Genomic DNA, 72,089 nt, shown 5'->3' with positions numbered 1-72,089 from the left:
CTTTACCATGGACTTTGTATTAGTGTGTCAAGAAATGACTGGTAGCCGAGTGGATGCTGGGTACTGGACACGCATGTATTTGATGCTAACTACTGGTGTGGCTCTGAAATGCCCGCCTTTATGTCATGTAAAAACGAAGAAAACATCAGATTTCATTCATTTTAATCTGAAATACATGTATCAAAAAACAAAGTAAACATCAGGTTTAATGATTCAAAGACGGATGGTTTCATCACATTCTTATTGTGTAGAACACAGACTTCTGCTATAAAAAACTGGAAATCTCGTCAAACGAGATATAAAATGGATTGTTCCGGATACACTGTGCTGCCTATGTGAGATCCAGGCGGGCTGTAACTCGTACTGCCTGAAGACATCCAGTTGAGCCACCTTGAACTGCTTCAGTCACACTCAGGGGTTGTGTCCGTCACACATGTTGTAACATGTGCTGTTTATAGACATCAACCAATTCAAATAGCACTGTGTCAGACTTCAAGTTACATATAGAATAAAGGGGTGTGCCCAACATATGCTGTAACATGTGTTGTCTGTAGAAATCCAGTTAAGGTTCCTGGCTTAGTCTGTCACACTCAGAATTAGGGGGCATGTACCTTACACTGTGTCATTTTTTTCTCAGAATCAGACACCAGACACTGAAGGACACCCATGTAAAAGTCGCAGACACTAGCCATTATCACTAATGTTCTGTTTGTAACACAGACCCCTCGGCACCTCTGCTCTATGGTCAAGTACCTTGATGCTAACATCCACAGGTTAACATCCTGTGTAACAGTGGGACACTGATGAATGATTCGACACAGAACACCTTGTTGTACAGCACTCCCCACACGTCTCCAGGTCCATGGCTGTCCTTGAAAAGCACATTATCAGGAGAATGAGATTCCCCTTCCTTACCTCAGGTAAAATGTTGCTCACTTCCCAATAAAATGAAAGACTTCACAATAAAACCACTGCTGTCTGAGATTGTCCCCATACAGAAACTGTAGGTATTGGCCTTCTGTCTCTCTCAGAGGCCCACCACAAGGCTAGAATTGTCTCTCTCAGTGGCCCCCACAGGGCTAGATCTGTCTCTATAAGAGGCCCCGCCACAGGGCAAGATCTCTGTAACAGAGGCCCCTGACAGGGCGGTCCAGACGTTGGTTGATTAATCACTATCCTCCTCCACAGGTAAAGCTTTCTTCCTTTTCTTGGGTCTTGGTTTGATTTCTTCATCCTTTCAAATGGAAAATGAATATTTACATGCAGATATTAACAAATTAGCCATATCTATTACAGTCAAACTTTGTTGTCTCAAACTTGATTTGACCAAGATATCTATCCAAAGATAGGAGATATGAAAGTAAAATACTGTGGAATCATTAGATTTCGTGGTGGCTCAATTATCGTGGAATTCGTGAGTACCTCTCATCCACGAATTAACCTCCTCCACGAATTAATAAATCAAGGCAATAAAGTCAGGTATCCTTTTGTAGGTATACGAGAATACACGAAATTACGTCCCCACAAACCTGTAAAATTTAAGCAATCCAAGAAATTTGACCCCCATGAATTTTAATGATTTCACAGTAGTACATGAACAGAGAGAAACAATTGGGATTTGAAACTCATTTGGACAAACAATCATTGGGATTTGAAACTCATCTTACACATCCATTGTTTTTGAGATATCAATGTTCGTGATCTATACATGTAAGTTCAACTGCATTTCGTAACCTTGTACAACATCCAGATCAAAAGTTCACAATGGCCTGTCCAGAATTCATGTACTTAACTTTCCTAAACTTGAGAACAACAGGCTTTGGTAATACACATATTATAATTGTTATACTTACATCGCTGCTATCTGAGGATCCACTCGTCTCCTGGACAACCTTTTTGGTGGTTTTGCGAGAGTTTCTGTTGTCTAGCCCCATCGCAGCACTAGCATTAGCAGCCTTTCTGGCTGGTACTCCACGTAAAACTCGCACTGATTTAAAGTCCGCCTCAATGTCGTCTGCTAGAGCTAGAAGGTCGCTGAATCTGAAAAAATATAATAAGTGTTCATCACAGTGTCAGCAAGATTTGTCATAAAATTTTGTATTAATAAAGAGCATAAATAAAATTGACCTTTTTGTCATCAAAAAATTTCAGAAATAAGGAAGTTGCTGGCATATGATTTTAATACAAGTCAAGAGAATACAGGTTTCAATGGGGTCATACTCAAACTGACACAATGGGTCTTGAATAAATTAACACAGTGTTTAGTTGGACATTTATAGGATATGATGCTTTCGTTAAACATAACATACTGTTTTCAGTATTTAGATGGACATTACATACTGTTTTCAGTGTTAAGTTGGAAATGCTTTGTTTTCAGAGTTTAGTTGATCTTAACTTACTTTGTTTTCAGAGTTTCATTGGACATTTGATGCACCTGTTGCAGAGCATGCTGTATGTTTTCATTGTTCAAAACTAAAATAAAAATAAAAGAAACATCAGAAATCATGTACCATTGCAACAGAATTTATATTTCTTAAAAACAAAATGATTTTTCAGATTAATCTTTCCAAAAATATCTTTAAATGGAAGGGTTGACATTAAATCAAGTTCCTTTTGTTTCCATATTCTTTGCAAAGTCCAATATATTTTTAAAAATCAAAATGAAAAATATTGTACATAAAAGCATCACAGTTTTTGACATAAACATTCATGCACTAAAAGTACTTTGATTATCCATATTTACATAAACATGTAATATGTACCTAAAATTATACTGTGTAATTTAAAAATTCCTATGATTTTCAACTGCATCTTGTCAATGACAACTTGGTTTAATTTTATTCAATATTACAGTGACTTATATCAAAAGATTTCACAAATATCAGAAATCCTGAGACACTATGTACACATACAGGAAATGTTCTTGCAGACTTGTCTCATGTGGTCCAGATGTGACAATATTTGTTCAATGCTGATCCCATCCTTCTTTGAACTTGCATTTCCCACCCTACAACATAAAACAAAATATAAATACAGAAATTTATTTCAAATCAAAGCTCTATCACTCAAACTTAGTCTGTAAAGTTAGAGCACTGCATTATGGGACAATATCTGACCTCTGTCGTTTCTTTGGCGTCCCGTTCATCTTGGAGACTTGAGCCAGGATAATCTCGGCCAGTTTGTCTTCGTATTCCTGAGCCCAGTACTTGAGGATGGATACAGCAAAGAAGTCCGTCTTCTTGTAATCTCTACACAGGATAGGCCGAATCAAGTCCGATGAGGGTCTGTAATCAAACGGACACTGATCCAGCTCAATATGTAAAGATTCATAAAGTCAGACATGTACAATAAACCATACATGTATGGAAAAGCTTGTGCTTTATTATCCTTATTCTAAAACAAAACAGCTTCCTGAAGGGGAGACATAAACATAGATATTCTTAGGTTAGCGTTATGCTTCTTGACTAGGACAAGGAGTTTAAGGTGATAATTTAGCCAATAACAGAGTGATCAAGCACTAGCGTGACCTTTGACCTACCCTTCCTGTTTGAGCAGCACCAGTATGCTGGATAAAGCCTCGGCATGAGCTGAAACAACAACAAGTAGTTTTTAGAGGAAAGGGAAAAAATAAAAGACTGCAGGGATAACTTTGACCACTAAAAATTTATCTTTAATGGCATTACTACACCGAGCTTTACGGTAACTGCATTGATCAGTTTATTGAGAAATAATTGAAATGGAGTTTCTGCAGAAGCTCTAGATATTTTAAAAACATCAAAATTTAACAACTGTATGTCAAATTACATGTAATAACTCTTACACATGTGTAAAACCATGATTTAACTCTTCCATCTAACAACTTGAAGACTTATGAAAGACTAAAAAATAAACTTGTGGAATAACAGTACATCTACATTTTTTGAATAGTGAATTATGATGGAGCCTGACCTGTGTAGTCGAGTTTTGGGAGGACGGGCATTATGTAATCAACGGGGATGTTGTGGGCGGAGATGAGCTGCCACAGGAAGTACTGCTCCAACGTCTCCCACTCCAGGCTCCCGTCTGTAAGGGAACAGGAAGGGTGTAACCAATATATATATACAGCATCAAATAAAAAAAAAAACATACATTGACATATATCACATTAAATATAATAACAGTGTATGTCAACTGAGTGTAAACTAGCCATCTGTATTAGAGGAATCATGTACATCAATATGTCATATCAATGATTAAAACACTCACTCAGGATGGAGAGGAAGGAGTCCTTTCTGAACATGACCAGGTGTCCCTGTAGGATCTGACAGATCAACTCCTGGAGCTGTTGTCCAGAAATAGAAACATCAATATCTGCATTTAATATCTTAACATGAACACAACTCCTGGAGCTGTTGTTCAAAAATAGAAACATCAACATCAACATTTAATATCTCAACATGAACACAACAATTAATACCATAGTACATGAACATACAAAGTCAGGAGAGTGAAAGAGAATTTCAGTTTCTGTTCTTTATACTAGGTAAAGTTGTAGAAAATAGATTTTATTTGTTAGCTGTCACTTGACTGCAAAGTGCATGTACTGCTTTGATTATACTAGAAATGTTGGTGTGAAAGCCTGTAGATTTTACCTGTGTTCCATCGATGGCTGACACTATCATGTGAAGCAACTCTACATTTCCTATTGCTATGTTTGGAAACTGAAAAAAGAAATAGGTCCAGATAGAAATACATGTACAATGTATTAAGTGAAAGTTCTACCTGTGGATGTTCCAGATTGATACATGTAAAAGAGGGCAGTAGATTTTCTACGGACAGAAAAAACTTGTGAGTAAACATGGTGGATACATCTACTGTGGGCCGTTACAGGTGAAATAATCAAAGATTTATGAATCATTTCACTGACATGTTGTAAATATTAATTTCAGTTTAACCTAGTGTCTTGATAACATAATATTTCAGACTCTACTTTCACTTTACTCTATCAATCAATCAAAAATCACAGAGTATGTGAGTACTTTGATGACAGTTAACTCTTACAAAATGAATGTAGAGTACTTAGAATCTACAAATAAATCTCTCCTACAGAGTGTTAAAACAACTAATACTCACAATTGTGTAAATATCTGGCATAAGGAAGATAAACAGCCTCACATCATCCTCTTGACAAAGCTGTAAACAAATCAACAATGATACAATGAGCAAATTACCTCAATTATAATGAATAACTCATATATGTTAATACAATTTATTTAATATTTAGCATACATGTATGGTGTTCACCCATGCACAAGAGGATAGATCTACACATGTATGTGTACCTGCAGAGATCACTAGAAGATGAGATAAACTGACCTTTAAGTCTCTCATCAAACAGGAGGGCAGATCCTTGTTGTCTAAACTTTTACAAAAATCTTTGTACGTGTTCATTTTCTCATCATTAACTTTCCTGAAGGAAAAAAAAATGTATACCCTTAAAAATGAATTTTTTTCAAGGACGCATTCACTGTATACATTCATGTGCTCATAATCTGCTATAAGTCTACAAAGTCAAAGAGACTGAACCAAAGGCCCTCCGATTCAAACATTCTCATAAAACCTTAACATTAACATGTTATTTCAAATTTAAAATGACCCTGAGACACAGTGTCCCTGGTTCAGTCCCTGGGCGTGGTCACTGACCCGACTTTGATGAAGTAGAGGAGATAGTAGCCTATCCGGGCCTGGCGGTTGTACATCTCACCCATCAGCTGCAGGATCGGCTGTCTGTTGGGGTCCTCCTCCGGCATTGTTGTCAGAAACCTTAAACGAACACAGAGAAGCATACAGTACTTCTGTATAAACTGATTTTTTGTACACGTATATCTGTACAAAACATGTACTTCTGGACACAACTAGTTGTACTTCTGTAAACAACAAAGAAGATCATAGGAATGGGCTCAGATCCAAAACATGCCTTCCTCTGTTTATTTACCTCCATGTTCAGTGTACATGTATGTACATATAAACTGTGTTAATGTACAATGGTTCTTACCTAAACATGACAAAGAGGGGTGATCCTATGGAGTCTTCTAAAGACCTGAAATATACAATTCCATGTAAATGTAAGGACATGTTCACAACTATTCCAAAAGGACGATTGATAAAGGAAGATGTACGGTACTTACTCCTCATCTTGCTCCTTCGGGAAGAGATTACTGCTGAGTTGGGAGGCGAGGATCTGACAGATACAGGCGGCGAGAGGGGCACCTGTCATATCTAGGTCACACTCGTCCTGTTGAGAATGAAAGAACAGACATTCAGTGTAAAGATACAGAGAACTTGAACAGGTTCTTCAATATTTAATCTTGATGGTCAATCATTTAAAACTGTTTCCTGTGTGAACATTACAATCAGCTATAATGAATGATTGATATTCTGATTACCTCTCTTAGAATTGTCTGTAGAAGTCGGTCCATGACCTCACACTGAATCTCTTGATCTCTGTCAACAGAAAAGGCAATGTCAACCAATCATACCATTATACAAAATTCAGATGGCCACATGTAATATGTCTAAGTAATTTTTGCCACAAGTAATAAGTCTAGATAATTTTTGCCACAAGTAATATGTCTAGGTAATTTTTGCCACAAGTAATAAGTCTAGATAATTTTTGCCAAATGTAATAAGTCTAATTTTTGCCACATTTAATAAAACTATGTAATTTTTGCCACATGTAATAAGTCTAGGTAATTTTTGCCAAATGTAATAAGTGTATGTAATTTACTTTTCGTCTCTGAGTTGAACTGTGTACTCGTATATATCTCCTCCCAGCTGTTGTAGGTATTCTTCTAAATCCACGGGTTCGTACCGCGTATCTCTGATTGGTTGGAAGGTGCAGTCAGATGGCAGCTTTTCTACTGATCAAATGTAACATAATAAAACACAACAATCTGACAGAGACAGTCAAGATGTATGTATTTGAATGCAATGCATTACTGTGTGCTGCAAATGTGTGCCGTCTTCCTAATCTTTGCTCAATGTGAGAAAAAGTTTCTCTAAAGGGGTTGCTTCCCCCTCTAAAACAAGCTTTCATGCTATGCACAATCTCCAGAATATAACTACACTGTATACTGTAAAGGAAAAATGCTTTGCCCACGATAATCTGAATCATAAATGTTCATCATTTGTGGTAAAAATTCTAATCTGAATTATAAACCTAAATCATTTGTGGTAAAAATTCTAACCAGAAAGTGACATCTCGACATACCCATATCATCCTCTTCATCACTAAAAGCTGCGTCTGACAGATTATTTTCAACATGGTGTCCATTGTCTATTTCTATCACATCTTTATTGTTCATGGAATCTTCTTTCACTACTAAAAATAACCACAAGAAAACCCATTCAAGATGATATTTTATGAAATTCAAGAAATAAAACTTGTCTTCATATCTTTAACAGATTTCGACACGTATATTTGTAACATTCTGTTACATGAATTAAATTTATGATGGACAAGATTTACCTTCTTGTGAGCAGAATTCATTAAAATTCTCCCGAATGAGGATTCTTAATTCTTGATCAAGTTTGCTGTTGTCAAATAATGGGGATAAAGATCTGCAAAAAATATTCAAAGCTGTTCTAGAACAACCAATACATATACTTAAACAAAAAAAAAACAGTAACAATGTCAACATTTACTATATACAAGCTGTTGTAATCTACAAAACACGCCCATTTTAAAACTTGGAAAATAAACTTCATGAACAAAATGTCTGGAGAATGAAGAAGTTGTTTGATGTTGCTTTCTCTGCATCTCAAATATTCATCAGAGTGTGTTAACTTGACTTACTGTAGCACTCTCTTCTCCAAGATAACCCTCAGGGACGTATACACCCCCTGTTGGACTTGTTCACGTAAAGGCAGACAAAAGTTTGGCATGATCTACAAACACAAGCCATGGAATTAACTACATGCAGAGAGCAAAACTCAAACTCGGCAAAATCATTGCATTCCATTGATGCTGAACAGCAAAGAATAAGAGACACATACCCGGCAAAGGAAATCTAATAGCGTAGCTGTGATTGCTGGATGTGGACGAATTGAATGAAACATAACTAATATTGCTGGTTCTGAAACATAATATTTACAAAATCTTTACCAAAAAAAAATTATGAAGTATTCCAAACTTAAAAGATAACTACATGTATATCTCAATGAAAGCCTGATATTAAAAAGTGGTAACTGAAAACTCACTCACCTATGTTCATTATACTGTCCCTTTCTGGGTCAAAAAACAACCAATCATAGAAAAGAGCTAATTTGGCATTGGATGCTGCTACATTGGACTGCAAAAACAAAAATTGTCAAATGAGATGTAAATGACAACTTACACAAAAACAGAGACTAAATATATTTAGCTTTACCAGACACTGTACATGATAACGACAGGAACCCTTACCGTACACGTGGTCAGGAGCCAGCCAATCACCGCCCAGCGAGGGATGATCTCAGAACACAGAAGCTCGTTAGGAGGATGAAAGACGGCACAGATATAACGAATTAAGTCACAGCGTAACGACTGACTCTCTGGTGTGGCCAGGTACTGCAACAAAGGAACAACAGTAGTCACCAGTTAGTAAGGTCAGTAGTCTTTATTATGAATGATATTAATTTTCCTTTATATTGATTCTAGGAACATCATTTTCTTCTAAGAATATCAAAGTATGACATAGTAGGAGACACACCAACATGTTAATGGAATAACAACAGATCTAACGATCTTCTAGACTCACCTGTCTTTGAAACCAGTCTTGGTACTTTTTGTGCTGACCAAACTTCACCTGAAGTTTACAAAAATCGTTTATGTTACATAATTACTTCAGTCAAGCTGTAATAAACTGCAAGTAGTAAGACACAGTTAAAATTCAAACCAAAATTTTTTTCTAGAGTATAACATCTTAAAGTCTGTTGAATACCTTTGTTATTAAAAAAACTAATTTGTTTTCCATGTCTGGAGTGAGCCGACTGATGAGAAACTTTCTAGAGGTTCGAGTGTGCATCAGCTGTTGAACTCCTGCAATACAGATAGTCAGACAAAGATATTAAAGAGGTACAGATGTATTAACAAGTCCATCAGGTTTTTGTCACCTAATTCCTTATATCACGTCTTTCCTTTTCACAACTCACCAGTAAAAGAGGGACAGATGGCAGAGGGGTTTAACATCATGTCCCGCCACAGTTTTTCAAACTCTGGGATTCTGGCCACGTTTTGTAAAAGACGGACCAAGTCTCTTCCTACCGCTTGGCAGTCTGTCCACTGAATCACACAACAGGTAAAGAAACGAATCAAGATTTGCATGTGACAACATCATTAGGTAGACAAAACTTTCAAATTAAGCAGAGAAAGGTGTCCCACAACTAACTTCTCTATTGGAATTGAAATACCTGTATACATACAGTTTATCTCACACAAATTTTTCCTTCAGTACAATGAGATAAAATCGATCTCCCATCAAATTATCACTGAAACCAATGGGCCACTTTTGCTATATACTTTCTAAGATTTGATATGAACAGATTAATGAATTCACGAACAATAAGTTGTTTTTCGTACCTTCTCTCTTAGAATAGAGATACAGAGCTCCACCTCCTTCTGTCGTAGATTGACAAACACCTGTCCGTTGTGATCCACGATCACCCTCAGGTAGGTGTACACTACCGTAGACAGGAGGTTCGGAAACTTATCCAACCAGGTCCTGTAGGACAATTTACCAAATCAAAACAATCATCATCAGATTACAGAAATTCTCCTAAAACTAGGCAAACACTATAAATCTACTTGAAACAGATTTTGTTCTTATTCAAATATTCTGAGTTAGAAAACAGTTTCCATGGAAATCTAATTGTGTCACACTGACCTGTTTTCTGTGAAAATGTCGACCATGACCTCTGTAAGCCAAATATTTTTTGGCGAGATATCACCACCTAAAAGTAAAAGAAAATTTGTATAATCTCTTCCTCTTCATATCCACATTCATAACTATCCATCATAGCTTTAAAAACTTTTTGGTTTGCTGACCTGCTATTTGCCTTATAAGGCTGTGACAAACACTATCAGATCCAAGAATTCCATTTTGAATCAGTTCCTTGCATAGCCATACAATCTGAAAAAAAATACAAACTTTGCTTACAGTAATTTGTCTAACAAAAAGATCAAACCTTATTTATTTTCAGTTTTCACTGTGTACTGTGACCTCCCTGTGTAATAACTCTCTACTGTGACCTACCTGTGTATTAACTCTCTACTGTGACCTACCTGTGCTCTGGTGCTGTCCAATAACTTCAGCCATTTCTCAAATATGATTTGATTTGTTTTGGTTAGGACAATGGTGAGACCATCTCGACTAACCAGGGTCAGGTCTCTGTAATGCTGGAAGTAAGAGTCAATAATAAAAGTTTCTGCTCCTTGGATGGATGTGATATATAAAACAGGAAATCATGGCAGTTATGTATACCTTTGGTGCCATTTTGGGATCGGTGAGGATTCCATAGAGTAATCCCAATTGGATCTCTTCATGTTGTTGGGTTCCACGACAGGCCTTGAAAATGAGTATTTCATTAGCATTACATTGATTAAGACTTGTATGATATATAAAAATAGAAAGGAATTTTACAGATTTAACTTTACTTACGAAAGAGTTCAGAGCATCGTTTGCTTCCCTCTCTGACAGACTGCTTTGTATTCCAGTTACAGTATTGTAAAACCTCTCTAATTTCTGTATTAAACAAATACAATCTTATGTTTAAAATGTGATACAATGCAGCAAATTTTGCAGAACATCTATCAAACTTGTCAATTTTTTTCTATCAAAACGACAACCAGTAACAATCATTTATCCTTGGTGAATAACATCATTACAAATCACTTGAACATAGCTATTGTTACTTCAGTTTCTCTGTACAACTTTCAACTGACCCATTTTCAACTACTGTAAATACCTCATTCAATTCATCCTTAGGTTCCAGTACGGACGTCAACACGAGTTTTGAAGGCGACAATCGTGCAGCTTGTTCCATTCTTCAATAACATCTAAGTCACAGTTAATGTCAGTGATGAAAAACTTAAGTCAGTCTCAACATTGTGTTCCACTTCATTCAATTCCTGTATATTCTAAGGGGGATAACTCTAATATAAAGAATTGGTCCGCCATATTTGTGGTCGATACTTGCGGTTTACACCCTTGTTAGGCTAAATTGCACAATAAAAGTTGACATATGACCACTGGTAATTTTCGGAAAAACTCTTTAAATGATGTATGTAATTTTCGTATCAACAGATTTGGGTAAAACTGTCTAAAATAATGTTCTTTTCCGAGCTCTACTTCCCTTGCGTGCGAATAACGTAACTGGGTTCATTATGTCGTGACGACATATTTCGTTGTTTTATATTTATATTCAAAAATCCTTTTCAACACAAATATTCCATTTATTCTTTAAAATATTTATATTTAAAATAGATAATGACACTTTTTACTTTTTTCAAACTTTTGCCATATTTTACGACAACTGCCACAACCACTTCCTGTGTCTGTGAGACCGGTGTACACGAGGATTCCGTCAACAGATGATGCAATAAAACAGAAATATATAGAGCGGATAGTATAAATATAATGCGATATTGTTGATTATATAACATATATCGACTGGTTAACAAACAGAAATAATCATGGAAGGTGTTGAGAAAGGTACGCAGCAATTGAAACTTGGTAAGTCCAGCCTGTCTAAAACAGTGTAAAATGTTTTATGTGTCACTCTTGTTTATTTATTTTATGTAAATGAGTTGTACAATGGGCGATCATAAACGAATGCATATATATATAATTAAGCTGTTCAATGATCACGGTTATAAAGATTCAGAGTCAATGAACCGATTGTAAAATTGCCAATCTAACTGTTAGATCTTTCGACATTTTGACATGTTTAGTGTACCACGCTTACTTAATTACTTTGAATATACCTTAAGTGTGATTATTGATGTAAACAGATGGTAGTTTTAGTATCATCTATATACATGAATCTCTGTGTTCTGTATATTTACACATTCACTGATGTCGCTGTTTCGTTCAAGTTAAATTCATTCAGGCGTGACATTCACTTGTCGGAAAACAATGTTTGAGTGTCTCTGAACAAGTTAGCTTCTCTGTGATGACACTGCTGACAAGACACTAACTGTCAGCTTGATTTTAATGATCTGAGTAATCGCCTTACTTGTTAATGTTTTCACCTTAAAATGCAAATGTTCCATTTTGTAATTATGTCATTTAAGCCATGTGCATTGTCAAATTTCCGTTATTTTCTTTCACTTAAACAGAAAATTTGATATGAAAATTGATTGATTATGATAGGTTTAGCAAAAAAAAAAAAACTTTGTAAATCTATATGTTTTCAAATTCTTTGAAAAGTGGGCTTACTAGTTTTTGTTTCAGAAGAAAAACTCTTGGTCCAAAACCCCACATATTGAATTTTTTAGATTGTATGCAAAGAAAACATGATCATCTTATTTAGACCATGAACCAATGTTGTTTCTTATATGTACTTTGCCCGTAGAAATAATTGTATGATATGACTTGTAGGTGAAATCTACACCTCAGAGGCCACAGGAAGTGACGAGACTGGAGATGGCAGTCAAGAAAAGCCGTTCAAAACCATTCTTAGAGTAAGTCTTAATATCATTAAATTGAGCGCTTCAATGGTTGACAAAATGAATTTTCAGTTTACAAGTTTCCATTCTCTTCCCACCGTATTTTTCACAGGCAATGAAACATGCAGAACAGGAACCCTTCCCTCCTATTTATGTGGACAGTAAAAAGGAAAATGAGGTCTGTATACATAGAGTAGGAAATGTTGATATACTTACAGTCAAAACTAATTATGTCAACCTTGTTGAGATCATACTTAGAAATATTTGATGATTTTATATAAATTGAGGTTAAAAATTGTAAAGAACTAGAAATTTGTTCTAGCACAGCAATGCCTCACCAAATGGTACATTAGTATTTCAGCGTGAATGAAATGTATCTTAAGACTTAGCTAAAAGTCAAATTTGAAAATAAAATGCAGATGCCCCTTATCAAACATAGGTAATTCACTCTGCATTTGAGATTCTCCTTATTGATATGATAAGCTAAAGGGAAAAAACCCCACATTTTTTGTAGAAAGCTAGATCAAAAGATATGAAATTCAAACGCAAAGTTTGATGGACAAAAAGACATAAGAACAGTATGATGAAATGACTGAAAAATAAATGACTAGGATATTTTATATTTGACATTCATTAGGGTATCCTGGGACCTTTGGTTTCAAACATACTGTACTCTCATCTTACATTTGGATGTTTTATTCACAAGTTGAAAGTTAGCTGACACCGTATTTTCTCTCTTTTATATTGAACAGAAGTATGAGGTGGCCTCTAAATCACAACTGAAGAAGATCACTAAACTGTTTGTGCGGGATCAGCACAAGAAAGCCGACATTGCTGCCAGAGAGGTAAGTTCCGAGGTCAATTAGAGAGGTTACCGCTTAGAATGAAGTGATTGAAATGTCATATTTGTGGAGGGAGGTTGTTGGGACAGGTTAACATATTCACTGTGGCTATTTTTTTGACAATGAGATTAAACTTGCACAAAACCATTTTAAATCACAAATCAACAAAATAAAATTTACTGCTTCTGCCGTAGGTTTAATTCATTTGACAGTATACTGTATACAGACTTTGCAAGACTGTGGAGTCAGTGAAGCAAATAAAACACCAACATTTCACAAAACTTTTTTACATCCTGGACAGGGGTTTTGTTAGTGATCTGCTTAGCAATGTTTTTGATATGTTTTTGATATGTTGTTTTCCCTAATTCAGGCAGAAGATGCTGAAAGAAGAGAAAAGAACTTGGAGGAGGCCAAGAAGATAGTGATTGAGGAGGACAAGTCACTGCCTGCCCCCAAACAGGTACTTTGTTGGGATAGCCAGGGAGGGACAGGGGTCTTGGGGGAAAAAAAGAAAATTTGAAATTAAAAGCGTTAAAAATTGGTTTCAGATAACTTGTCTTGTTGATAGGAGTTGTAAATCATGATTTGTTGTAAGCTGGTGGAAGTTATTTGGATTTTGCTTGCATCGTATCATTCTTCCATTTTATATGGATAAATGGAAACAGTTTACATGTTCAATAAATTCATTTAAAAAATAATGTTTGAAAACATTTTGGTGTTAAAAACAAGTTTATTGTTAAAATATACTAGTTTGCATTAAAACTAGTTTAGGAACTTAACTAAATTTTTCAGATCAAGATTCGTAACTCTGTTGAAATGAGAGATGTGAGAGTGAAAATCTTTGGTTGGGTACATCGACTTCGTCGTCAAGGTAACAGAACTTGTAATAACTCTTATATAGAAAGTTAACAGCATGTGTCTCAATTTAGAGGCACAACTACCTGTACTGTAAGAGAAACACTACTGTAACACTTTTAATTTTATTTCCAGGAAAGAACCTGATGTTTGTAGTGTTACGAGACGGAACAGGTTTCTTACAGTGTGTTTTCTCTGATGCCCTGGTGAGTCTTTATATCTCAGAATATTTTAAATTCTTGCATTTTGAAAATTTTTATCTAAAAGTATTCAAGTTATTAAATTTCTTCTCAAATTGTCAGATTATAGCATGTTGTTTCTGATGTTCCAGTTAATGTGAGTGCATGATTTGTTTTTCAGTGCCAGACATATGATGCTGTGCTGTTGTCAACAGAAGCTTCCATTTGTGTTTATGGCAAGATAACCAAGTTACCAGAAGGAAAAGTGGTGTGTATTGTACAGACTATGAATACTTTACCCAAAGGACTAAGTGCGGTTTTATGCAATTTTTGCCCCCCAAAATCAAAGTTTTAGAAAGAGCTATAAAATAAGGTGAAAGATAGTTAAAATCATATTGGAAATAAAGGTGTAAAAGGTTATCACCACAGTGACGTCATAATGTAGAAATGACGTCATGAATATTGCATTATTTTGATAAATTGATGTTTTGTAGCAAAATATGGGTGTTTTCCGATGGTTTTTCGACTGGGAAACATCGAGCGCAGGCTTGCTCAAGTACCATTTTTTAGTATAATATGTATAACTATCTGAAGAAAAACTTATTTTAAAATCGCACTTGAGCAGACCTGCGCTCTATACTTCCGAATTCAAAATATAGAGCAAAAATGAGAATATCTTCATTTGTTTGCAAATTTGCGGGAATTAGGTCATTTAAGTGACGTCATAGATAAACAGCGAGTGAGCAATGATGACTAAAATCAAGATTAAAGTTATAGGCATCCTCTTTACAATGATTTGTGAAGATTTCATTTTCATACGATACTATTGTTGTAAAAATTGGTTGAAATCGGGGGCAGATATTTGACCATACCGCACATAGTCCTTTGTATTACAAACATCAATGTCTGATACCAGGGTATTTGACATATTTTTAAAAAACATTATTGAATTGTCATATCTTGTTATGATAATGAGGTTTCAATCCCATTCCAGGCACCCGACGGACACGAGCTGACTGTGGACTTCTGGGAGTTAGTGGGACATTCCCCACCAGGTGGCGCTGACACTGTTCTCAACGAGGTATTAGGATCTTGTGTTTGTTTCTGCAAATCGATAGTGATGTTTGTATTGTATAAACATGAACTAAACAGTCACAAGTATCATCAATGAAGTATTTTGATATCTTTTGAAGTATTTTCGGTTGATATCTTTTTTTCATGACAGGAAGCTAACATTGATGTGCAGTTAGACAACAGGCATATGATGATCCGAGGAGAAAACGTAAGTTTATCACACCAAGAGGCCCTAGGACTTACTGTTATTTCATCAAGAAACTGATTGAAATAAAATATTTCAAATTATAGGAAATTATAGTTGGAGTTAATTTGGAATTGCAAGATAGTATGGCCATTTGAAATTTTAATGATATCTGCAGCTTGTGCTGATTCCAGGTGTTGGTAACTTGGTAGACACTGGAAAGTAACCGACGATGATTGACAATGTTACATTCATACTTGTACTTGAATATCTTTAAAAAAAGCTTTGACTTTACTATTGCAGACCTCCAAGGTTCTTAAGATGAGGTCAGTGATAATGCAGGCCTTCAGGGATCATTTCATCAACAGAGGATACTATGAGGTGAGTTATTGTATATTGTTGATCTTATTTTTAAGTGAGGAATGTGGTATGTGCATGAATCCAGAAAATATTTGTTTTTGCATAGCAATATTGTAATTAAGTTTATTTCAAATTGTGCAATAGGGATCACTGATGTCCAGGTATTTTGTCATAAGTAGGAATGGCCATCAAAGGGTTACACTGTAACTGTATTAGAGTTGACCGTGTGTTCTATTTATTGTTTTTGTTGAAAAGCAGCTCCTGTATAATCAAGTACAATGCAAAATGTCGGCACATATGCATAATGATGGGTACATATAGAAAAAAAAAAAACGCTTCCTGGTAATTCAAATCCAAGCTTACATGCTACAAAAATCAGTTTTCGTGAAATATCATACAGTCACGCTATTAAAATATCATGTTTACAGTAATACAATATTATATACCAGTGTATTCAGATGAACTGATATGATTGACAGGTGACTCCGCCCACATTGGTCCAGACACAGGTAGAAGGAGGGTCCACGTTATTTAAACTGAACTACTTCGGGGAGGAGGTCAGTCCCTCAGTCATAGCTTTCTTTTGCTTCAGGATATTTACATGTAAATGTAATAAAAAAATGTATTAATTTTGATATAAAAAATGTATTTTGGATAGTTCATGCACCTCTACTTCTGACATTATAGGCCTATCTCACCCAGTCATCTCAGCTCTATCTCGAGACGTGTATTCCCTCCATGGGGGACGTCTTCAGTATTGCTCAGTCATATCGCGCAGAGCATTCCCGAACCAGGAGACATCTGGCAGAGTAAGAGTTTGATAATGATAGCCAGCATTGTTTATTTCTCTTAGCTATCTTGAACTTTGCATCAAAATACCAAAACAAAATACAAAGTGAAATTGAAAAAAAAAAATGAAGGCACCTTTCAGAAAAATTCCCCAACAGGTCCGATAGACATTTTCTGCTGGTTTACACTTGTCCACACCTGTAGTGTTTATTTCTATGTCACCAGGTATACCCACATTGAGGCGGAATGCCCCTTCATTTCTTTTGACGATTTGCTGAACAAATTAGAGGACCTTGTGTGTGATGTAGTGGACAGGGTGCTGAACGGACCGTACGGAAGCGTCGTCAAGGAACTCAACCCGGTAAGTAAATAATCAAGGAACTTGACCCCGTAAACCTGTGTGTAGATAATCGTCAGGAAACTCGACCCCGTAAGTCTGTGTATAAATAATCATCAAGGAACTCGACCCCGTAAGTCTGTGTATAAATAATCATCAAGGAACTCGACCCCGTAAGTCTGTGTGTTAATAATCGTCAAGAAACTCAACCATGTAAGTCTGTGTGTAAATAATAGTCAAAGATCTGTGTGTAAATAATTGTCAAGGAACCAAACTCCTTAAGTCTGTGTTACTGTGTACCAGGTTAGTACCAGTATGTAATCATAAAACATGTAAAAGAATAATGTAAGTCTGTCTGTATGTTAATAGTCGTCAAAGAACTTAAACTCTCTGGTTGTAACTTACTATCAGAGGATCTTAATCATTGTACAGAACCAAAATTATGCATTTATTTTTGCAAATTTTTTTTTTTTTTTAATTTTTTTTTGCAAGATCTGTTGCATATAAAACTTTACAAATTTTTATATAAAATGGTATTAAAATGTTTCACCCATGACAGTAATTAATTTCTATAAAGTATTGCATCTATAGTTTATTAATGGAGAAATTTTTTTTTTCACTTAGAACTTTCAACCTCCAAAGAGACCGTTCAAACGTCTGGAGTACAAGGACGCGATCACATACTTGAAAGAACATGACATAAAGAAAGACGACGGAACGTTCTATGAGTTTGGGGAGGTGAGCACTAAATACTCTTTAAGTTTTGGGGCTACATCATAACATGTAGGATCCTTTTTATCATATTTCCTTCTGCAAATATAAATATACCAGGTATTACACATGATTCTGGTTAATAAAGTTTAATTGCTAGAAATAATATTTTTTGAAAATCTTGTTGACTTTTCCCTATTTGTAGGATATTCCGGAGGCTCCCGAGAGGAAGATGACGGACCAGATAAACGAGCCGATCTTGCTGTGTAAATTCCCGGCCGAAATAAAATCCTTCTACATGCAGAGGTGCGCGGATGACCGCAGGTTGACGGAATCCGTGAGTGACGTTATTTTACATATGATTGAGTCCAGAAATTTCTCTGTCAATCTGTCCAACTCAGTCTCAGCTTTTTATTGAGAATTGATTTGAAACGTTCCTGAAACCTTCTAAATGACAAACTTATGATAAAATTGGATCTTAATCAGAGATTTACTGATTCTAAAGTCAAACAATTTTGAATGCTATTCGCTCTTTAATACATGTACATTTATTTGGTTTATGAACACTTAACGAATGTTTACATTAAATGAAAAAATCATAGGGGAATGTATTACTTACATAACAATTTGAGAGTGCCTGTTTGATGTGATATTATACCTGGATGAATCAACTGATTTCTGTTTTGGTCAGGTGGACGTCTTGATGCCCAATGTAGGAGAGATCGTGGGGGGATCTATGAGAATTTGGGACCATGAGGAGCTAATGGAGGGATTCAAGCGGGAGGGAATCGACACCACCAACTACTACTGGTACACTGACCAGGTACGAAACCACCCTCCCCCAACATTACTGTGTAAATTGTAACATTGTACCCTTGGACAAGTTACTTTACTCTACTCATGTACTATCTCAACCCTGGGGTTAAAATGGGTACCTGGCACATGAGACGAGCTGGCGATGTGAATGTATAAGCATTAGCGCTATAGTTTGGCAGCTCTGCTTGTCTGCTCCTCAGGGAGTTGAGGATGCTAAGGATTGTACAGGCCTCGCCTGAGGGTAAAATGTAGAAGTCATGCAAGACAACTTACTTTGCAAACAAGACTAGAAACCCCTTCCTTTTACTGGTACCTTTTAGCTTGCAGTACAAATTTACACGTCAACATAAAATTAACATGTGAATTCAGAATTGATGAATATGTAAATAAAGAATAGTTACGTAAAGAGCAAGATAACGACTGTAAACTTAGAGGACAAATTAACATGTTTACACTGAATAATTTTCATTTAAACACAGAGGAGGGGCCTAAGTGTTTACACTTTACAAGTTCAAAAACTTTGGTCAAATGTAATTATTGATGAAAACAGGGTATACGGTACATGTAGATGCTTATCAGATCTTAGCTTTATGTTTAAGTTTCATAGGAACTATACCGGGGTTTCATCAATATTGGTTGAATACCAATTTTTGTGGATTTCGTTGTTTAGTTGATCCACGAAATTAAATGTTCATTGAAGTGCAATTTTTATTAACATTTTGTATTGATAGGGTCATTGGCCACGAATTTACGTATCCTTGAAACTGTGATTTTCACTTCATCCACGAAAATTGATGCCCTTGAAAATTAATGAAACCACAGTATTTTGTTAATATTTATTTTTTTCCCAATAGATGAAGTGTAGAACTTCCCCAATGTATAAGCTTCTTAAGAACTTTATTACTGTAAATATTAATTTTTTTTTTCGAATAGATGAAGTGTAGAACTTACCCAATGTATAAGCTTCTTAAGAACTTTATTACTGTAAATTTTTATTTATTTTTTCCAATAGAGGAAGTACGGAACCTGTCCCCATGGCGGCTATGGTCTTGGACTGGAGCGGTTCATGTGTTGGCTGCTGGACCGCTATCACATCCGCGAGGTCACACTATACCCACGATTCGTGGAGCGCTGCAAGCCGTAAACCTGTGACCTACTTATAGACACGATACATGGACAGTAAATTATTGTCATTATCTACATGGCATTCATCATGTGTGCACTAACTTGTGATGAGTGAGGGAAAAGGACATTATTAAAATTGTGAACTCTGTGTGTGTTCTTGTGTTTTATTGCTTAAGTCTGGATTTTGATTTGACTTACAATCTCATTTTGTATATTTAATACACCTAACCTAATAAAGTACTTGTACTGTGGAATCATTAGAATTTGTGGTGGCCCAATTTTCGTGGTATTCATGGTAAGCCCTCCCCCACAAATTTACATCCTTAACGAAAACAAATTTTGTTTGAAATACAAGTTAGTTTTCTTACAGAAACTGAGTAACGACATCCATGAAATAAATCCCCACAAATTAACATATAAAACCCCACAATTCTCAAAAGTTGGCGCCCACAAATTTAAATGATTGTACTATAGTATATTTGATTCACCTTATAAAAAATTCATTCTAATTTCAAATTTTAAGAAATGAATACGAAAACGTGCTTGTACATTTAACTCTACATGATAAATTAATTCATGTTGTCAATACATGTCATTGACTGTTGTGGAAATTATATTTCTTTGTTCAGATTACATGTAAAACCACCTGTGGGTGTGCTAGGTTATCTGAGAGATACCTTGAATAAATTCCATACCACATGGAAAGATTCTGCCTAATACTTGTACACATGTATTTATAAAATCAATTGCACAAAGTAGTGTGCTGTGATGATTATTATCATTCCTAATCTGTAAAACAGAACAGGAATTTCTCATATTTCATAATCTTAAATACTACGAGTAAAAAGCGCGTTTGACCAGAAGTTACTGCATTTTTAAAAAATTTTCAAACAGTAAAATCAAATCAACTAATGTTTTTAATGTTCAGGAGTACACTTTTGCCATTTCGCTTTTTTTTAAATCAACAATTTGAATGGCCAGTTAAGCAAACTCATTGATGATAAGTCAAGAGCTAATTCTCAAATGACAGTAAATTACAAAAATTAATTTTGGGGTGAACTCGCTCCAAGGTACACCTGTAAATACATGTAAATCTCGCAGACTACAGTGAGATGCCAAATTCTTCAGCTCTTCTTTGGAATGACTTTGCATGTGATATATTGTTCACAGGATATTGTCGCAAGATGCCGGGTTCTTTCTATGTGTTACAAGATTTTGTGAAAATGGTGTCGCCTCTTATTTGCATTAGTCACTCTTTGAAAGTGAAAATTAAGTTTCTACTTGCAAACTATACCAGACATAATTTCTGTGTATTACATGCTATACTAGACATGCATGTAATTTCTGTGAATCGAATTTTTTATGATGTGAAAGAAAAAATCTATGATAATTTGAATCATTGCAAAAATAACTGACAGTATCATTGTACAATCAACTTGTGAACACCGAGTGAAGTGAAGCGCCATCTACTGACCAGTTGTAGTGAAAAACAAGAAGATATATATTGTTTATTTCCTTTATTGCGGATTTATAAAATATGAAAAAAAAAACACAGGTTAAAATTTGAGAATGTAAAATCACAATTGGGAAATCATCATTTAGGAATATATTACAAATTTGTACATATTACAAATTAAGTTTACATAATTTGTGGCAAATTGTTTTTTTTGCACTTCTATTCTTTGAATAAATGTGGATATAATGCTTAATTCACCCTAGAGTTCATTACAAAACAACTCCTTTCTGACTTGTGTCCTATAATAAACACACTGTATATATCTGTTTAATGCCTTAAGCTTCTCGCACTCTTAAATTATCACAGACACACCACAACATTAATATGTAAATACACTCTTTTACACTTTTTTAAAAGGAACTGGGTACATTTCATCTGCCAAGTAATTGAGCAAAGCAAGTACATTTATCATGGCTTCTTTACAAGAATATAAATCGAAAGATCTCGCTTAAAGTTGAATATGGTGTCTTAACTTCTTTGAAAGAACTACCGGTATTGATTCAGTATGTACAACCAATATATCTTATCGTAGACTACCGTAGTATGTTTAACATCATTCTTTCGGAAACATAAGACACAATGATGGGAAAATGGTCATAATGACGGCAGGAATATTCAAACAAGCCAGAGATTTTAACATCCAAGATTAGTGACTCCTTAAAACATAACAATGGACAAACAAAGACTACAGGCGAATCTCACTGAAAATAATGATGAAGGGGAAAAGTTTCCTCATTTCACCAATTAAATATAATTACACATTGATCAAATGCTTATAAGGTCTGAAACTGAAATTCTAAGTAAAACAATTTGACTCAATGATTCAACCAGATTTACATAAGTGGCAAAAAATCGATTATTTTAAGTACATGAACACTCGTTCTAGTTACCAGCTTAAGCATTAAGTACAGGAGTTTAATCACTGAGCTGTATACATAAACAATAAAAATTCTAGTCAAAAAGTCATACTAGTCAAAAATCTGATTGAGGTGATTGAGAAGAAATTTTCCAACAGTCATCCTTTGTTGATAGTCTATATTTTTTGGACTTCCATCCAGTTAAGGGTTTTTTTTTTATCCAAAGGTTTTGAAGTCTAATGAGGTAATGAGACTGCTGAGGTGAGAGGTCAGAAGATGACATTTTGGATTCCACCAAGGTGAGAGGTCAGAAGATGACATTTTGGAGTCCACTGAGGTGAGAGGTCAGAAGATGACATTATGGAGTCCACTGAGGTGAGAGGTCAGAAGATGACATTTTGGATTCCACCAAGGTGAGAGGTCAGAAGATGACATTTTGGAGTCCACTGAGGTGAGAGATGAGGTCCATTCTGTGGCGGAGGTTTTCCTCATACCTCTGCCTGTCTTCCGGGGAAATCCTCGAGGCGCTCTCAAGTAGAGACTCGTGAACCTCAGCCTTTTCGCGCTTCGTCATGAACACACCCTTCTCAAACTGTTCCCACGCCTTCTTACGAGAGTACTTCTTCATCTTTATCAAGGCGTACACAATACCCTAAAGTCAATAAAATAGCAATTGTACAATCTTGTGAATCAATAAATCATAAACATTGTATAACATTTGTAAAACTTCTTTGTATGAATACTGTTGATTCCAAATTAAACATGAGGAATTAATATTCATGTTAAAGTAGTCCGAGTATCGCACTACGTCATAATACGGATTTTACAATATTGGTTCGACTTTTACAAAGCGTTTTTGATACCCGGTATTGATTTTGCTCTACATCGATGTTGTAAACAATGGCAATAATAAGCAATTAGAATGGTAATATATGTATTCTATGAGAGATAGAAATGATTAATGTTGAGAAACTCGATTCTGTTAAAGTAAAATGAAAAACAAAGTGTCTGATTAACCAGGATCTCAGGTATGCTTATATCTTCTTTGTTTTGACCCCCCCCCCCCCCCCCCCCCCCCCCCCCCCCCCCCCCCCCGAATTTTTCTTTTACTAAAACTGGTTTAAATTTAGAGACAGAAGCTATTTCGAATTTAATAAATCGTCAATTAATTAACGTTTAAATGATATCTAACATTGTTGACAAATCTAGGCAGAAAACTGTAGCAAAATGTGATTTTTATGGATTTTTTCGTCAGGGTCTACTTGGTTTAGAGCTTATAGCGTGAAAAGTAATCCGTCAACATATAATTTATTTTACCAAATCTTTTTTCTAAGATGTCAATCTATAGAATAAACACCATGAATTTAAGTTTGAGTCCATAAAATAGTAAAAAAATTACCAAACGCGATACTAGCATTGCATTTTTTGTATTCTATTTTGATACATCAGGTCCATAAAGCGTACTTACTTACAAAAATTTGCGCAAAATTTTTGATGAGATATGGCTTAAATAAATATTTATACTCTATTTTGTAAATTCAGTTCTTATTTTCCCAAAATTGGTAATTATTTTTAGGAAAAACGGACGCCTGGCAAATTTCATAATTTTCAATAATTTTCGCAAGGGGGTACACCCGTCTGAGAGGTGATAACAAACAAACTAGAATGTAAACATACATATTTTCCTTTGTATATGTATTGCTAGAATGTATATTTATCATTTAAAGCTAAGCTTTTAATGATTGAGCCCATTTAGTGCCGAGTATAGGACTACCTTAAATCACAGAAGTATATCCTGTCAATTTTAAAATCTAGCTTTCATTTTTCTGAAGATTGTAAACTAAATTTCTAAATTCTTGCAGTTTGATGCAAAATGATTAAATTGTGAAATTATGTACTCACGTAAAAAAATAAGGAATCTACAGTATTTGACTTGGTTAAAAATTCACATTTATTGGTCTATAGTATGAGACATACCTCAGGGACCCAGACGTCCAGTACATAGTTCACATCTGGGAGTTCTTTGGGAGACGGCTTCGTCTCTTGTTTGTACCAGTTCACCATGGTAAATAAAACATCCTCCTGCTGCAAAAAAACCCACACAGTTGAGTGCACAACATTATAACTTTATTTTCTGCTTCTGCTAATTTTTTGATTTTGTTTTCAAAATAAGTTTGAATTATTTCCAGTTGGTTTGCATTATCAGCTTATTGGGTTCAGCACTTTTTGTTGCAATTCTATGTACATGTATGTACATTGAGATTAGATATTAATTTGTAACCAGGTCTAGAGAAGTGCATTGCCGACTTTGGTACGCTTGTTGACCATCATATTATTCCAACATTGACCTAGTTTACATCAGCGATGGGTCCAAACTCATGAGCTTATAACAACATAGTCAAAGAGAGTACAACTCTACACTTACTTGGCTTTCATCAGCGATGGGTCCAAATCCTGGATTCTTCAGCGCGTCCCTTGCCTTGGACAGACCAAACTTGTAAGTGGTATGTTTCTCACTCTTCTTCTTTTCTCTCAGAATATCCAAAAGATAATCCTGTAAACACAACCCAATGCAATAAATTACTCAGTGATAGTACCGGTATATGAAGTTACAAAACAATCTTCATTTGATTTCATTTGAAGCAATTTATACATACATGTAGATCTTTGTTGAATTAAAATACACACCTTGACTTCATTGGTCTTCAAAAACTCCACTAACGGTTCATTCCTTTCTTTAATCTTCTCATACCTAAATATTAGAGATACCGCTATATTAAAGTTGCAATGATACATGTTCATTGCACAAATCTTTGGGTAACATTCTGTACACAGCCAATTACGCATCACATAAAATTGATGTGATGGGAGCATTTACACAAATCTCAACATGAAATTCACTCAATTAAGTTTTGGTTGAAATTTTCTCAAATGAATTTCTGGAGTTGGTAATTTTAGGAAACACCAGCTAATTTCAACTGTATAAAATTCTAAATAGTTTTAAGCTGAAGTTTACATTACCCTGTAAATTTCTTAAAAGTCAAATTCATGTGAGTGTTGTATTCATGATAATTTCAGTTATGAATTTAATACAAAATTTGTGTGATAATTGAAATTCAAGTGAGGCACAGTGGCCTTCATACATTAGCTTAAATTTATTTCAAGCATTTTTATCAAAACAAATGGAAAATTTCCATTGATAAATAACAAAACAACTAGAGGTACTGTGAGCAAGCTCACAATTGATACCCCCCGCTAAGAAAAAATCATAACTCATGTTTTTTTTCTATTATAGAAATATTGGATGAATCTATTTCATCGTCCATTTTGTATAAATAACAACTGCTCTATTTTTTAAAACTGTTAATGCTTATATGAGTACACAAACCAATTTGTATTCTTTAAATTCCATTTTAGTTCAAGTTAACTGTTAATGCATGAGGACATTTGCATCCTTATGTTTACAAACATGACTGGAATCAAACGAAATTCCACATGTCAAGCAGCCACTTAATATAAACATTTTGAATTGTTGGTATACTGAGCCTGATTTTTTTTAAACAATGACCTTGAACTTCCTCAATTGACCTTTGGTCAAGGTCATGACACACTCTCAGGTTATAAGCATTCTAGATGTGAATTAAGAACTTCCAATACTTGTCCATTAGAAAGATATGGACTGGACACAAGTTTTACACTTTTCTGCAAGTGACCTAGGCCTTGCCCAAATGACCTTGGGTGAAGGTCATGACGAACCCTTAGCTCATAAGCAATCTTTGTGTGAACTGAGAACTTCCAATGTTTCTCCATAAGAAAGATATGGACCAGACAAGAACTTTGCATTTTTTTCTGCCATTGACCTTGACCTTGTCAAAATGACCTTGGGTCAAGGTCATGACACACCCTTATGTCATAAGCAATCTTTGTGTGAAGTAAGAACTTCCAATGTTTCTCCATTAAAAAGATATAGACCTGACACGAATTTTGCACTTTTTCTGACAGTGACCTTGACCTTGCCCGAATGACCTTGGGTTAAGGTCCTGACACACCCTTAAGTCATAAGCAATCTTAGTGTGAAGTAAAATCTTCCAATGTTTCTCCATAAGAAAGATATGGACCGGACATGAATTTTGCACTTTTTCTGTTGGTGACCCTGACCTTGTCCAAATGACCTTGGTTCAAGGTCATGACACACCCTTAAGTCATAAGCAATCTTTGTGTGAAGTAAGAACTTCTAATGTTTCTCCATAAGAAAGATATGGACCGGACACGAATTTTGCACTTTTTCTGTTGGTGACCTTGACCTTGCCTGAATGACCTTGGTTCAAGGTCATGACACACCCTTAGGTCATAAGCAATCTTTGTGTGAAGTAAGAACTTCTAATGTTTCTCCATAAGAAAGATATGGACCGGACACGAATCGAACAGACAAACGGACGGACGGACGGACGGACAAGGTGATTCCTATATACCCCCCCAAACTTCGTTTGCAGGGGGTATAATAATACATGTAATATAATACACTTTTCAACCAATACCAAACTCTGTTGAGTACCTTTTGGCAATCTCTGGGTCTGACTTTGGTTCCTCCACCCCCACACACACAAGACTGTCTTCCTGGCTGCCCTCGCTGGCCTCTGACGGCAGAGGGGAGGGGGGCAGGGCCTCCTGGTCAGTGACCGGTGAGGAGAGAGGGGAACTCTCACCCAGCTCCGGAAAGTCTGTCAAAACAAAGCAGTGCAATCTGGTTAGCTGTAGAGGTATATTCGCGTAACTGTCAGAGTGTCAGCAAGATTATAATCATACAGGTAAAAAAAATGTAAGCAAGAAAATTTATCAAACAAAGAGTGCATATAAAATATTTTGTCAACAGAAAAGTTGATGCATCACTGCTTCAATACATTTCTTTAAGACTGTTGTTTGACAGGTATCTATGTCAAAAGCAAAGATTACTATCTATAATGAGTCAATTTTGGGTTTATTTGACAATTCATCCTTAATATTCCTTTCAAATGTTAGCTATCAGAAATACAACAATCATAAAACATTGTAGAATGTTTGTGCATTGTCCTGACCTCCCGGACATTAAATAAAAAATTGTAGAATGTTTGTGCATTGTCCTGACCTCCCAGACATTAAATAAAACATTGTACAATGTTTGTGTATTGTCCTGACCTCCCAGACATTAAATAAAACATTGTACAATGTTTGTGTGTTGTCCTGACCTCCCAGACAATAAATAAAACATTGTACAATGTTTGTGTATTGTCCTGACCTCCCAGACATTAAATAAAACATTGCGGAATGTTTGTGCATTGTCCTGACCTCCCAGACATTAAATAAAACATTGTGCAATGTTTGTGCATTGTCCTGACCTCCCATACATTAAATAAAACATTGCAGAATGTTTGTGCATTGTCCTGACCTCCCAGACATTAAATAAAACATTGAGGAATGTTTGTGCATTGTCCTGACCTCCCAGACATTAAATAAAACATTGTGGAATGTTTGTGTATTGTCCTGACCCCCCAGACATTAAATAAAACATTGTACAATGTTTGTGTATTGTCCTGACATTTGTACATTGTCCTGACCTCCCAGACATTAAATAAAACATTGTACAATGTTTGTGCATTGTCCTGACCTCCCAGACATTCAAAAAAACATTGAGAAATGTTTGTGCATTGTCCTGACCTCCCAGACATTAAATAAAACATTGTACAATGTTTGTGTGTTGTCCCGACCTCCAAGACAATGAATAAAACATTGTACAATGTTTGTGTATTGTCCTGACCCCCCAGACATTAAATAAAACATTGTACAATGTTTGTACATTGTCCTGACCTCCCAGACATCAAATAAAACATTGTATAATGTTTGTGTATTGTCCTGACCCCCAGACATTAAATAAAACATTGTGGAATGTTTGTGCATTGTCCTGACCTCCCAGACATTAAATAAACATTGTACAATGTTTGTGCATTGTCCTGACCTCCCAGACATTAAATAAAACATTGTACAATGTTTGTGTGTTGTCCTGACCTCCCAGACATTAAATAAACATTGTACAATGTTTGTGCATTGTCCTGACCTCCCAGACATTAAATAAAACATTGTACAATGTTTGTGTGTTGTCCTGACCTCCCAGACATTAAATAAAACATTTTACAATGTTTGTGTATTGTCCTGACCTCCCAGACATTCAATAAAACACTGCAGTATGTTTGTGCATTGTTCTGACCTCCCAGACATTAAATAAAACATTGTAGAATGTTTGTACATTGTCCTGACCTCCCGGACATTAAATAAAACATTGCAGAATGTTTGTGCATTGTCCTGACCCCCCAGACATTAAATAAAACATTGTACAATGTTTGTGCATTGTCCTGACCTCCCAGACATTAAATAAAACATTGTACAATGTTTGTGTATTGTCCTGACCTCCCAGACAATAAATAAAACATTGTACAATGTTTGTGTATTGTCCTGACCCCCCCCCCCAGACATTAAATAAAACATTGTAGAATGTTTGTGCATTGTCCTGACCTCCCAGACATTAAATAAAACATTGCAGAATGTTTGTGCATTGTCCTGACCTCCAAGACATTAAATAAAACATTGTACAATGTTTATGTGTTGTCCCGACCTCCCAGACAATAAATAAAACATTGTACAATGTTTGTGTATTGTCCTGACCCCCCAGACATTAAATAAAACATTGTACAATGTTTGTGTATTGTCCTGACCTCCCAGACATTAAATAAAACATTGAGGAATGTTTGTGCATTGTCCTGACCTCCCAGACATTAAATAAAACATTGAGGAATGTTTGTGCATTGTCCTGACCTCCCAGACATTAAATAAAACATTGTGGAATGTTTGTGTATTGTCCTGACCCCCCGGACATTAAATAAAACATTGTACAATGTTTGTGTATTGTCCTGACCCCCCGGACATTAAATAAAACATTGTACAATGTTTGTGTATTGTCCTGACCTCCCAGACAATAAATAAAACATTGTGGAATGTTTGTGCATTGTCCTGACCTCCCAGACATTAAATAAAACATTGTGGAATGTTTGTGTATTGTCCTGACCCCCCAGACATTAAATAAAACATTGTACAATGTTTGTGTATTGTCCTGACCTCCCAGACAATAAATAAAACATTGTGGAATGTTTGTGTATTGTCCTGACCCCCCAGACATTAAATAAAACATTGTACAATGTTTGTGTATTGTCCTGACCCCCCAGACAATAAATAAAACATTGTGGAATGTTTGTGCATTGTCCTGACCCCCCAGACATTAAATAAAACACTGTACAATGTTTGTGTATTGTCCTGACCTCCCAGACAATAAATAAAACATTGTGGAATGTTTGTGTATTGTCCTGACCCCCCAGACATTAAATAAAACATTGTACAATGTTTGTGTATTGTCCTGACCCCCCAGACATTAAATAAAACATTGTACAATGTTTGTGTATTGTCCTGACCCCCCAGACATTAAATAAAACATTGTACAATGTTTGTGTATTGTCCTGACCTCCCAGACAATAAATAAAACATTGTGGAATGTTTGTGCATTGTCCTGACCTCCCATACATTAAATAAAACATTGTACAATAAAACATTGTACAATGTTTGTGTATTGTCCTGACCCCCCAGACATTAAATAAAACATTGTACAATGTTTATGTGATGTCCTGACCTCCCATACATTAAATAAAACATGGTACAATGTTTGTGTATTGTCCTGACCTCCCAGACATTAAATAAAACATTGTAGAATGTTTGTACATTGTCCTGACCTCCCAGACATTAAATAAAACATTGTACAATGTTTGTGTATTGTCCTGACCTCCCAGACATTAGATAAAACATTGTAGAATGTTTGTACATTGTCCTGACCTCCCAGACATTAAATAAAACATTGTGGAATGTTTGTGCATTGTCCTGACCTCCCAGACATTCCATGAACTCAACGTCCTCCTTTTTGAGGGTCCCCAGGATTTTCCGCGTCATGTAGCTGTGGATCAGGTCCACCGCCTTTGTGAACCTCTGGCGCCCCTCCCCCTCAAGGCTGTAGCCCTGCTCCTGGAAAAAAAAATCATCAGTTTTCAAATCACCATCCATAAATTAATATATAGAAATTATATCTCCCCTCTCAAGACTGTACCTCTGCTTCTTGAGATGAAACTATTGATATTCATATAGAGGTCTCATTTGATTGTTTACTAATACCTGTACATGTACAAACAATATCCCTCAATAACCCCCCCCCCCCCCCCAAAACACTTCTCATAATCTTTTTTCAACGAAATATTTACACTTGCAATATCTGCCCTTTCCTTCAGAACATAGCCTTTCTCGTAGATTTGAAACCAATGGTACAAAAATTCTGATATATATGTATGAATACACACTGCGATAAGCACTACTTGCTTACCCCTGTACTTATACAAAATGGTATGGTGAAAAATCTTCCGTCTTTTCACTGACCTTAATGCAAACATTTCTCAGGGTATTGTCTTGATACTAGTTTCATGTTTAATGTAAAAATATCAATAAAAAATGTTTATGATGAAAAGCTGTACTGCCATTAAGTAAGCACCGACCAAGGAACATTGTACAATGTAGATGTGTGTAGAACTCACCATGAAGATGTCCGATTCCTTGGAGTTGTATGGCAGGATTGACCTAGGGTTGTAATTCATGGTGAACCTAAAACAAATGGTTTTTATCATAAAATAAATTGCAGTCTCAAGAATTTTTGGTGACTCAATTTTCTTGTTTTTCATGGGTTTTCTTGTACATGGAGTATTAACTGTAAAATCTTATTCAGGAAATTACATGTTTTCAGGTATGTCCTGATAAATATGTAAAAATGCTGACATTGAAAATTGGCTCTAACAAATTTAAATGAATCTACAGTACAACTAACAAGATATTAAACAGATGGTAAATTAGTTGTCAAAAATTGTACTGTTTCTTAAAAGTAATATAGATCTGTCATTCATTTATTACAAGTTTTACATTTCTGATTTGATTTATAATGGTGATATTTTCTACTTGGTTCAGTACTTTTTGGGGATGTATCTGTGAGGTTCAACAACCAACAGGGACACTTTCAGAATCCTCTTCTTTTTCCTGTGCAGTCTTTTGACCTGCAGCAAAAAATGACCAAGTATTAAAAAGAACATTTGCAACATCACCATGATTGTAAGAAATGTAGTAGAGACATGCTCTGTTAATCAGGGACACAGTTAAGCGACCAGTCCCAGATCCGTTGTGGTGTATTGTCAGTAAATTGATCCCATCCATTTATTCTTTAGCAAAGCAACAAAAGACATATACCACCCTTTTTTACTGTTCTAAGATCGCCTCTAGGAGACTGGGGAACTTACAATGGCAGGCCAGTAAAGGAACAATAAAGGATTGTGACACAAATACTTACAATGGAACACAAGTAAATGAAAAATCAAGTTTTAAGTACTTCACAATGAGTTCAGTGTACTCACAATGGTGGGCCAGTAAATAAAAACTAACTGTTTCTAAAGCCTTGAGTACTTACAATGGCGGGCCAGACAGGACAGCCCTTCCACTTCAGCCAAACAATGTCCTTCTCCTGTATTACAGCTGCTGTAAAATATCAAATAGGTTTACAGCTGCTGTAAAATGTCAAATAGGTTTACAGCTGCTGTAAAATGTCAAATAGGTTTACAGCTGCTATAAAATTTCAAATATGTTTACAGCTGCTGTAAAATGTCAAATATGTTTACAGCTGCTGTAAAATGTCAAATATGTTTACAGCTGCTGTAAAATGTCAAATAAGTTTACAGCTGCTGTAAAATATCAAATAGGTTTACAGCTCTGTAAAATGTCAAATAGGTTTACAGCTGCTGTAAAATGTCAAATATGTTTACAGCTGCTGTAAAATGTCAAATATGTTTACAGCTGCTGTAAAATGTCAAATAGGTTCATACATAAACAATGTCCTTCTCCTGTATTACAGCTGCTGTAAAATGTCAAATAAATTGTAATAACGACCATAAAACAAAGACTTGTTCAGAATGAGAATTTTGTGCAAAGATGAGGCTCTCACAAACCTCATGATAATTCTCGCATAAAAATATCATATAAAAGTTGGTTTTTAGTGTCCTTTTCTGAGAAATATGCAGAGTGAATATTTTGGATTGACATTTAATTCTGACACAGAGTATCGATTGACATTTAATTTTATCAAGGAGTGACCTTTGACCTTTGTGGTTACCTTGTCTGGAGGGGGTCAAGACATCAGGCAGATCTTCATCGTCGGAATCACTCCCATAGCAGTCATCCACGTCAAGATTTGGGTCAAAGCCTTCCCTACAAAAAACCAACAAAGTGTTTGAAAACCAAACAATATAGCCCTTTCTTTATGATGAATAACATGCACACAATATCAGTTAGTATCCTGTTATAATTCAGTAGGTTCAATACGTCCAATGTTTTTACCAACTCCCAGCCAGATTACATTATAACAACTAGAATTCTTAAAAAATTCCCGTAAATCTAATTCTCTCTCAGATAATTTCTTGATCTTTCACCCCCTCCACATCCCAATAAAATGGGGAGGGTTACATTTTTGCATCTAGAATTGATTACACATTCCATTAAGTATGATGGTACCTGCCGATTTCTTCCCTGGCACAGCCATTGAGTTGATTGGTTTCAGCATCACAATTTGACTGAACAGCTTCTGAGTTGATAAAAGAGCGTGTAGGGGTGGGCAGATACAAAGAGTCTTCTAGAACACTTACAGCATTTCTTCCATGATTTGAAATCCCCTCAGAATCCACATGACCTCCGTATGGTATTGGAGAACTAGCCTCGGTGTACACAGAGTCAACATTATCATTTAATTCTTTGTCATCAATGTGGTCATCCTCCTCTGGAGTGCTGTTTTTCTTGTGCCTGTTTTTCTTCTTGTTTTTCATTTTCTTCGATGGTTTTTGAGGACGTCCTTTCCTGCGTATACTACGATTACATAAGGACGGTAATGAGTCTTGATCCTTTGCCTTTGATTCACTGGACTTCTTTCTCTTAAACTTGACTAGTGGTTTGGGGTCACAGTCCATAGTCTCTGACTTGCGTAGACGAGTTTTCTCTGAGACACAAGATCTCTGCTGTAGATTACAGTTAGTCTGTTCACTGAGACACATACCCAAGTCTACGTTCTCTCTGTAGGGTATAGGAGAGCTTGACTCGGATACATCGTCTCTGTAGGGTATGGGAGAGCTCGACTCGGATACGTCGTCTCTGTAGGGTATGGGAGAGCTAGACTCGGAGTATCCGGTATCCGTCCCTCCGTACAGTTCCTCTGTCCTTTCCTCCTCAATCTCCTTCATGGTCTCCATTTTCTCTTGATGCTTCTTCTTGGTTCTTGACATATTGTTGGGAAGTTTACGGCTCTTTGTTTTCCCAACATTTCTCTGTCCTTGCCGAGAATAATTTCTTTCCTTGGCTAATTGAGTTTTCCTTGACACAGCTTTCGTAATCCTTTGTTGTTTGTCTTTTGTTTTAACACTTTTTACATTTGGTACTCCGTTACCACTGCTTTTACACAATGGTGGCCGTCCTCTTCCTCTTCGCTTGGTCGACTGAATTGACTGGTCCTCTGTCGCTGGAAGATTTGACTGGTTCACTTTTGTGTCACTCGTATCCTGAACTTTCCTTTTCTTGCTACTGATGGCACCTTTGTTACTGTTTTGTCGTTTTCTTTTGACGGCTGTCAGTGACACTTTCTTAAATTTCTGATTTTCACTTAAAGATGTAGAACTCTGGTTGTCACACAAGCTCCTCTCTGGGCCACTACTATCAACTGAAGAGTTCTGTGAAGATTTTAGCACCTCGCCAGAGATATCTGTGCAACCCTTCCCATCACTGGAGGATTGTACTGAAGAGTCCATTACAGATTTGTAAAGTCCATTTGAGCCCTTTCCATCACAAGGCGATTGTTCTACTTTTGCCCCATCTGATATATCACCAACAGCCAATTTATATGCTTCACTGAATAAAGCTGCTCTGTCTTTTGATTTATTTTGCATGCCTGAAAAATTATTAGAGTGAACTTATGTGTGTAGAATAGAAATCAATATATCAACTGTTTTAAAAATAAAAAACAAAAGACAAGAAAATATTGTTTATTTTTTAAATAAATTCAAGGATGATAACAGACCATAAAAGTTTCTCTTTTGAAAGATTATTGATCAATTTTTCATTTTCTTTCAAAGAAAACCAATATGTCACTATAAGTACATAAAAGACACTTCTGAATCATTAAAAAAAATATCTACTAAAATGAAAAAGATATAGTCAGAAAGATATTAAATTTTTGGTTAAAATTTAAATCCTTATTTGTTAAATTTTTGGTTAAATCTGTAGATAAAATCTTCAAAAACCAAGTAATTTTTAGAAAAAAAATATTAGAAAACGTGTCTTAAATGGAGATGAAATTGCAAGTTTTTAACAAATTCTTCAAGTTTTAAAATAACCTACCTTTTTTGATGAAGGTTTCCTTCTCTGGACACTCAAACATTTTGATTTTCTTGGAATCTTTAATAAACTCTCTACCAAAAGAAAGAATGTATAAATAATTATTAATATGAAACAGGAAATGTAACAGGAGACCGAGAGCATAGCCAGGAAACCCTTGTAACTCTCTCCCCCACTGTAAAAACACTACCTACACTCTAACAGACTATTGTGAAATTGTTTCCTGAAACACCTCAAACATTTCTTTTTTTTGTATCCAATAGAATTCTTATAACATGTATACACCTCTCATACAGGAATATTTTTGGCCTCAATCATACAATGTTTTTTGCAGAGTGAATTTTAAACACAGTCTTTCAAAATATTAAAGTAAATCTTCATGTTCAACGAGTATTCTGTCAGTGAGAGAATTTAAATTTACAATTTATTTTTTTTATTGCAAGTGAAAAAAAGCTATCTTAATCACTTAATATGCAAATTGTTTGCCATGACAATGCTTTGGGTAATATCAGGAACTATGTTGTTTGGAGTTTAACCTAAAAAGTACCTGTAGAAAAGAAATAGATGACAAAGGAACAACTTACATGGCATTTTCATTGAAAAATTCCACTCTGATGAAATGTTTATTTCCTGTCTCTTGCACTCCATCCACCTAATGAAGAATATTTCATTATTATAAATCACTTTCTCAAAAAAGTAACTTTTAATTAAGAATTCATATTATCTTTTCCATGAACAGAATAACTATGACTTAACATTGCAATACAGATTGAGATTGAGAATGACTTCACCTGATTACAAGGTAGGCTTACCTTTGCTGGCCACCAAGGTGTGTTCATCAACTTGACCCACACCAAGTCTCCACAGGTAAACTGTGACAAGGGGCTCTCATTCTGTTGATGATGTGGTGGGTGAATGATGGATGAATCATTCCCTGACTCCTCCGGTTGTTTTACAACAGGTGAGATACTTCCCCTCAACTTATTTGATTGCTGGAGCTCAGGTGAAATATCTCCTGATGACTCTGACATTTGTTGGTTTACAGACAAACTACGTTTCTCGTCCGATTTATTGCAATTATGTCCCCCCTCTGATTTCACACAATGTTGAGACCCCTCAATATGTGTATTTTCTGTAAAGTGTTGGTGATGTGAAGGGTTATGAGGTTCCTCAGACTCGACACCTGACTCAAGTCCAGGTACGAACGAGTTTTCATCACTCTCTGTTACACTACACACCTGGCCAGGCTGAACAACACCCTCCACAGATTCAGATTTACATGAACTTTGGCTGTCTATTGTGGCATCTTGTGCTGACAAACTGAGCTCGTTTTCAACATTACTGGAGGGATGAGTATTACCAGTTTCTAAGTTTACAGGAAGATTAATTGCAGGAGAGGGATTCAGGTCCCCATTACCTGTCTCGTCATCGTCTTTGGTTTTTAACTGGTCTAAACACAACATGTTCAGAATCTGAAAAAAAAAAACAAAGTTGGTGTAATATTGCGACTCTTACTTGGATAAAGAATATATGGGATGATAATAATAGAGAGCAGAGTGAGACATGAATAACAGAGATTGGCACAACTGATCGAAATATCCCGGTCCCTATTGTAAAGTATTCTTAGTTTAAATCAGTATATCTTTCTAATAAACAAATACGTCGAAATATAAACAGCCAAATCCTATTACCAAAACATTCAAAATATTATATTTTCATGAGTTTATGACTTATAAACAATATTAAAAGAGGAATTTTAGGTAGCAGCTGGCTACCCATCGACCATGATTTTGCCGATGTTTTATAGCTGGCCTATAAATTTTCTTTAATCTTATTTTTCAATTTTTTGTTTAAAAAACATCTAAATCCTATGCACATCTTTCATAAAAACAATATACTTTTGATTAAATATCAACATATCAATTTACTAATATGTAGTTCTCAAAGTAAGGTTGGTCTCGTAACTTTTTTAAACAACAAAACGCACTAATGGCAGAGTTTCCTATCTCTATTATTAAAGTCTCTGTAGAGAGTAAAAAGCATTAATGGAAGGAAATATGTGAGAAACAGGGGCACGCCTTGGTTTGAATCCTGGTCTGCCCCTATCCCAGAGGTAAAACAGCTTACCAAAGAGACTATAAATAGTGTTAACGTAAGCTGGATCACAATTATGAAATGATCTGACATTTAATCAGCCATATAAAAAGAAAATTAGCTTGTTTAATATACCATATTATTTTCTAAATACAATTTGCATAGATTTGGGTATAAAAATTTTCTAAAGTTACACATGCATGTAAAAACAAAATGATAGTTGCTTCGTGCAGTTCCAAAATATCGCGTGATCTGATATGCAGTCTGTGTTTATCTCAAGCTGTTACTTTCATAATGCATAGCTGCATCTGCATCGTCCATATATAAAACTTGCCGCCCGTATGAAATGCACTACTCACGAGAAGGCCTTGTGTGAGGAAATTCCAAGAATTAACTTCAAAGTGTTTACATGTTTTTGCTGAGCGTCGAATCATCGACGCATGCGCAGTCGAAAGTGAAAGTAAATTTTAAATTATTGATAATTCGACCCATTTTAATTCGAGCAATTTTATTAAAGTATAATATCACGCTTTTTTTGTCTATGATAAACTGGGTTTTGTCCAAGTCAAAAATATTAACAAATGAACTCAAGAAATGTTGCGATTTATAGGTACTGCAATTAAGCACACGAGTTTAAGATATAAAAACTATTATAAAATTATGTAATGGATACAAATACAAATACAAATACAAATATTTTATTGGCACAAACACAATTACAATAATTGGCAAAGGCCCAATGAATATATAAGAACATCATTGTATGTTTACAATAGTTGCATGTACAGTATATATATTTTTACTGATCTATATAGATCAGTTTAACATTTCCTTAGACTAATTGACATCTGTGTTCAAAGCAGTCATTAATGAATTTAACAGTAATATTTAAAATAGTATGTATTTCACTATTTAAACATACATGTAAAATGTATCTTTCTTTGTCCAAGTTATTGGCAATATTTATTTTACTTATCTTATAAAAATTACTAAAATAGCTGTTCCTTAGATGAGAATAGGCTTTACATTGAAAAAGAAAATGAGTTTCATCTTCAATTGCACCAGTTTTACAAGCATTACAATATCTTTCATTCCTAATTGTGGCATTATATCTACCACTTTCTATTGCAAGTTTATGTGCACTTAATCTTATTCTACTAATAGAGGATCTCTCAGATCTTTTCCTGTGTATATCAACATAAGGACTTCTTTTTCTCATATATAATTTTTGAAAAAATGAAAGTTTTACTGAACTAAAATTTTTTGATGATTGCTCTTGGATACATTGGTCAATGATTCTTTGCTTTATGTTTGGTAAAAAGTGTTGGATTGTGCTTTTATAATTACTAATGTTTGAGAATCCCAAATTGTCTAGGATGCCATAAATTTTCTTAGTCCAGGAATTGGAATTGATCGTTCCCTGATATAATTTAAATGCCAAAGAATTAGATGTTATCAAGTGATTATAATGGATGTGTGATCGTACTGACGAAAGCCCATTTTCGAAGGTAAAAAAAAATCGCTAATAAACGCGAAATTTTTGCAAATAAACGCGTTACTTTCGCGATATAACGCCCAACATTTGCGAATAAAAGCGTTACTTACGCAATATAACGCGTTAGCTTCGCGAATAAACGCGTTAGTTTCGCGAATGAACGCGAATAAACGCGAAACATTAATTATAAATATTGTCATTTCATTCAATGACTGGAAACACATTTTAGTTTTAAATAAAACAAAATAATCTTTTACATACACGTTTGAATTTATATTAATTTTAGAAAAAAAGATTATTAATGAATACCTGTCCGAACACAGGGTCGGCGTACAAATGAAAAATGATGCTCTACCTCCTAATCTTTTTGAAACATCTAACAGTTTTATAAGTTTTATCAGATTTATTTATATCTATATATAAGCAAGATAATTTTGTTTAAATAGAATAAAATAATAATGATGAATAATAAGTATTCATTTAAAACTAAAATCTGTTTGTTTTCAATCATTGTTCTTCATAAGGGTTCTTGTATGAAATGACAATATTTATATGAATGTTTTGCATTTATTCGCGAAACTAATGCGTTTATTCGTGAAATGTTCTCGTTTATTCGCAAAGTAACACGTTTCCTCGCGAAAGTTTCATGTTTATTCGCGAAAAAAAATATTTTGTTAAATTACCTTCGAAAATGGGCTCAATGGGCTTTGATATGATCTATCTAATTAAGAGAAGATATTTTTACTTTGATAGATACACACTTGATACTCACATATTTTATTTACCATAGTAGAAAAAACACAAGTTTTAGATAAATTAAGACAATCTTATAAGAATTCATTTAATATTGTTAATATTTATATGAGTCTGACCTCTATAATTACAATTAATCAGCTAGCTGTATATGTTCAATTATGTTGTATATGTTACCTCTAATTAATTTAGATTATTAATGATTTTTAAACAATAAGTCAGCTCATAATATGTATGTTAATTGGGCTTTATTTTGAGTATCAATGTAAAGCTGATATATCCATGCAGGAACCTCATATATATGACCTAGAGCTCATACAGTACTACTCATTTGAAAGATAATTATATCTAATCTCTATATGATCAATTTGAAAAAAAATATATCCCGACTTTATTGCTACACCGGTAACTATAAGGTGATTAAGCTATCTATAATAATTAAGAATTAACTTTAACTTAAATTATAATATGTATAAATAAATAATATACACATAAAAAAATGCAATTAATTACTACACTTTCACATATATAAGATTCCAAATATATATTTTTTACATTTTATTTTAATACAATGAAGGCTGTAACTTGAAAAGTGCAATTGTATATATTCATTCATAATATGAAATGGAGTTTGATATACATATTGTACAATGTAATTCAGTAAAACAAATAATTTAATAAAAAAAAGTAAAAAATATGATAAATATGAAATATACAACTTTTAAAAAATATTTACCTTGTATAGCAATTATTAAATTTTTCATTACAACTAGCGTTTTATATAAAAGTTTTCTTACATGGAGGATGTACTCTTAATTAGATAAGATAATTAAATGTTCAAATGAGCGGAATTTTTAATCTGAATATCATTAAAGTAAAGACTTTGAACAGCATATACATATATATTGCATGTGCAGATAAAGGATCAAAGAAAAACAAAATCATTTTGCACATTTAAAAGCAAAATTGAGCAAACACTAATAAATACAAAATGTAGTAATCTATCATTAAAATACTTTTAAAACAAAAAGTTGGGAAATGTACCAAATAAGCACCAATTTAAAAATACTAACTGAATAACAATGCATACCTCATATGCATCTAAGTAAATAAAAACATAAAAAAACAAAACAACAATATAGATAGTTAATGAAACCTCAGTAGGACTATCCATATCAAGCATGCACAAGAGCATCAATTTGACGGGTGTTTGGTTGGCAATTCTTGTTTGTAGTCTGTATTTTTTCTCCTTAATATTTAACTGATTGTAAACAATCAAAATGACAGGTTTTTCCATAAAGAGATCAAGTTTCATCACATTTTATCACAAAATGATTCATCAGATCTACCTTAAATTTTTAAGAGTGATTTGTCAAGTTACAGTCTATTATATGTAGTAGAGTAAATTTCAAAACATTTTAACTTTAAAGTTTGCAGGAAATTATATAGTTTTAAAGAATAGTCACTGCAATTACTGCAAACCAACTTTTATTCGTGTACAAGAAATTTCGGGAGCCTCATTGTTGCGAATATTTCTTGTCACATACCAGTTTTTGCCGTATAGTTGTAATATCAAAACAGGTGTGGATGGGACTTGGCCACGAAAAATAGTCTCCGCGAACCAGTTCATCTCAGGTAAATCGCAAAAATAATTTAAAGTCGTCATGAATAATAGTTGTTTACAGTAAACCATGGGCCACTTTAAATGCCACCCGATGTAGTAAAATACTAGTAACTAATGAACAGTAAAACAATATCATTGTGTGCAACTAAGATAAAATTTGAAAACATAACAATTTATGTGAAAAAATCATTCTTCTTAAAATAATTATATTATCACAACTACATGCAATCTTCGTCTGTCAGAATCAGCAAAAATGCACTTTCATCATAACATCATCAATAATGTATAAATGGACACGTATATAAAAAAACATAAATTTGAACTAATGTAAACAGTTCAACCAACCACACTGTGTCTGCTTTTCAAACAACTTGAACAAAATAAACAAAGATGTCAATAAATAGATTCTGCTGGGATGGGTTTTTTCAGTCGTACACTGGTTTGAACCCACTTTTGGGTCCACCGCCAAAGTTGACTGGAGCCTCATTACCCACGGGTCTGTTAGACTGTGGGATGGAGCCCTCCCCCTGGGTGAGAGCCAGGTAAGCAGTGTCATCGTACTCGTCACCGGTCAGGGCGATGTTACGTAAATTTGGCATCTCCGCGAACGGTATGTACATTTCTCCTAAAAACATCAAAGTAAATTATTAATATTAAGTCATTTATCAAGGTATAAAATTAAATACAAAGGTGATATCAACTGACGTCGCTCACTAAATTAAAGATTTTGTATTTCAAGATTGAACCTTTATCAGTTTTGCACAGAGTTAAGTGATGACTTTTTTAATAGACATACAATAAAATATATGACAGGAGTGAAAAGGTATAGACAGATAGAATCTATTTCCAAATTAAGGCCCTTTCAGGCATCACAAATAACAAGCATGACTGATACAATTACAAACATATATAGACATATTGCCTGCAGTTCAATCCTTTTCAATGTAGTATATACAATTACTGGGTATAATCAAGTCAACATACTAACAGGCCAGGAACATAAATACATGTATTATAAGCATAATGCATATGCTGCTCAACCATTTTCAATTGAATGTTCTTAATATATAAACTTGAAAAATATCTCTGAAATCAAATATATAATCAGTTCAACATACAGACATATATAAGGAATAAGGAATCATTCTTTGAGTATTATGAGGTAATAATTTTGGTCGGGGCGTTATCAAATCCAATAAAGCCCGAAGCGCTACATGATAGATTTGATCACGCACGACCAAAATTATCACCTAATAATATTCAAAGAATGATTCCTTATTACTTATATTTATATAATTTTAAGCCATCGTATGATTAAATATTTAAATATAAATAAGCAAACCCCGCTGGCGCCTCAATTTGGCGTCATTTGTATTATGGGTTATATAGTACAAAATCGATACGTAGTGTTATCACAGGCAAAGACACTGGAAAATGTAAATAATATATTTAATATATAATCAGTACAACAAACCGACATATATATATAATATATAATGAGTTCATTAACATACCAACAGGGAGACCATTTTGTCTTCTTTCGTCCTCCGTTTCAAAGAACGTCTCGTGTTGCTCCCAGTGTTTATCACATGCTGCGCACAGGAAGTTAGAGTCAAACAATCCGCATCCACATCCTGCACACAGACGAGAGATAGTTGGAGATAGTAATTAAATAAATAAATTATTTATACAAGCTCATAGCAGACAAGAGATAATCGAAGCCAGTAAATAAATATTATCTTTATTCTAGCTTGTAGCAACAAATGAAATGAATAATTATTTTATGTAATTTTTTCATATTTATCTACAGCCGAAATAGTATAATAGCCAGTTGGCCCCTTGTGCCTCCACTTTGAAAATTGATGCAATTCTGATAATGTCAATTTTGGAAGTATATCTAAATCAAAACCCAGCTGTCTAACCTCTGGTCTTGCATCGCCTCATCACGGGGTCGTGCTCCTCGTGGGTGTGTTTACAGCGACACTTAGCTCGCCAGGTGCTGGGATCAAAATCCCGCCTCCTCTGGAACCAAAACTCCCCGACATCCTCCGGTCTGGAGGGAATCCAGGCGAAGGCTTTACACTTACAGCCTCCCTGCTTACATGGAACGCGGATACTCTTACCTGTAACAGAATCAGATTGACTCAATATTGCATCCTGGATTTGAAATAAATTGTACATTCATTTTGATTAAAGAAAGATACAGCAGACTCTTAACTCTATGACTGTATGCTGCTTCTAGGGATATTACTTACCAAAGAGTAAATTATACAATCATCAAATAAGTATATTGTTTTATTTTCCTCCTATTTGTCAAATGGTAATTACCTGTGTAATTATCATGTTCCCCCAGCAAGTGTCCACAAAAACACTTAGACATTTTGTTGACTCGCTGACAGTCATGCTTGAACTCTGGACATCTCCACCCGATGTAAATGCCTGTAAAATAACAGTACACCCTGCTTTATAACCAGTTCGCTCAATATACCAAGAGACTTGCAAATATAGTAGTATTTAATTCATTAAGAACAAGAAATAATATTGATGCAAGCGTCAAATGGGCCGCAAAAATATAATTGTTGTATGAATCATCATTGGTTGTTTACATAAAAACACACCACAAAGAAAATAACGAGTTGGTTGTACTAATTTTAAATGTAGATTTTAATTTTAATTACATGTACTATATTTTCAACACACCAATTGGGAATTTTAACATGTTACTATTATTATTAAGAATAGAGTTTGATAATTTTTTACCTAAATGGAATTATAAATCTTATCTACACTACAGTTTATAAAGATAATCATTGTTATTTCAAAAGAATTAAAAAATAAATCAGGTTAGCACAAATTTTCAGGTCCATACAAATTTTCCGTTTTTTTTTCATATTTTTGCGTAAAAAATGATATGGATGTCATTTCATGATAATTTTCTACCACAAAGCACATGGCAATATAATAAATTCACACACAAAGTCATTTTATTTGACGCAGCACATAGAAATTCAAATACATCATTTATATAAAAGTTCATGTTATTCAGGTCTTTAGTATTTCAGGTCTTTAGTATGTCCCGTATACCGATCCCGATACAATGGAAAACTACGAAATTTTCCGCATAGATTATAGTCTCAATTAAAAACGCGTCTGACACGACAGTCTATGACTAACTTTTCATTTAGGATGTTTTTCAGTTGTTGATTGGTTGTTACCTGTTCTCTGTTGATTGGTTGTTACCTGTTCTATGTTAATTGGTCGTTACCTGTTCTCTGTTGATTGGTTGTTACCTGTTCTATGTTAATTGGTTGTTACCTGTTCTATGTTAATTGGTCGTTACCTGTTCTCTGTTGATTGGTCGTTACCTGTTCTCTGTTGATTGGTTGTTACCTGTTCTATGTTAATTGGTCGTTACCTGTTCTCTGTTAATTGGTTGTTACCTGTTCTCTGTTAATTGGTCGTTACCTGTTCTCTGTTGATTGATCGTTACCTGTTCTCTGTTGATTGGTCGTTACCTGTTCTCTGTTGATTGGTTGTTGCCTGTTTATTGGTCGTTACCTGTTCTCTGTTGATTGGTAGTTACCTGTTTATTGGTCGTTACCTGTTCTCTGTTGATTGATCGTTACCTGTTCTCTGTTGATTGATCGTTACCTGTTCTCTGTTGATTGATCGTTACCTGTTCTCTGTTGATTGGTCGTTACCTGTTCTCTGTTGATTGATCGTTACCTGTTCTCTGTTGATTGGTCGTTACCTGTTCTCTGTTGATTGATCGTTACCTGTTCTGCGTTGATTGGTCGTTGCCTGTTCTCTGTTGATTGATCGTTACCTGTTCTGCGTTGATTGGTCGTTGCCTGTTCTCTGTTGATTGATCGTTACCTGTTCTGCGTTGATTGGTCGTTGCCTGTTCTCTGTTGATTGATCGTTACCTGTTTTTCGTTGATTGGTCGTTAACTGTTCTCTGTTACCTGGTATTTACCTGTTCTCTGGGCTTCCAGCGCTGCTTCTGTTTCCGGATCAAAGAGTTTTTTCAGACGAGGAGCGAAGTCCTCATTCATTGCTCGAGCAAAGGACACAACATCATAGTTCTTGGCTGGCTCAATTTTTCTCATTGTATATCCTAAATAAAGTAAAAATAATCCAATTCTCAAAACCAAATTATACCAGAGAATTTAATAGAATGCAAAAATGCGTTATTAATTAATTATTTTCCATTTCTACTAAACAATGTTGAATCCCATAACTTTTTATTCTATTCTCACTAATACATGTTCATACAACAGTCAAGGGTTTAATGTATAATAAAATTTTTGTAATAATTTTAAAACAAAATTTTAGCATAAAGAAGGCACACCTTCAGGAACAAGCATTCCCTCTGAATCCTTCGTCATAGCTATCTGTCGACTTCCCATAGGAACCACGGCCTTACTTCCTGCGCCCCTTCCTGTGCCTCGCCCTGCACCCCTACCCCGGGGAACAACTGCTTGACTGGAACCTCTTGTCTGTGAACCAGCCTACAGGTACATTAAGGAATTATTCGCAATGCCATCTAAATGATTTCTATTCTTGGAAATAATCATTTAAGATCAGGTATGTGGTCAAGACTTTCATCGAAACACGCTACCGACCTCGGAAAATCAAGTATGTTGAATTAACATCGAGATCGAGAGTTGCCATTTTTACATGTAAACAAAGTGCACCACATGAATTTACGGGACTGGTGATGGTGTTTAAAAGACTATCTGAGGCAAGTGAACAGACGATATCAGTAGTAAATTGCATGAAGAATTTAATGGTATTTAATTGTTTTCACAGAATTTGCGTATAAATAAGGTAAATCAGTCGAAAACTAGCGCACGTTTTTCTGCCCAATAAATATACAATTTTTTCAATGGGTGGCCCTGTAGCTCTCCGATCTGTCAATATTTTTTTTCCCGGAGAGCTACAGTTCTGCAGCTAATGTTCCTGTATTTATGCCATTTTAATTATTGTTTCAAAAATGTTATCAGATCAGCTTTCATGCTCAGGTTTATTCGATAGCGTATGTCAAGATGATGAGTCAGCTACGTCAAGAAAAACAATACAAGTCATCATGTAAAAAATTCAATTGTTAATTCTATGACATTCATCTCCGTCTATAATCTGTCCCGAAGATATCCTTTATTTGCATTTAATTTGCTTGATTACTTGATATTTATAAATACCTCAGGATTCAAATAATGTTCATTCAAAAGTATGAAAAATTTCGAGATTTCTTTGTTGAAATGCCCCCTTTAGCTTATCAGGTTTCAATACACTGCTAAAAAAGGTGATGTATACTGGAATTTTTTTTTGCAGCAGACCTGGATAACGTTGAAAAAATTGTGCGAGGTATTACGAGTGAGTTCCAAATGAAGAAAATAAGTAAATATTTCCCATTATAAATCCCTGTAAACAATCTGTTTTTGTTCTTGTGAATTTTTCTTGGTGAAAATGATAATAAGTCAATGAATATTTTCCCTTTATCGATTTCAATTATATATTTTTTTTCACAGGTATGTGTATTTTTATTAAAAATCTGCCAAATATGCTGCATAAATATCTAGGGACAGACTAGAGTATAGTCTCAATTTGTGACATTAAAGGGTCCAGACAGGAATCAAAACAGCAAATATTCAATCAATAAAATTATTTTACTGCTTAACCACAGTGATTCCTTGCGATAACATAAAAACAAAACTAGGTAGGGTGTAGTCCGAAATATCTGACGTTTTCCTTGCTTTTTTTAACGATTTAGATATTTTAATTATTTTTTCCTGACAAGTAAAATATCAAATTCCTAAAAAATAAAATAAAATAAATAAACGCCAGGAAAGCGTAAGATGGTAGAATGTACTTACCTGTTTAGGTTTGGCTCCAGTTGGCATTTTTCTGCTAGACATCTTTCTGATTTTTTCACTAGATTCTGATCTCAATCTGTGAAGTTACACTGAACATACCACACAGACATTTTACTGTCAGCCATGTGTAAACAACAGGTTGTTGAGTCAATAAAACTGAAAATAAATTGGTGGAAGGAAAATATCCGGTGATACATCTTATCAACTTCAGGGATACTATTTCTTCTTTAGAAATGTTTATAATATCGGTAAAATATCTTGTTTTTCACATTGTCAATTGACCAATTGTAGAATGAGATTTAATAATTGTTTCTCGGAATAGCTTGAAAATTAGATCTCTATTTCGGAATAGTTTAGTCTGACCATGCTAGCCAAAAAAAAAAAAAATCCAAAAGAAAAAAAAAATTTTTTTTGGAAAAGTGGGACTAGGCCTAATTAAAAGTGAACGAATCTCTAAGTTTTAAAATAAACGAATCAAAATGAATTTATCATAAAATGAAAAATATTAGTTAATTATATTCTCGTTTGAGCGAGATTCATAACCATCCAAAATGTCGGACGCATGGGGTACTCATGTGGCGATTTTATGAAAATTATGATCGTGTTTTTAGATGTTTTTAGACAATTTAAATATTTTCTTTTTGTTTGTAGACGCAGAAGACTTCGAACCTGAGGATTTTAAGAACAAACCATCGGATCGATGGGAAGGAGAGGACGAGGACGATGTAAAGGTATGCACTGATCGTCTGATGAATAAGGAGGAAATCTGCGACATAAATTTAGTTATTCGATGGATCTGACAATGAAATGACGCAGAATATTGAATGAAAATAATTTTGTACGAATTTAATTTGACTGAAATTTATGTCATTTGACGAAAGAAGTGTACAACATGTGTCAAATTAGAAAACAGCTGTTGAATTAAACTTTGAATTCGTGTGCATTTTGTAATTGCACTTTATTGTGGTTTAGTTGTACAGCATACAGTATTGAATGAGTTGCGACAGACAGTTATCTTTGGTAAAGCTAGAGTTTAGAGGAATTCTGATTATTATAACAACGTGTAAAAGGGAATTATGTTGAATAATTTCAAATAGGAACACTCTTAAATTTGGATTTAAGAAAACATAAAGTTGGAATTTTTTACATTCGATAATTTTCTAAGAGCTAAGTAACACACGACGCATAGCTTGATCTGTTATACTCAAACTGATTGACGGGCATAACACGTTTGAAATCAGGAGTCCTGAAAGAAGTCCCACTCAAGTGACCGACTACAGAAACCCAGTTAAAGCAAAATTATTAAGTCCAGTGATTAAACTTAAATTTAACTATTAAGTATTATAATTCACACACAAGATCTTTCTCTCTCTCTCTCTTGCAGTCTCTCTCTCTTGCGGTCTTTCTCTGAGAGAGTCACTTAAAGGACATATCGCATGTTTCTTAAGTATGGGACATTTTACATTTTTTGGCTTCCTTGTGTATCTAATAATTACTTAGCCATTATATCAATTTAAATTATAGCCCCGATCGTTTAAAAACTCGTTAATTAGATAGCGTGTCACGTGGTACAGTGATGTCACATGCCACTTTCTTCGAACAGCTGATTGTAAACAAATTGTAGGATAAGCATTATCTTCTTTAAATCTTTGACATTTATTCACATGTAAGTTGTTTTTTTTTTACATGATGACTAAATTAAAAGAATCTTATTATTCATTCGTACATGTTTGAGCCACCATTACGGATAAAAAACGATGATATAGCCGAAGAAGCGACGAAGAAGTCGACAAAAACGATCAAATTGATCTACATGTAAACATTGTAAACACAACTTAGTAAGGATTTTAGCTCAAATGAATTGGTTAAAGGTGTTTATTATATTAAAATCTACAACAGTTGTGCTTTTTGGCGTTCATTACGACTCAGAATGTTCATTATTGTAAAACTGTGGTGCACAAGAAGTTTGTTTCTTTGGCCGTAACTGGTCACAACTTTCTAAGGTTGTTTACTTCATATTACAATGCATAAATATATATATAAAAGCAGGCAAGAACGTTCTCCTTAATTATTGTTTTTTCTGTAAGATCCATACTCTGTATTTTTTAAACCATTTACGTATAAATGTATATCAACAAACTTTGTCTAACTTGCGTAAACACTCAGTATCGACAATTCAGTCCTTGACTTCTCCCACAAAAAAAATAAAACTCAGAAATCTCACCTACCATACTTAAATTATGATTTCTGCAGAGGTGAGCTATGAATGAAGAAATCATTTATTCAAAACCAACGCATACATGAACGTATAACAATAAGAAAACAGCTAATGAAGCGAAGCGGTATCCAAAATGGCGTCTTCTCGTTATATTTTTTCTCTGATGAACTTGCGTTTTGTACACATACCCCCGTGCTTCTTCTCTTTGAAAAATAAATATGACTTATTTATGAAATTATAATTGCAAAAATACACCATATAAGTAATATTATACGTATTGAATGTTTATTTATAAATCCTCTCATCGACAGATAGACCCCTATTTGTAGCAAGATTTCCGCATACTTTCGTAAGGGAAACTTTAAAAAAACAACACTCTAAATCCACATTTTTGACGGCTAGAACACCCGCAGGAGGCACAAAACACCATCATGTCCTGTTATCGGCAATTTAATAGGTGATAATTAGTTTAATTGTTGTTTAAATCTAATCCAATTACAAAGAGGTCGCATATAGCGTCACACATCATGGCGGGTAGATCGAGAGAGAAAATATGCATATCGCGACATTTGAATTTCATTGAATTCGCCAGATTATTTTATGAAAACAATAATAAACTTACGGTAATTTTTAATAAGTATAGAATGATTTGATTTAAAAAATTCAGAGAATTGAAAAACATGCGATATGTTCTTTAATGTTATGTGAATTCCAGTATACACAATGTTTACAGTGTTTCATAAATTTAAAGTGATCAAAATTGTATTACCTTGCATTTGTGTCAGAACATTCATGGTTTACAAATTTTAAGAAATTGGCCATGAAGGTTTTGTCCATAACCAAAGAATTGATCAAGGTCTAAACAAATGGAAATGAATTAAATCATTTTTGTAACGGTTTTACCAAGACGTCATGTACCATATTTGAAAATAAAGACAATACCTGTCCCTGGAAATCTTCTCACCATGTTTTGCTTAATCACTGATATCCATGAATACCTCAGGGTTTAAATAATGGACAACTTACATTCAATCGTATGAAGAAATCTAAAAATTTCTTCTTTGAAATGCACCCTACATCTTGTCATGTTGTAGAACCAAGTTAAAAATGAAAAGTCTACAGAGATTTTGTTATGCAAGCTACCTGAAAGCACCCTGATACTACTATTAATGTTAAAAATCAATGCAAGGAGTCCTGAGAATTTCAGAATGAAAAAAGAAGTCGGAATCTCCATTAAAAAATCCCTATTCGTTGTTGTGACCTTGTCAATTATTCTTGGCAGATAGAGATGATATGTCAATCATACTTGCCACCTGACCCGATTTTGTCAGGTCACACCCAATTTTTTTACCCTTCACTCGATTATTTTTTGTAAGCCAGGGTGTCACGCTTATCACCTGATTTTATTGAAATTATGTGCTCGTTTGACTCCAGATACGAACCCAAGCTGAGTTTGGATTTACGTAAACAATGCCGACAGCTACATTAATTATAATCGTGAGTTGTTTTGACAGACCAAAGGTTTAAATCATTAAGTGTGCGATGGCTTCCAATAGGAAGAGGTCTTAATTAGGGCCAGTGGAATCAAAACCAACAAAAACAAAATGATATCTTTGTACCTATTAATAGCTCATATTCATCAAACAATAACCTGACAGATTATGATTTTCTTTCTAGAAGAGGTCGCTCTTTTTTACATTTTTATCTCGTGTTGATTTGTATATTTATATAAAAAATGATGACCTTTATAAGGAATTTTAAGTCAAAGAACGAACACTTGTTTATGAAGAATAAACAAATGATCACTTAACAGATATTTACTTGACATACTAGTAATCAAATGTGACATATTTTCTCATTGTAGTATGATTATTGCTCTATTACAGGAAAGCTGGGAAGATGACGATGAAGAGGAGAAGAAAGATGATAAATCAGGTAAGATTTGATTGGCAGATGATTAGCAGAAAACCAATCCCCCCTCACTGCTGTAAAACCGAATTTTTATCTTTGTGAGCTGAAAAGTTCAGTAAAGGATTATTCATTGACTACACCAGAAACATCTAACAGAAATATTACCAAATTTATGTCAGGAAGTTAGAACATTTTAGGATTTTCGGGGCTACTATTAAAGAAATAAATTTCAAATAATGTTGCTTAAGTAATCTAAAATCTGTATAGCAAAAAATTCTGTGCATAGCTCATAATGGCTATTCATAAACCGGCCCCAAAATGATTCGGCTTAGCGGCTTAGGCTTGTTACTAGTTGTTATTCCCCAAAAGGGATAAGTTCAGTTGTGAAAACCTTTTAATTGAGATGATAATCAGTGGCTTCATCATTACTTGACCATTTATTGAGGATGCTGGTCCACTTTAACCAATTAGGGCTGATTTTCAGTCCAAAAAGCTAACATTTTGGACAAATTGTAAATTATTAATGCATTTGAGAATTTTTTATCATGAAATAGGGAAAATCTGTTGCTGTCTTGTCATTGGGAATAAGTCTGATAATTGGTTGAAAACGAACCCTTACATGTCAATAAAACATTATTTTTCAATGCAGATCAGTTGCAAATCTCTTGACAATTTATCAAGGAACATTAGTAGATATTGTGTCTTGAACTGATCAAAACAATCCAATGTGAACATTTTCAGAAACATTGTGTGAAGCAAATATATTATTATGACAGTGTAATTATGTAGTCATTAATACTGTTTCAATATTAATAGGTTTTTTGGGGTATTTTTGCAGATTCAGATTCCAAACCCTTCCAAAGAAAGAAAAAGAAACCATTAGCAGAGAGAATAGCCGAGAAAGAAGCTGCAAAATTGGCAAAAGAAGTAGGTACTTTTTGGTGAAGATTTGTCATCAGATCTTTATGTCATTCCTGGTAATTTTTTTCACTTCCTCCAAGGTCTAATTAAAGTAGCTCTATACACCACTTTTTGATGACGCAGTACGCAAAAAAGTAAATCTGGAAGCATGCACTTCCGGTACTGATACTATTGAAAATTGGAATAAACTATGGGTGTATAGAGCCACCTTAAATTGACCACTTTCCTATTTATAATTGATAGTACAATATAAGAATAACAATAGAGACCCTCCATGTATGATGGCAAATTTAGGGAAAATAAACCATGATGCTTATTTGAAATTCTATCGTTTATTTTCAAGGAGGAAGAGAAGAAGCAAAATACACCATTGTCAGCGGAAGAGGAACTCACAGAAAAATTACGCAGAGAAAAAATTCAAAAAGAGGCTGATCTAAAGCTGGCTAAGGAAGCTTTCGGTAATTTGATGACTTAAAAATAGACTAAATGATCCTTTTTATAGCCACTCCTTTTAAATGTACAATCTGTAACCCAGGGTTGTCTCTAAAAATTGAAGTAGAAGGGAGAAATAAAAAAGTAGAAGGGGATCTGAAGGTCTAGCTTATAGCTAGATTGTGTTTGAAATGCAGTTAATAGCCGGGTAATTACATCACTTTAAGCGGGGGAATTCCCCCCCTCCCGGGTCTTAGATACAACCCTGGTAACCAAACCCTGTAACCTAGGTATATGAATGATATTTTAAATAGATTAATATGAATAAACTATATATTATTCCCTCTTGCAAAAGGTTCATTGTACATTATATGTTTGGTTTTAAAATTTCCTACCTTGTCCAGATTTAAAATTAACCATGCATGCTGTGAAAGAAAAACTGAAAACAGATTTTAAATTATTATATTGAAGCATTATTTATGAGTGATTTATATATTTAAATGTCATGTACCAAAACTATCTACATCTATGTTATTTAGTTTTTATACTGAATGATGTCATTGAAACAACTTTTTTTTAGATGAACTAGAATTGGACAATGTTATTAAGCTTGCAAAAAGATGTTGAAAAAAATCATGTAATTTATTAAAAATCAAAATTTCATGTGACTTTTATCTGACAAAATGACCATAAAAAAATTATTTGATGGGTGTAATTTCTGTGACAAGTATTGATTATTGAAATTTACACTTCATTAAAAACTGATGCAGGTATTTTGTTTCAATAGCAATGCTGAAAACACTTTTATACCACATCATTGCCATTTAATAAGAAAAACAAAATGTTTAGAAATATTTAGGGGAATTCATTTAATTGATGTCTAATGTCATAATGATAATTTCAATCTTTAATTTTCTTGAAATGCTAAAACTTATCATATTCCTTAGCAGTAAGCCAACATTTTTTTTTATTATTTTCGAAAAATTCTATTAAGATTGAATTTTTATTATATTCCCAAGCAGATTAGATAATACATTATGATGCAATATTCTTTCTAAAAAATTATTTTTTGTTCATATGGATAAATAAATCATTAAATTCATTTTCTTTTACCCATAACCATCCTGAGATATTTCTATGTTGATTTAGAATAATACAACACTCTACCTAGTGTTGATTTGCTACAAGCATAAGACAAATAGGTGCCCCCTTGATAGAGGGGCTTAACACTGCATACACAGCATACCTGGTAGCTATGGTACTTTTAATGGTAATTGAGTTATTTTTTATTGACTAAAGGAGTTATGTGGCTCAAAGGTATATAATACACACAATTAACAGGACCATGGTCGAGATTCTACATGGTTTATATATCAGATGGGCCAACAATATATAATATTAATATAGAATATATATGTAAATATACGTAGAACAGGTAATGTTGAGTTATACAGCTACAATATGAAAGGAGATTTAAATAAGTTTACTCTGCTATGTCCATTATCATTATGAAACAAAAAAGATCACTCAAGAGAGTTGTAGAGAGAAAGTGAAAGAAAAAACCACCACAAAGGTTTTGGACTAGTTCATTCAAGTTATTTCTCATTATTTTCGTCATGTGTTACAAAGTAGGACATATTGAAATGAACTGTTGAATCATATCCCTTCTTCCAAGATTTTCGGTGTTGAAGGGAAAAAAAACCCCAGTGCAAAAGATTAAAAAAAATTCGTGGTGTGTTGGTTTGTGATGGTACCAGGCTTACCCAGGCCCTCACTTAGTGAGATCTATTTTTTGTAGGAGTTGATGCCACTGGAATCGATGCTATGTATCCTGAGACAGAAGAAGAATACAACAGATTTGAGGAGGCATTAAAAACAAAAATCTCATTTTTCGAAGTAAGTGTCCATAAGAAGACTCATACCATTAATTTTTCAAACTTGTTACTGATATTATATAAATAGTGCCTGTTTGGAAGGGTAACTGTTGAAATTGACACCCCGAGACAATGGTTTTCGAGGGGGTCAATTTCAACAGTTACCCTTCCATAACAAGCACTATTTATTTTATTATACTGAATGTCTTAATTTTAAAGAAAATTTTACTGTTCTATAGAGAAATGAAGTGAATTCTACGGCGAATCATACGCGCATAATTTACACGCATGTAACAATTTGTTGTGTTACCCGTTGCCAAGTGTGTAGCTAACGATGAGGGTAATAGAACGGATTACCACCTGCGTCTTAACCAATTAGCTTTCAGTATTTAACATGAAAGTATAATAATATATAAATAGTGCCTGTTTGGGAGGGTAACAGTTGAAATTGACACCCCGAGAAAACCATTGTCAACCGACGCGAAGCGGAGGTTGACAATGGTTTTCGAGGGGTGTCAATTTCAACTGTTATCCTCCCAAACAGGCACTATTTATTTTGTTATACTGAATGTCTTTTTTAAAATTTTTAAGAAAATTTTACTGCTTTTATATAGGAATAACGTGAATTCTACAGCGAACCGTACGCGCATAATTTTCGCGCATGTAACATTTTTTAATGTTACCCGTTGCCAAGTGCGTTGCTAACGCTGAGGGTAATAGTAAATATTATTAACTGCGTCTTAACCAATCAGATTTCAGTATTTAACATGAAAGTATAACAATAAAAAATATGTCTTTGATCTGTTTCAGAAATCCAAAAATTATGTTCCATTTTTAGAAAAGTTATTCACAGATTTAGTGGTTTCATGTAAGTATGCAACATCTAGAAAGTGATTTTTTGCCAAATGAGGAAAGCAGTGATTATTTCTGTAATATCCTTAAATCTTGTGAGGGCCAATTTTTGTGGATTTTTAAATTTCTTAAGGTTTGTTGGGATGTTCAATTTGGATTTAAGTATATGTAATAATGACTGTTTTACAATTTGTTAGAGATGATAATAGGTAGGTAAGGAAAACTTATGAAATCCATGAAAATGAGCCCCCACAAATAGAATGATTCCTGGGTAGTAAGACTTTCAATTATTAATTGCAGTAGAAGGGGAGGATGTTAAAAAGCTTGGTGCAACACTCAACACTGTATTTCACGAAAAACAGAGACAACAAAAGGTATGCTAATTATTGTTAGTGAGTGTTTTAAAAATTTTAAAGGATGCTGCCAATTAAGTTGAGGACAGGACAAGGCTAACGCCTCGGAAAAAATAGACTTACTTTATCTTCTGTAAAATACCTGCACACACATTTTTTACTTACCGGTATGTAGGATATTCATCTACCAGGTGGACACTTGTAAGCTTGAGCAATGACATGGTACAATTCTGTGTTGGATTCCAGTTATATTTGTTTGGAACATTTTAATGTTAAAGGCAAAATATTGACGCATGAAAAAGGGAAATGAAACAGAAGCACATAAGATCTTGTTTATAGAGACTGGTATTTATTAATGTCAAAAATATCAAATTTTTTCTGCTTTAGGAGCAGGACAAAAAGAAGAAAAACAAGAAGAAGATTGTGATAAAAGCGGAGCGTGACAATGATTTTGGTGACCTTGCTGCAGCCTCTACAGGCGGTTATGACGACTTTTTCGACGACGACTTTATATAACCTCTTGTGATTACCATGTATTAAGTGGCTTATTGTGCAAATTGCTCTATCAGTGCATGAAAATTGGCTGTTTCTGATTGGCCGAGGGGATACCATGTGATTGAGCCTCTGAGAAGTTGTGTACAAAATTCTATTTATTGAAGTTCAAGGATTCTTCAATTTACTGAAGGAATTACATCATATTTTTAGATGCAGAACATTGTTGATTATCTTTCATTCAATGAAATTAATAAATTCACATTATAGTTATAATCTTACACTTGGTTGTCATGGAAGTTTTCTTTTTTAGCTCACCTGTGCTGAAAGCTTGTGAGCTATTCTAATCATTTTTTGTCTGGCGTCCGTCTGTCTGTCCCTATGTCAGTAAACTTTTAACGTTTTCGACTTCTTTTTCAGAACCACTGGGCTGATTTTAAACAAAATTTGCACAAAGCATCCTTAGGTGAAGGGGATTCAAGTTTGTCAAAATGAAGGGACACACCCTCTTTCAAAGGGAGATAATGGAGAATTATTGAAAATTTGTTGGTATCTTTTTGAAATCATCTTATCCAAAACCAGTAACTTAGTTATGGTAGATTTAACTTTGTTCCAATCATGATCCCCGGGGGTTGGACGGGGCCCAACGGGGGGGGGGGGGGGGGGGGGGGGGTCAAATTTTGCAATGGGAGATATAAAGAAAAATGTTTAAAATTCTATGTTGCACTAGGGTTTAAAATTGCACAGGCTGTCAAAGATTGGCAAATTGCTGAAAAAAAAACTCACCAAAAATTTTCTTTCAACGTTTTCATCATCTTGCGGCATGGGCATACTGAATGTAGATGTTTTCGAGGTCAGAGAGACTCCTCGCATATTAACAACTGCCGCAAATTCCCAAATTGTATCTCCGTAGTCTTCTGTATCAATGGACGATCATTCTCTTCCAGATTTCTTGGTAGATGTAAGACGACGCTGTGAAGATTTACCAAATGATATGCGACGCGATGTTAAATATCTTAATTTAATCAAAAGCAAATACTTCATCATTTTATATTTTTATTTTTTTCACATTCTAATTTTCTTTTTTTTCTCTCTAATAAATAACAAGATACCTATGACCAAAGTGTCCCCCCCCCCCCTTTCATTGCTTTGATTCTTCTATTTGCGCCGTATACAATCAGTGTATTTCGCAACAAATAAGTTTATTTACCTAGACAAAGGGATACCAGATTGATTATTGTATGATATGGAAGTAAAAAGTACTCATGATTTCATGATTAAACGAAGGAATAACATATTTCTTTACTTTTTAAAATCTACTTCAAAGCCTGAGAAATGGTAATTTTTCCGACTTGAGTAAAGTGTGCAAGTTGTAATCATGACAATTGCAAGTCTAACTGCATGGCCAAATATTACGGTATTCTGATTTTAAAATGAGTTTAAAATGTTTGTTTGCTTTTTAACGTACCAATGAGACTATTTCACTCGCAATGAGAAGTTGGCATTGAGAAAGAGAAAGTAATAATATTAGAAAAAAGAGAAGGAAAGTCTGAATCATCTGTTTCAGATTTAGATTTATTATATTTTCATGTTAAATACTGGAATCTGATTGGATTAGTAATTCGTTCTATTACCCTCAGCGTTAGCAACACACTTGGCAACGGGTAACACAACGAATTATTACATGCGCGAAAGTTATGCGCGTACGGTTCGCCGTAAATTTCACTTCATTTCTATATAAAAGCAGTAAAATTTTCTTTAAAATTGAGACACTCAGTATAATAAAATAAATAGTACTTGTTTGGGAGGGTAACTGTTGAAATTGACACCCCCTCGAAAACCATTGTAAATCTCCGCTTTGCGTTGGTTGACAATGGTTGTCTCGAAGTGTCAATTTCAACAGTTACCCTCCCAAAACGTGATAAACGTGATGACTTCAATTTTTCTATCGTCAACTTTGGTTACTTATGTAGCAATATACCTTCATCACCAGCATGGAGTTTTTGTCTCTTACTTGATTCCAAACGTAAGGGCATTCTCAACGTATGATCAATTTCTAAAAAGAGGCAAGCTACTGACACGCAAGTTGTTTGAACAAGATTATCAGCAATCTCGATTGAATTAATAATCTCGTTTGAAGTCATCTTTTCGTAAGTTATATGGTCGATACAACGGCCTTGTCAGCATATACAACCTTCCGCTAGGTCGAATGCTGACTGACGCTTTTCATACTTATTGTTTGGCCACTATTATTTACGGAATTGTCTACGGATTGTTTTCCGTTTTCCCGATTACGATAGAGAGCAAAACGGTGGGTGTAACCGGTCAGCAGAGGATGCTCACCCCTCCATGGCCAATGATCCTGCCTCTAATTTTTGTAGAGGTCTGTATTTGCTGTGTTTGTGATTTTTGAATATTCTACTTTGACTTTTGATTAAGAACACTGTTCGTTATCGCCACGTTTCATCAAAGTGAAATAGAAGAAAAGAGAGAAAATCAATGCAAATTGGATTCAGCTTAATCTCTTAGGGGGTAATTGGAAATAGCCACTTATAACCACTAAGTAAATAATTTGTTTTGAATGACCTCCTTGCAATGTGCTTAATTGAAAAATTAAAGGAACCACGAAATACAAAAGAAACAGACGTGACAACGAAACGGGGAAAACATAAAGTTAGATTAAGTGGAGAAAGTATAAAGAAACTGTTTAATGTCAATGATGATTAATCTTTGCAATAAATAAATAAATAAATTAAAAAAACCCATAAAACGTGCATTTCTTGTTACTGCTTACCTTTATCAATGATATCATTAATCAATGAAAATAAAATGTTCATGATCGGAATAATCATACAAAGATATAGTTAATTTAATTTTTATCGGCATGTTTAATATTGTTGATATTGAATAAATTTCAATATTAATTTCTGCATAATGATAAAAAGCTATTCATAAACATTGAAAGTTTATTGAATGAATAATTAGGTCACGGTTGTTACATATAAAGATAAAATACGGTGATAACAAACAGTGTCCAAATCAAAAGTCCAAAGGAAAAAAAACCCCAAAACAGGAGCAGAGCAAACACAGATCTTTACCAAACTTAGAGGCAGGATCAGGTGCCATGGTTTTATACATGTAATAAACACTAAACAAATAATACCCGTGATTACAAATATGATTATGAAAATTCCTGTAGAAAACTTGCACTTCTTGATGATAAAATCTATAAATTGAATGTTTGTTACGTAGTAGAATGAATCTTGTTAACGTGATTTTCTTATTGATCCTAAAGAACGGAAATACAACCGCAGATATCGGGAAAGAAAAATCAAGGACAGGTTAAAGATACATTAAAGCAATATAAGCTGAAATTTTCGTGATTTCTGTTAGCCCTATTTTTGTGGGACAAGCCGTTAAGAAGCCTTAATTGAAGCAAAATTGAATTATCGTCGTCCTGTACAAAAATTGAACTGTTAAATATTCCTTAGAAGAGAAATCTTTCTTCTGACAGAAATTAATGACTTTTTCATATCTTATTTATCATAAACGTTTAAGTTACATACTTTTCATACTAATTGTTAGACCACAGTTAAGGTCAGACGTGACCTATCTTCCATTGTTTCTATTTGTTCCTATCTCCACAATGTAAAGATTTCCACTTCATAATTATATTTTTAGACGGGGTCACGTGACCCCGTCTATTGGTTTACTGTTTGCCGAATCCTCAAACCGGAAGGCACGCGAAGAACTTATGAATTGAGTCTACGTAAGAAAATAGTGCAGAAAGTTTCCATGCATTTCAGTAAATATGTATCATAAAAACACGCATTGAATCTTTAAATTAAGTCCTCTGTGTATAAACAAAGTTCTAATTAGAAAATAAACGATAGTTTTATTGATCAAAATATTCTTGCTCGGGTTCAAATGTGGAATGAGTTACGTAACTGAATGCACAGCGCCGTTGACGATTCAGTTGGTGTACGAGCTCATTAATCAATAGAAGAGGTTGATGGTGGAACCGAAATTAAAGTTTCCAAACGCAATGTGCCATTTTTGAAAACTTGTGAATTTTATTTTGACAATCTTTCATCTTAATACTACAAAACTTCGATTCATGCACAAGCCGAAGTTAAAATCGAGACGGGTTATACACAGATGTTTTACAAATTAAATAGGTGTTTCATTGGCTTCCAGTCTACTTGCGGTATGACTGCTGTTCGTCTTTAAAGGAATTTTGTACAAAGAAAATAAAAACAAGTCTGATTTGCCTTCTCGTTCGTTGGCCCTTTAGTTGATTAAACTGAATTTAAATTTTAAACTATGCATTGTAAACATAATCTATGATAGATTATACATTTTGGAAGACTTATACAAAGTCATAATATAATATATACAATATTATCGATTGAAGAACCAAGTTAAATGTTAATGTTCATGTTTTCCGGCTTAGTTGGAATCAGGCTTGGGGTGAATTACATTGTAAAATAATGCATTACATTACCATTACTTCATGAATTAGAGCATTAAATTACCATTACCATTACTTAATTTTCTTGAAGTAATGCATTACATTACCATTACATGAGTAAAGTAATGCATTACCATTACTTTGTGAAAAGTCAATAAGTTTTAAAAAAGTAATTTAAAATCTAAATAAAGAGTTTTTGTAAATATCTGATAAATAAAACATGCTTAATATATTTACAGGTTCACGTTCATGTTCACTATAAGGTTCAAATTTAATGACATATACAATATTGCTGTTGCACGTGTAGTTCTCAAAGTAAGGCTGGTCCCGTAACATTTACACGCTAATTGCGGAGTTGACAATCTCTGTTATTTATGTCTCTGATTTTCGGAGTATAATTTTTAAGGAAAGGAACGGTTGTATCGTAATTCGTGTAGGTGATGCACGAGTTTACACAAAAAAGTAGTAAGTGGCGAACGGATTTATTTCTACCTATTAATTTTGCATGAATTACAAATGAAGAAAATCGTGTCAGATAAGTCAGTCTTAATTGGCGACCATGACAAATCTTTTTATTGTCAAAGTTCTTAGAATCTTATTGTAAAAAAAAATATTTCTAACGTCAGGTGCCCGTGTTTGTTATCGGTATACAAATGTTCACTTTGTTTGTTAATTCAGCCGTTTTAGAGTTTTCGGGTTTTTTTAAATAAAACTTTTATTACGGATACCGTCCGACTTGTGAATTTTCCCTTGGATCACAAAATTGAATAAATCTAATGATTAAAATTATCTACTTTGAAATAGTTGTTTGATTTTCCCAGTTAGTAGTTATTTTTAAAAGTTTTCTTTGTGGTCTTATTTTACATAATCTATTACATTGTGTCAATTTTCTACAATTATGAAGGCCGGGATTGAGTAAAATTTAGACAAAGTATCAGACAATTGCAAAAAAGCCGAAATAACATAGAATGTAACAACTAAATGAATTCAAACTCATAAATTTTGGAAGCTTATTCGAGGAAACCCAGGACAATTACAAATTCAAACTTTCAAGACCCCGTCTTTCTGTACTCTCAGTACTTTGATTAATGAAAGGGACAGTTATATCGTAATTCGTGTAGGTGATGCACGAGTTTACACAAAAAAGTGGTAAGTGGCGAACGGATTTATTTTTACCTATTAATTTTGCATGAATCGCAAATGAAGAAAATCGTGTCAGATAAGTCGGTCTTAAAAATCAAAATGGCGACCGTGACAAATCTTTTTATTGTCAAAGTTCTTGGAATCTTATTGTAAAAAAATATTTCTAACGCCAGGTACCTGTGTTTGTTATCGGTATACAAATGTTCACTTTGTTTGTTAATTCAGCAGTTTTAGAGTTTTCGGGGTTTTCATTAAACTTTTATTACGGATACCGTCCGACTTGTGGATTTTCCCTTGGATCACAAGGTTGAATAAATCTAATGATTAAGATCAAAATACTGAAGTACTGACGGGAGTTGATTTTATCGATTAACATTTATTTTAAAATCAGCTTATCTTGATTGGCAATTAGTTTCTATTCTGTATTTAAATTACGCACTTTTTATAATATAAATCCTAATTAGACTTTTCAGACAAGAATTTATAGAAACCCCATATGATTCATGTTGTGTAATATTTAAAGATAGATTTCAAATTATGTATTAGTAAACGAAACAGTTCTAAATATTGTATGGATCCAAGCACTATTGATATCGAACTCCAGTCTCGTTCAACCAAGTCGCTCAGCTGTCTCCGTTAATCTTCAACAAGCAAGAGAGCCTCTCTGTCGAAGATTTACGGAGACAGCCGAGCTTTTGGTTGAACGAGACTACATTAAACTCTGGCGTAGGAATACATGAGACTACATAAATATCTAAATTGTACGTATTATATGAAATCTTACTATTTTCAAAGTGTTTATAGTAGATAAGTTTCCTTGAAAAACAATACATCAGCATACATTACGTCGAATTTTTCTATTATATTCAAGAACTAAGACTTGTCAGCGATGATGATTTGTGCTTAGGTCCAAACACTGTTTCACTTTCGGTTTGCCAGAGTGACTGCATAGGAGAGTTGATTACCCCCCCCCCCCCCCCCCCAATTATCTACTTTGATATAGTTATTTGATTTTAGTTATAGCTTTCCTCTGTGTCCGTCTGTCCGTCCGTCCGTCTGTCTGTCCCACTTCAGTTTTCCACACTTTTTTTTCTTTATGCGTTTGAGGAATAATATTAAATTTGCTGAACAGCTTCAAAATGTCAAACTACAGATCAAGTTTACACTTTTGTAGCGTCTGGTTTACATATTTTCGAGAAAATAAATTTTTCATATTCCAATTTTTTAATGTTCGGGTTCGTTATCGGGCTCGGTGTGTATCAAATAAACGAGGAAAGTATGTTGTCAGTAATAATATCGTGCATTGTTTTGACCATTCGTCTTATCAGAAACAATTCCTCCTTTACAAGTTTCAAAAGCAGTATTCAATTAAACCAAATTAAACCTCCGTCCTATTTTTGCTTCGGCAAGAGACGACTTAACATCATACACACAAAACTTAGACATAACTGTATCTTAAACTTCGACCTTTTCAGAAAAAATATTATTGAAAGCCCTAATTGCCAATGCGGATTACCAGAAGATTCTTATCATTTGTTTTTTGGTTGTAAAAATTATATCAATGCACGAAATGAATTGTTTTCAAACCTTTTGAACTTAAATCAAATTAATATTATTAATTAAGGTCTTCCGTTTCCAACGGAAGACCTTATTGTTTTCGTACTGTTTCTTATTAAGGTCTTCCGTTTCCAGCGGAAGACCTTATTGTTTTCGTACTGTTTCTTATTAAGGTCTTCCGTTTCCAACGGAAGACCTTATAGTTTTCGTACTGTTTCTTATTATTATTATTATTATTTTTTTTTCCAAATTTTGTGCACGCGATTTCTCGAAAACTATTCGACCGATTTTCAACATTTTTTCACAGATGATGAGTCATTATCTGAATTTTATATGTTTTTGAAAATTTTGTTGTCGTCACTTCCGGTACCGATTTATCGACCATTTTGTAGTTTTTGACGACCTATTTTGTGCAGAGCTGATCTCAGAAACTATCAGAGATATGACTATGAAATTTTCAGGATAGGTAGTCTATAGTCTGAAGTTGTGCACTATTATTTTGTTTTACGCCAGTGGCGCCATTTATTGGAGCTCGCCTGGGCACGAAAATTGAGTACGAATTTTCATTCAAAAATTTCAAACGTTTTGATCTGTATCTTTTTATCAGTTGATATTTTGTTAAGATATATATAACAAAAGTGGTAGATAATCATAAGTTCTTTCCAACGAAATCAAAAAAAAGGGGCTGGCCCCTTTTTTTAGGGGCCAAGGCGTTCGTAAACTCTATTACATATAACTTAAAAACGATAAAGATTTTGTAATGCATTATAGAAGCAAAGTTGTTGATCGTACCAATATCTATCCGAAAAAATCATTGCCACGCCCATTTATTACGTAATTAGGGATTTTTAGTGGCCAAAGTACTAAAACTTTGACGAAAAATAACTAGAGAAGAATACATATTTTGTTAGACATCAAAGAAGAGAAAATGTTTGATTAAATGATTTAAATTGATTCTACTTATCAAAATACGAATTTCTGTCCCCATTAAGGATCTAGAGGGCTGGCCCCTAAAATATTCAATCATTTGTATCTCAAAAGTAAACATCAATTTTAGATGGATGTAAGAACCAAAAATGTTAGTATTCATGAGACCTTTCGTATAAAATCAAGAAAAAGGGGCTGGCTCCTAAAATTAGGGGCCAATAGACTCCTAAACTCTATTACTCATACGTTAAAAATGATCAAGATTTTGTAATGCATTATAAAAACAAAGTTGTTGATCGCAGCAATATCAGTTTGTAAAACTCATATCCAAACCCATTGATGACGTATTTAGAGATTTTAGGAGACTTAAATCTTAAATCTTTAATGTGCTGTATGTTAAAAAGCAAAACTCTTTGTTAAGCATTTTAAAGGATATTGACAGTCGTATACATTATCTAAAAGGAAGTGGTTGAGGGAGAATTTCGAAATTTCATTGATATTTTAATCGAATCGTTTAAAAAATTGAACGGAAGACCTACTCGTTACTCGTAACGAGATCGTATCTAGTTAAGGTCTTCCGTTTCCAACGGAAGACCTTCTTGTTATTGCTTTGTTTCTTTTTCACTATTATTTTTATTGTTTTTTTTTTTCTGTCACGTTTTCTCAAAAATGCTTCAGCCGATTTTCATGAAATTTTCAGATCTTATTCATGACAAAATTTGTAAGAAAAGTACACGGGCTTTTTTTGGTCGTTACTTCCGGTACCGAGATATTAAAGATTTTACGTTTTTGCTTGTTCACGATTTTTCTCAAAAAGTATTTACGATAGAACCTTCAAATTTTCAGAGAAGGTAGAGAATGAACGGCCGCAGTGCCTTTCGCATATCCGAACGTCCGCCGTCACTTCCGGTCGTCACCGGAAGGAAATGAAAAACCTTAATTTTTCAAATTTTTAGATTTGAATTTTATTTATGTTTTTATTCGATAGAGACGCTTAAAACACTTCAGAATATGAAATTTGTGTTAAAATCGATCCAGGCATTCCCGAGATTTTGAGTTCAAAATTTCTGAAGCGAGAGTCCGCGTAGCTCAGTCGTTAGAGTGTTGGACTTGTGCCCAGGCGACCCGGGTTCCATCCCCGAGTGCCGAATATTTTTTTTCCCTAATTTTCTTTTGTTTAACGATTTTACCTTTAAAATGATGGTTTTTATTGTTTTCCGTTTTATTTTTATCATAAATGAAAATAATAACAGCTTTTTTAGTACAAATATAGAGCTCGTTTTTGTCAGCAGTTCGCATCGCCGCCATCAAAGACATGCCGCCGAAGCGCCCCTGCAGTACGACCGCATTAGAGTTCACTGGGTCGCTTTGCCGGCATCAAAGAAATGCCGCCATCTCAATGACTGTATGCACACAACATTTAGCAATGCACCAACGTTATTCTACATGGCTTTAAAAGGAGGACTGATTAGTATTTGTTCACATATATATAGATACACGCTTGCATGTATGCATGCGTTTATTGACATACGTTGCTGATATACTGATTCCCTACACACTACAAAAAACTAGAATCTCTCTCTCTCTCTCTCTCTCTCTCTCTCTCTCTCTCTCTCTCTCTCTCTCTCTCTCTCTCTCTCTCTCTCTCTCTCTCTCTCTCTAAAGTACATAAGAACTAAGTACAGGTAACATGCAGTAAATTGGATAGAGACTAAATGTACATTGGCGTCCAAAAATTATGCATGTATTTATTTCAAGTTACGGGATAATGTCTATGGATTCAAATAATTTGAAATTCATTGTTTAATGATTGTCTTCTTACTGATTGGAAGTCAACGCTAAAAAGTCATTTTTATCAAAGATGGTGTAATTTTTTCCTCTTTTGTGCATGTCTATAAACTGATACAAATCTGTTGCCTGTCTGGGATTAAGAAAAACCTCCGAAGTTTATACTCGTAACTATACAAACGAACGGGTGACTGTGACACGATTTGAAAACTGACCACCCGTGTATGAGTGTTTGAGCCTAAAAATAAACAGATGTAAAAAAAAAAAAAAAATCAATAGTTACATCTTTCAAACAACGCTCATACATTGTTCTAACATATGTATTTTATTTAATACCACATATTGCAATATGTGATATTTAGAATTTAATATTCTACGTTTAATATAGAAATCACCGACCGACCCCCCCCCCTCCCAAATTCATAAAATTTAGTTTTTAGGGCCCGATTTTACTTGATCTTTGATCTTGGGCCTTTAATTTCAACTAATTACCATTCTAGATTACTGTACTAATTACCAGACCAATTCGTTCATTAATAACAGAGTTATGAAGCTTTTGGCATTTGAATTTTAGTTGTTGTGTTTGACATGTACTGTAAAAAAAAAATTCTAACTCCCAAGCCCTTCACTCAATCCTAATGAAAATTCGTGAAAATGAACCTCTGACCCCATTCATATTGTCTGTCAAATATGCAGCGGATTGAACAATTAAGAGGAAATTCCTGAGATTAAACGGCGCTTATTGCCTATACGTGGAAATTAAATTTACACACTGTACACGCACCGAACTCCCCCCCTTTCCTATTCACAAAATCATTTAGTTTTTCTGGCCTGATTTTACTGGATCTTTCATCTTGAGCCTTTATTTTCAACCTAATTCAATTCCAGATTACTGCACTAATGACCAGACCTATTCGTTCATTTTTAAGAGAGTTATAAATGTTTGAGCATTTGATTTTCGATTGGCGTGCTTGACATGTACTGTAGAAAAAAAATCTAACTCCCGAGCCCCTCAATCCTAATGAAATTTTATGTAAATGTACCTCGGACCCCATTCTTATTGTCTGCCAAATATGCAGCGGATTGAACAATTAAGAAGAAATTCCTGAGATCAAACGGTGGGAAAAGCCTGTACGGAGACTTAAAATTTACAGAGTACAAGGGATGTAAGCAGACGCGTAATATTTCTGTTGTATGTATATTTCTTGTTTTCCGTTTAGTCTGTATCTACGATAGTGTGTGAACTACTTATGAATGTTAGAACTGTGGAAATTACTGTCTTCAAATTTTTACGTGTTACTGATTTCGTTATTTCTACATTTATAAAGATTTTATTATAGTAAACGACACGAAAAAAAACTTATCAACACTGAAATACATGGGTAAAATGCATCAGTCATTGTTTTAGGACTTCCCCAAATGGTTGTTAACCGAATCCGAGATCCATTCCTCAAAATTTTATTTTCGATGTATTTAAGACGAAAATCAAGCTCGGGTCTTTTCACCCCCCTCCAGACACAAACACGCATCAATATTTCAAATGACTTCACACTGTTACCAAACCTAAATAGTCAGACATCTTACACTTTGTTTTTCATCTCATACAAAAACTCAGCTCTTCTCCCGGGCGGAAACGCCCCAAATTCAAACACAAATTCGGGAATTATTTCGCGTCAGCCATGTTTTGAGACACATGCAAAGGTTGTGTGTTCTAATCTCGCCGGAGCCAAGATTTGCTCTTTCTCTCTATTACTTTCTCTCCTTTTTATTTCTTTTTCTAACTAAAATATTCAACATAAAAGGGTTGTTGGACTGTAGTACAAGTCGAAAAACAAAACACTCTTCAATTAAGATTTAGACAAAAACAGTTTTTTATTATTAGGGTCTTCCGTCTTCAGCGGAACACCCTTCTATTCTTATTGTTATTAGGGTCTTCCGTTTACAAAGGAAGACCCTCTTTTTTTTCTTTGGTTTTCTTTTTATTACAGGTCATTAGACCTGTTAATAGGTCAAAAGATCTCTTATTTAATATGATATAAAATGGGGCTGGTCCTTCAAATTAGGAATCTAACGGGGTGTATAATCCTTCATCCATCGCTCTTTTAGATCACATCTGCATTTCTTGATATGTTTCGTTGATGAAGATAAAAGTCAAGGTCATTTCCTCTTCAAAAAATCGGACGGAAGACCTCCTCGTTGCTCGCAACGAGATCGTGTCTAGTTATTATTATTATTTTTTCCAAATTTTGTGCACGCGATTTCTCGAAAACTATTTGACCGATTTTCAACATTTTTTCACAGATGATGAGTCATCATCTGAATTTTATATGTTTGTGAAATTTTTGTTGTCGTCACTTCCGGTACCGATTTATCGACCATTTTGTAGTTTTTTACGACCTATTTTGTGCAGAGCTGATCTCAGAAACTATCAGAGATATGACTATGAAATTTTCAGGATAGGTAGTCTATAGTCTGAAGTTGTGCACTATTATTTTGTTTTACGCCAGTGGCGCCATTTCTTGGAGCTCGCCTGGGCACGAAAATTGAGTACGAATTTTCATTCAAAATTTTCAAACGTTTTGATCTGTATCTTTTTATCAGTTGATAGTTTGTTAAGACATATATAACAAAAGTGGTAGAGAATCAACAGTTATTGCCAACAAAATCAAGAAAAAGGGGCTGGCCCCTTTTTTTAGGGGCCTAGGCACTCGTAAATTCTATTACAAATAACTTATAAACGATAAAGATTTTGTAATGCATTATAGAAGCAAAGTTGTTGATCGTACCAATATCCATTAGAAAAAATTATTGCCACGCCCATTTATTACGTAATTAGGGATTTTTAGGGGCCAAGTACTTAAACTTTGACGAAAAAAAACTAGAGAAGTATACATATTTTGTTAGACATCATAGAAAAGAAAATGTTTGAATAAATGATTTAAATTAATTCCACTTATCAAAACACGAATTTCTGTCCCCATTAAGGATCTAGAGGGCTGGCCCCTAAAATATTCAATCATTTGTATCTCAAAAATGATCAACAATTTTACATGGGTGTAAGAGCAAAAAATGTTTGTATTCTTAAGACCTTTTCAAAGAAATCAAGAAAAAAGGGGCTGGCCCCTTTTTTAGGGACCAAGGTACTTGTTAACTCTATTACAAATAACTTAAAAACGATAAAGATTTTGTAATGCATTATAGAAGCAAAGTTGTTGATCGTACCAATATCGATTAGAAAAAATCATTGCCACGCCCATTTATTACGTAATTAGGGATTTTTAGGGGCCAAAGTACTTTGACGAAAAATAACTAGACAAGTATACATATTTTGTTAGACATCAAAGAAGAGAAAATGTTTGATTAAATGATTTAAATTGATTCTACTTATCAAAACACGAATTTCTGTCCCCATTAAGGATCTAGAGGGCTGGCCCCTAAAATATTCAATCATTTGTATCTCAAAAGTGATCATCAATTTTAGATGGATGTAACAACAAAACATGTTAGTATTCATGAGACCTTTCGTATAAAATCAAGAAAAAGGGGCTGGCCCTTTAAATTAGGGGGCAATAGACTCCTAAACTCTATTACTTATACGTTAAAAATGATCAAGATTTTGTAATGCAATATAGAATAAAGTTGTTGATCGCAGCAATATCAGTTTGTAAAAACTCATTGCCAAACCCATTGATGACGTATTTAGAGATTTTAGGGGACTAAAATCTTAAATCTTTTAATGTGCTGTATGTTAAAAAGCAAAACTCTTTGTTAAGCATTTTAAAGGATATTGACAATCGTATACATTATCGAAATGGGAGTGTTTGAGGGAGAATGCTGAAATTTCAATGATATTTTAATCGTATCGTTCAAAAATTGAACGGAAGACCTACTCGTTACTCGTAACGAGATCGTATCTAGTTATTATTATTATTTTTTTTTCCAAATTTTGTGCACGCGATTTCTCGAAAACTATTCGGCCGATTTTCAACATTTTTTCACAGATGATGAGTCATGATCTGAATTTTATATGTTTTTGAAAATTTTGTTGTCGTCACTTCCGGTACCGATTTATCGGCCATTTTGGTGTTTTTTACGACCTATTTTGTGCAGAGCTGATCTCAGAAACTATCAGAGATATGACTATGAAATTTTTAGGATAGGTAGTCTATAGTCTGAAGTTGTGCACTATTATTTTGTTTTACGCCAGTGGCGCCATTTCTTGGAGCTCGCCTGGGCTCGAAAATTGGGTTCGAATTTTCATTCAAAATTTTCATACGTTTTGATCTCTCTCTTTTTATGAGTTGATATTTTATTAAAACATGTATAATTAAAGTAGTAGATAATCTAAAGTTCTTTCGAACAAAATCAAAAAATAGGGGCTGGCCCCTTTAATAAGGGGCCAAGACACTCTTAAACTCTATTACAAATAACTTAAAAACGATAAAGATTTTGTAATGCATTATAGAAGCAAAGTTGTTGATCGTAACAATATCTATCAGGTAAAATCATTGCCACGCCCATTTATTACGTAATTAGGGATTTTTAGGGGCCAAAGTACTTAAACTTTGACGCATTATATCTAGAGAAGTAGACATATTTTGTTAAGCATTGTAGAAGTGAAAATGTTTGGATTGATGATTCTAATCGATTCCATTAATTAAAGCACCAATGTCTGTCCCCATTAAGGATCTAGAGGGCTGGCCCCTAAAATATTCAATCATTTGTATCTCAAAAATGATCAACAATATTAGATGGGTGAAAGAACAAAAAATGTTCGTATTCATAAGACCTTTTCAATGAAATCAAGAAAAAGGGGTTGGCCCCTTAAATTAGGGGCCAAGATACTCGTAAACTCTATTACAAATAACTTAAAAACGATCAAGATTTTGAAATGCATTATAGAAGCAAAGTTGTTGATCGTTACAATATCTATCAGGTACGATCATTGCTTTGCCCATTTATGACGTAATAAGGGATTTTTAGGGGCCAAAGTACTGAAAATTTGACACAATATATCTAAAGAAGGATACATATTTTGTTAAGCATTGTAGAAGAGAAAATGTTTGCATTGATGATTCTAATCGATTCCATTAATCAAAGCACCAATGTCTGTCCCCATTAAGGATCTAGAGGGCTGGCCCCTAAAATATTCAATTATTTGTATCTTAAAAGGGAATAGCAATTCTAGATAGGTGTAAGAACAAAAAATGTTAGTATTCGTGAGACCTTTCGAATAAACTCAAGAAAAAGGGGCTGGCCCCTTAAATGAGGGGCCAAGACTCTTGTAAACTTTATTACACATACCTTAAAAACGATCAAAACATTGAAATGCATTATATTAACGAAGTTGTCGATCGTAACAATATCAGTTTATAAAACTAATTTCCAAACCCATTGATGAGGTAATTAGGGATTTTAGGGGACTAAAATTTTAAATCTTTAATGTGCTGTATGTGAAAAAGCAAAACTCTTTGTTAAGCATTTTAAAGGATATTGACGATCGTTTACAATATCTGAAATGGTGTGGTTATTTGATATTTCATTGATATTTTAATCGTATCGTTTAAAAATTGAACGGAAGACCTACTCGTTACTCGTAACGAGATCGTATCTAGTTATTATTATTATTTTTTTTTTCCAAATTTTGTGCACGAGATTTCTCGAAATCTATTCGACCGATCTCAACCATTTTTTCACAGATGATTGGGCGTGATCTAAACTTAATACATTTTTGTTAATTTTTTCGTAGTCACTTCCGGTACCGAATTGTCGGCCATTTTGTAATTTTTGACGACTCATTTTGTGCAGCTATAAACTTGGAAATCATAAGAGATATGAATATGAAATTTTCAGGATAGGTAGACTAAAGTTTGAAGTTGTGCAGCATGTAGTTGTTTAATGCCTGTTGCGCCATTTCTTGGAGCTCGCCTGGGCACGAAAATTGGGCACGAATTTTCAATCAAAATTTTCACACGTTTTGATTTATATCTTTTTATCAGTTGATATTTTGTTTAGACATATATAACAAAAGTGGTAGAGAATCAAAAGTTCTTTCCAACAAAATCAATAAAAAGGGGCTGGCCCCTTTATTAAGGGGCCAAGGCACTGTTAAACTCTATTACAAATAACTTAAACACGATAAAGATTTTGTAATGCAATATAGAAGCAAAGTTGTTGATCGTACCAATATCTATTAGAAAAAATTATTGCCACGCCCATTTATTACGTAATTAGGGATTTTTAGGGGCCAAAGTACTTAAACTTTGACGCAATATAACTAGAGAAGTAGACATATTTTGTTAGACATGATAGAAGAGAAAATGTTTGAATTTATGATTTAAATCAATTCCACTTATCAAAACACGAATTCCTGTCCCCATTAAGGATCTAGAGGACTGGCTCCTAAAATATTCATACATTTGTATCTCAAAAATGATCAAC

At 34.3% G+C, this 72,089-nt stretch overlaps 5 protein-coding genes across 6 annotated transcripts; 2 read left to right on the top strand and 3 right to left on the bottom strand.

Annotated features, from left to right (window-relative positions):
- Positions 1-145: 145 nt before the first annotated feature.
- LOC128175478 (integrator complex subunit 3-like) lies at positions 146-11,428 on the bottom strand. 2 transcript variants are annotated; one of them, XM_052841107.1, is made up of 32 exons: positions 10,984-11,428; positions 10,677-10,760; positions 10,500-10,583; positions 10,301-10,414; positions 10,064-10,148; positions 9,903-9,969; positions 9,599-9,740; positions 9,172-9,301; positions 8,961-9,058; positions 8,778-8,825; positions 8,444-8,587; positions 8,243-8,330; positions 8,035-8,114; positions 7,835-7,926; positions 7,508-7,599; positions 7,250-7,360; positions 6,767-6,899; positions 6,426-6,483; positions 6,168-6,274; positions 6,035-6,079; positions 5,683-5,802; positions 5,356-5,449; positions 5,113-5,172; positions 4,632-4,700; positions 4,246-4,321; positions 3,949-4,062; positions 3,539-3,587; positions 3,117-3,284; positions 2,913-3,007; positions 2,400-2,472; positions 1,854-2,040; positions 146-1,234 (listed from the first exon to the last, which is right to left on the bottom strand). In XM_052841107.1, exons 1-32 carry the CDS (start codon positions 11,059-11,061, stop codon positions 1,166-1,168), a joined length of 3,054 nt encoding a protein of 1,017 aa, XP_052697067.1. In that variant the 5' UTR covers positions 11,062-11,428; the 3' UTR covers positions 146-1,165. The 2 variants fall into 2 exon arrangements, with proteins under 2 accessions (XP_052697067.1, XP_052697068.1); XM_052841108.1 differs by having other exon boundaries at positions 6,767-6,896.
- Positions 11,429-11,568: 140 nt separating this feature from the next.
- LOC128175480 (asparagine--tRNA ligase, cytoplasmic-like) lies at positions 11,569-20,105 on the top strand. The gene is made up of 18 exons (XM_052841109.1): positions 11,569-11,750; positions 12,618-12,700; positions 12,798-12,863; positions 13,438-13,530; positions 13,898-13,987; positions 14,320-14,398; positions 14,518-14,588; positions 14,743-14,829; positions 15,556-15,642; positions 15,787-15,843; positions 16,123-16,200; positions 16,659-16,736; positions 16,867-16,988; positions 17,194-17,329; positions 17,930-18,043; positions 18,222-18,353; positions 18,708-18,839; positions 19,845-20,105. The coding sequence occupies exons 1-18, from the start codon at positions 11,711-11,713 to the stop codon at positions 19,974-19,976; spliced, it is 1,677 nt and encodes a 558-aa protein (XP_052697069.1). The 5' UTR covers positions 11,569-11,710; the 3' UTR covers positions 19,977-20,105.
- A 1,356-nt stretch (positions 20,106-21,461) lies between these two features.
- Positions 21,462-37,401, bottom strand: LOC128175477 (uncharacterized). Its single transcript, XM_052841106.1, has 15 exons — positions 37,321-37,401; positions 35,680-36,339; positions 35,452-35,519; positions 34,871-34,941; positions 33,002-34,421; positions 32,604-32,698; positions 31,905-31,972; positions 31,415-31,497; positions 30,988-31,054; positions 30,292-30,427; positions 26,886-27,051; positions 25,019-25,082; positions 24,756-24,884; positions 24,308-24,415; positions 21,462-22,982 (listed from the first exon to the last, which is right to left on the bottom strand). The coding sequence occupies exons 1-15, from the start codon at positions 37,393-37,395 to the stop codon at positions 22,752-22,754; spliced, it is 3,441 nt and encodes a 1,146-aa protein (XP_052697066.1). The 5' UTR covers positions 37,396-37,401; the 3' UTR covers positions 21,462-22,751.
- Positions 37,402-39,298: 1,897 nt separating this feature from the next.
- Positions 39,299-46,992, bottom strand: LOC128176744 (protein FAM221B-like). Its single transcript, XM_052843259.1, has 7 exons — positions 46,710-46,992; positions 45,185-45,344; positions 44,810-44,950; positions 43,162-43,272; positions 42,756-42,956; positions 42,348-42,467; positions 39,299-41,458 (listed from the first exon to the last, which is right to left on the bottom strand). Exons 1-7 carry the CDS (start codon positions 46,749-46,751, stop codon positions 41,259-41,261), a joined length of 975 nt encoding a protein of 324 aa, XP_052699219.1. The 5' UTR covers positions 46,752-46,992; the 3' UTR covers positions 39,299-41,258.
- Positions 46,993-47,197: 205 nt separating this feature from the next.
- Positions 47,198-56,043, top strand: LOC128176745 (eukaryotic translation initiation factor 3 subunit J-A-like). The gene is made up of 9 exons (XM_052843260.1): positions 47,198-47,276; positions 47,361-47,440; positions 50,814-50,862; positions 51,677-51,765; positions 52,103-52,217; positions 53,990-54,087; positions 54,876-54,933; positions 55,218-55,291; positions 55,658-56,043. The coding sequence occupies exons 1-9, from the start codon at positions 47,261-47,263 to the stop codon at positions 55,784-55,786; spliced, it is 708 nt and encodes a 235-aa protein (XP_052699220.1). The 5' UTR covers positions 47,198-47,260; the 3' UTR covers positions 55,787-56,043.
- Positions 56,044-72,089: the final 16,046 nt, after the last annotated feature.

Source organism: Crassostrea angulata, chromosome 3, assembly GCF_025612915.1.
Source record: "Crassostrea angulata isolate pt1a10 chromosome 3, ASM2561291v2, whole genome shotgun sequence".
Lineage (NCBI taxonomy): Eukaryota > Metazoa > Mollusca > Bivalvia > Ostreida > Ostreidae > Magallana > Magallana angulata.
This window is presented reverse-complemented; position numbering and strand designations above follow the sequence as displayed.

Coding starts and splice junctions, on each gene's coding strand:
- LOC128175478 (XM_052841107.1), bottom strand. CDS start 11,061: ATGGAACAAGCTGCACGATTGTCGCCTTCAAAACTCGTGTTGACGTCC. Junction 10,149..10,300: donor TGGACAGCACCAGAGCACAG/GTAGGTCACAGT, acceptor ATTTTTTTTCAG/ATTGTATGGCTATGCAAGGA. Junction 9,302..9,598: donor TCTCTATTCTAAGAGAGAAG/GTACGAAAAACA, acceptor TGTGTGATTCAG/TGGACAGACTGCCAAGCGGT.
- LOC128175480 (XM_052841109.1), top strand. CDS start 11,711: ATGGAAGGTGTTGAGAAAGGTACGCAGCAATTGAAACTTG. Junction 14,830..15,555: donor AGTTACCAGAAGGAAAAGTG/GTGTGTATTGTA, acceptor ATCCCATTCCAG/GCACCCGACGGACACGAGCT. Junction 18,044..18,221: donor CGTTCTATGAGTTTGGGGAG/GTGAGCACTAAA, acceptor CCCTATTTGTAG/GATATTCCGGAGGCTCCCGA.
- LOC128175477 (XM_052841106.1), bottom strand. CDS start 37,395: ATGATTCGACGCTCAGCAAAAACATGTAAACACTTTGAAGTTAATTCT. Junction 34,942..35,451: donor TTTTTCAATGAAAATGCCAT/GTAAGTTGTTCC, acceptor TTCTTTTGGTAG/AGAGTTTATTAAAGATTCCA. Junction 30,428..30,987: donor AGGAATCGGACATCTTCATG/GTGAGTTCTACA, acceptor TTTTTTTTCCAG/GAGCAGGGCTACAGCCTTGA.
- LOC128176744 (XM_052843259.1), bottom strand. CDS start 46,751: ATGTCTAGCAGAAAAATGCCAACTGGAGCCAAACCTAAACAG. Junction 42,957..43,161: donor GGAACATGATAATTACACAG/GTAATTACCATT, acceptor ATTCTGTTACAG/GTAAGAGTATCCGCGTTCCA. Junction 42,468..42,755: donor GAGGCGATGCAAGACCAGAG/GTTAGACAGCTG, acceptor GTCTGTGTGCAG/GATGTGGATGCGGATTGTTT.
- LOC128176745 (XM_052843260.1), top strand. Junction 52,218..53,989: donor GCTGGCTAAGGAAGCTTTCG/GTAATTTGATGA, acceptor TATTTTTTGTAG/GAGTTGATGCCACTGGAATC. Junction 54,934..55,217: donor CACAGATTTAGTGGTTTCAT/GTAAGTATGCAA, acceptor TATTAATTGCAG/TAGAAGGGGAGGATGTTAAA.